Raw genomic sequence first — 71,771 nt, forward strand, 5'->3', positions numbered from 1 at the left:
AAGCATCACATATCAAATGGGTCTAGCTCACCTTTTATATTTAAACATTGTTTATTGTGTGCATAAGTGTATGTTATGGTATGTGCTGCAGCTCCCTGCAGTTCAAAGGACAATCTTTAGGAACATTCTCTGTTTCCATTGTGGGTTATTCACTAAAGACTGCTCAGACATGGGTTTAAGGCAATACAGAAAGTCATCTATTAGTCAGCTGGTAACGATACTGGGTGTTCAGAATCCCAGTGTAGCCTCAAGCATTTCTTTGGGGGAGCTTTTAAGCACAAAAACCATGCCCTGGTTGACATACTTCAGTTAACAAGAACAGTTAGGCAGAAGAGAAACTTTAGAGGTCAAACAGCAAGGGTAGTCCATTTAGAGGCTTTCCCAGAGTGAAGTATAGACTTTGATGGATGAGGCCTTTGTTTTAGTTTTGGCAGGTGGTGCTGTCTACGTGCTGAGTTTTACAGCAGTCGGCTGTACTAAGGTCTAGGGGCCTGCTGTTACATTTCTACCATGTGGGGCCCAGGGATTTAACTTTCTATGTCAATATTGGCAGCAAGTTCCTTTACTGGCGGAGCCCTGTAGAAGGCCTCAAATAATTTATCTGTGCAACATTTATTTGTTTCAAAGTCTTCATTCTTAGGTAGTACAGTGATTTATTTAAAACCAAAGTTAGGGTTGGAAGGTGTCCTTCAGTGGCTAGGCAATTGTGTTGCATGTACCTGACAGCCTTTTCCTCCCTCCCCCATTATAGTGCATCAGATGAAAAGACAACTTTTCAACATATTTATAGTAGAACTGCAGAGGACTTATAGCTGCAGAGTGGTAAGATTTTGGTATTTCCAACAGATTAAGAGCTAACAGAATTCGCAGTCTCATGAATGTAAAGAGTTGTGCTGTCAGCGGTTAAGGCTTTTGTTTCATGTAAATACAGTTCTCCTACTTGACAGTTTCCTATTTGCTAAATACTTTGTTCCTATCAGAGTCCAGATTCACCACGATTGTAGGTAGCTCTCACCGTTTGCGAACCGGAGCTGGGTGAGAACAGATTGCCCAATTAAAACACAATCAAAACCAGGATTCGCGCCAGGAAAGTCAGATACTTCACTTTTAGCTCGTAATCCGGACTGTGAGCAGAGACTGCCCTGAGCAGGTTAAACATCAGAATCAAACTCTAATACTGAGTTTAAGTGACAGGCTGCTAATTACAACCTGGAAATTCTTCGAGGAATTTAACGTCGCCCTAAAACATCAAAGTAATAACGGTTTTAGGCCCTCCCGTAGCCCAGCTTTGAAAACAATAGCTAGTACACGCGCTGAAGGTTTTTTTTGTTTTTTGTTTTTGCAATTTGTTTCCAATCGGCCCCGGCTTGCCGAGTTATGGCGTGCGGTTCCGGATCCGCACGGATTTTAGGCTTCGGGTCCTTCACTGTTACTTTCATGCCAACCTTAAGAAAGAGCCCCAGGGGCCAGGCTTTGGCATCTGACAAGTTAGGAACCATCCCATGACGCAATCGCCCAGACGGCCGGTCCGGACTCCGAGTTAACACGAAGCGACTCCGGAGACAGCCGAAGCCGCCCGGTTTTTGACTAAGTGCGTTTAGCCCGTTAACAGGCTGAGAAAACCGCGGCGCTTCCGGGCGTGGGCCGCCTGCGTCGGCTTTCGCTCGGTGAGGCTGCTTCCCGCGTGCTCTGGGCCGGCGGCTCGGAGCAGCCACTCACGGGACCGATCACCCCGTTTCCCTCCCTCCCGCCTGCCGCAGCTCAGGCCCACCCGCCGCAACCCGACACGTCTTCGCGCGAGACCGGCCATGCGACTTCCCAGAAAGCCTAGGGCGACGTCTCCACAGCGGTTCTGGAGCCGCGCCTGGGCGGAAAGGTGGGCGGGGCCGGCCTCGCTCTTCAGCGGCCCTGGAAGCCACGCCCCAAGCCGGAAGTGACGGAGCCGAGCTAGCGCGTCGCGGCTACCTCTATGTTTTCGCCTCTCCTTCTGGAGTCGGGGAATGGCCGCTGTGTAGTCACAACGGAGGCGGATCCCGGGAGCCGTGCTTCGGCGTGTCAGGTAGGCCTTGCGCTGCGTCCTAGTGGCTCGGGAGAGCCGTGGAGACGGGGCGGCGGGGCACTGGCGGCTCTGGTGCGTGGTGACGGATCGGCGGCCAGGAGAGCCTGCGGGAGACCCTGCGCCGTCGTTCGTGCCTTTCCTCGTCCGTCCTTGGCTGTTTTTTTCCTTTTTTACGGCGCCGTGGGCCGCGGCGGTGGGGGATGGGGAGCCGTGCGGACAGCGGGCAGGGCTGCGAACCTGGCTCGGGGCCGGAGAGCGCGCGGCCTCCCCGTGCGCGTGCGCAGGCTCCCCTCCCCACCCCCACCCCAGCCGCTCGGCCGGGGCTCCTGCGCGCGCCCGGCGTCGGGTTCTGCGCAGGCGCGCTCTTTTCCTTTCTTCCCTGCCTATGGCAACGCGGCCGCGAGTGTTGGCCTCGGTGCCGGCTTGTCGTTGGCCCCGCGGGGAGCCGTCTGTTCTTCCCGGCCGGGCTTTCGGGGCTTGGCTAGAGTAACGGGGACCCGCGGCAGAGTGAGGCGGGCGGCGGGCCCACCGCTTCGTGCGTAGCGGTCGAGCTGCCTTCCTCGCCTCTCGGGTACATACATGTCAGTTCAGGCCCGCTTTAAGTATCAGGTCGAGGCTTGGGCTCTGTTGTTTGTAACCGACCGCCCAGCACCTGGGTGGTGGCGGGGAGTCGTTCCCTCCCCCCCCCCCCCCCCGTGTGAGTCGTTTTGGTTTCCTAGCAGTTCACTCTGTTTTGGACAATCGTTCACTTTTGACTATAGCAGTCGGTGCCTAGTTACTGCTTTGGAGCGTGAGATTTGGGTCCTAACGGGCGCCTCTAAGAAGGGTCCTTTCTCTTTTCCTGTAACACAAGCGCTGACGGACCTTTTTGGTAAGAGTTGGGCACTCCTTAGACATTTACTCAGGACATTGGCAGTGGTGATTGGAGGGGTAAATGGGTGAGGAAAATGGGTAAATAAGTTGAGCTTGTAACTCCGTCGTTCAGTGCTAACCTCGAACTCGCAGCTGATCTGCCTTAGCTTCGGGACTGATGGATTAACAGTTTTGTGTCACTACTCAGGGTCCTTGTTGAATTTTAAGATTTTTTTTTTCTTGGCCTGGGGAGTGCCCAAAATATTGGAGCTTTGTATCTCAAACTGGCCTCTTGAGCCCAACTGGTTCCTAACTACGAGTCCTCCATGTATTTATGTGTTTGGGTTGTATACGTGCAACACCATGCCCAACATACTTTTAAGTTTATCTGATCAAAGTTGGGAATCGTCAGGGCGGTGGTGGTGCACGCCTTTAGTCACAGCAGTTGGGAGGCAGAAGCAGGCAGTTCTACAGAGCGAGTTCCAGGACAGCCAGGACTGTTAAGCAGTGAAACCCTTTCTCGAAAAAACCAAAATTTGGGAATCAGTACTGTCTACATAATTTTTATTTTTCTATTAGAATCGAAAAAGACAGAAATTGAAAGCAAATGCACCTAAAACTGAAGAAAACCATTAGTCACTTTAGACTTACAGATGGCTGCTGCCACAGATACTTGTTTTATGTTTGAAGGGAAATTTGAGTTTGCACTCAAATTAGCCCTTACTGTAATAGTTGGTGTAGTATTAGGCAGTGAAGACCTTCAACATAGAAAAAACTTAGTTTATTTGCATTTTTGTGTGATCCTAACCAAATTCAGGGTATGTTGATGTGTGTTCCTAAGTAGTCCATAGTAAACAGCTGAGATTTCCTGTGTTGAAATAGCAGGCTCCAGCTACTGCCATAGGCAGTTGTAGTTCTGGGAATCAAACTCAGGGCTTCGTGCCTGTTTTCAAACACCCCCATCTTAGAGCTGATGATGTCTTAGCAAACAATAGTTGAGGACTTGACAGTGGATATGGTAAAAGTACTGCTGTGTATTAGGCTTGTTTTTCGTTGAGTTTATTGGACAACTTATATGGGGAGCAAACTAAGCTGCGCTAAATTATCTGATGTAAAAGAAATAGAAGTAAGGTTTTTTTTTTTTCAGTTGTATGTTGATCGATGGAATGGGAATTCCCAGGACCTGTGTTTGAAATCGTTAGTTGAACACTCCACTAGCTGAAATCTGCAGTGTAATTTTGATTTGTTAATAAGAGAGTCAAGGAGACCAGTGTATGTCTGGGTAGTAATTGTAAGTGGTTGTAGCTGGAGGATATGAGTTTGTGCATTATTAGTATCTAGCTGCTTAAACATTCTTAAAAATACTAATGAGTATTACCTCTGAGTCATAGCATTTAATGTTTTTTGTCTCAAGATTGAAAATAAGACTGACCATGAACTTCTTAAATAATAGTAGTAACCTACATTTATGTAACTTTTAGAGCTTCCTAAAACTTGATCCACCATTTCTACATTTTTGTAGATGGAGCCCCATAAGGTATAAAACTGAAGGCCACATGAGTCAGGGAGTGTGGCACCACTTGGTCACTGTGGTTCTTAATTCATGCTTTAAAAAAAAGAAGGTGGTAAGCAGCTGGAACAAACTAAAAGTTTGAGTAACATGTTTTATTTTAATTGTGGGAAGTGTCTGGTACAAAAGCAAAGTAGTAAACCAGGCCTGATGACTTGCTCCTTTGTCTTTAGCACTTGGGAGTTCTAGCCTCATCTATATATCAAGTTTCAGGACAGCTAGGGCTACATAGAGACCCTGTCTCTGAAAAACAAAGAAACAAAAAGGTAAGATAAACTCCAATGATCTGGTTGGTTATGTTTACTAATTTTCAGAATTTTGGGTGTTGTTGTCCATTCTGTGAAGTATTTTAAACTTCCAGATATTAAATATTTCTGGAATGACTTATAGAATACTTGTTAGTGCTGTATTGAAAACAAAGGAGTACTCTGAAATAGATGTTTGAAGTAAATTTATGGACAGCATGCAGAAAACCTGTGACAGAGCTAACCCTGTATTGTAACTAATGCCTGAGTATACACACCGTGTGCCAGTCAGCTTAGCTTTTTCTAGTCATTATTTAGCTATAAACTTGCAAATACTTTATTTTATTCCTATAGAAATTAAAGCTTGAAAGAGATTAACTTATCTAATGAGTTGTCATTTAATGAGTAAGCCTGGATTTAAACCTAATATACATATGTAATATAGTATGTTTTTCAGATTTTAAAATATGTGTATGACAGTAATTTGCTTTAAATTTGGGCCACAGGATGCTAAATATAAAATTAGCTTAAATATGTCTGAAATCAGCCTGTGGTGCACATTTTTATTTTCAGCACTCAGTAGAGGTAGGTGGCTTTCTGTGAGTTGAGGCCAGCCTAGTCTACAGAACTAGTTCCAGTACAGTCAAGGCAACACAAAGAAACCCTGTGTCAAAAAAAAAAAAAAAAAGTTTGAAATCCTAAGACAAATCTATTTTAAGCAGCTTTATCTTAGTGTTTTTTTTTTTTTTAAATTTTGTTCTGAAATAGGTCTAATTGAATAACCCTGATTAACCTAGTACTTTATAGACTGAACTGGCCTTGAACTTGATGAAATGCCCTTGTCCCTGCCTCATGAGTTATGGGACAAGAGACTGGGTTTACAGATTGATACCTTGTCTAGATCAATGATCTGTCTTTCTAATCTATCATCTGTCTGTCTGTCTGTCTGTCTGTCTGTCGTGTCTAGATTAATGATTTATCACCTTACCTACCTATTCCAAGATAGTTCAGGCTGGCTCTCACTTGTATTTCATGCCTCCCAAATGCTGTAATTACAAACTTGTGTCACTAAACTTTATGAACATTTTCTTTAATCACATGTTTTCTAGCCAATCTTATACATAAAAGAGTGTTCTAAGATATTTATGGATTTAATTTAATTAAACTAGATAAATTCCTTTTTCCCCCCCTTTTGAGGCAGGGTTTCTCTGTGTAATCCTTACTGTCCTAGAACTCAGTCTGTAAAAACTGGCCTCAAACTCTGCCTGTCTCTGCTTCCCAAGTGCTGGGATTAAGTGCACCACCAGCAGGCATGAGTTTGTATTTACTGTGGTGAATTAGATAAAAATTCAAGAGGCAATTTATTGTCTGTTTTCAATAGGAGTCTTTTAATAGGCAAACTTGGTTGATGTAAAGGGAAGGTTTGGCATTTAAAATTTGATACTTAAGTTTTAGCCTTGTAAAAGCACTTATTAATGCAATCAACAAAACACAGGCTTTGAGGTCTGGAATTTGGTCAAATTCTGGGTCAAATTTTTTAAAGTCTGACTGTGTACCCTAAAAACCACAAACATCCTTTTTGCTCACAACATGTCTATCTCCCAGATTGTTAAGTATCAAGCTGTTAGAATTTGGAGTCTCCAGCAGACTTTCTTGGTTTCATATTCTGTGTACATTCCAAACAAATATGTGAATGTTGTTGAGTATAATTTGATACCAAATTCTAGATATGTGCCCCCCCCTTGCTACCATCTTGCCTAGGTAACTGTTACGTTTAACTTTGAAATGTCCAGCTTGTTTACTTGTTCTCCTTTCTAGGTTATTGTCCTCTATACAGCAACCACCTTAAAATGTAGATAATTATGACTCTCCTCATAAACCTTTAGGAATTTCCCAGTAGAATTAGAGTCAGGTTTGGTAAAATGGCTGTTTGGTATATTGCTTGCTGAAGAAATTTGAGGGCTTGAGTTTGGATGTCTAGCCCACATGTGAACATCGAGGCTTGTAATCTATTATAAGGGAGTGAAGATAGTTTGGGGCAGAGGTTTGTTAGCCACTTTAGTCTAAAGGGTCATGAGATTTGTAGAGAAATGATTGAAGAAGACATTCTGATTTCAGCCTGCATGCATACACACTTACATACATCTTACAAGGAAAGAAACAGCAAACTTGCATTGTTTACTTTGGCCTACTAGATGCTATTAGATGTGTTCCATTCCTACATGTTTGACTTAATAATGCCCTCAACTCTCCATGCTTCAGCTTAATCACCCTTTCTGTCCTGAATATGTAAAGTTCCTGTCTCTTCCTAGAATGTTGTGTGGCCTTTGTGGGTCTTTGTGGTGTTCTTGTCTTTAGCTTAAATGTTACCTCATTAAGGAAGACCTGGACTGGAGAGATGGCTCAGTGGTTAAGAGCACTCTGACTGTTCTTCCAGAGGTCCTGAGTTCAGTTTCTAGTAACTACATGGTGGCTCACACCATCTATAATGACATCTGATGCCTTCTTCTTGTGTGCGGTTTGTTATACATACAGACAGAGAATTCATACATTAAATACACACATAAATATTTTTAAAAAGGAAAACCCAAGGACTTACCAAAGTTGTCCTAATCATTCCTGTTAACTTCCTGTTTTTGATTTCACTGTTTTTCTGAATCTTCCCAGTTGAAGGGCAATGCCTATTTATGGGATACGTTTATTGATTGACACATTCAATTGTATTATTTCTTCTATTTTCAAAATAGCATTTTTAAATTTGATCGTTATATAGTAAGATTCATGGATTTTTATTTTAGTATATGTGTCTCAAATTTATGTGTTGGCCTCTTAACAGTTATATATTCTTTAGTTTACTTGCTGTTCTGGTATGGGTGTTGGTGCATGCTTTTAATCCCAAAACTTGGGAGGCAAAGGCAGGGAGGTCTCTGATTTCAAGTCCAGCCTGGTCTACACAGCGGGTCCAGGATAGCCAGGGCTACACAGAGAAACTCTGCCTTCAAAAACCAAAAACAATTAACCAACCCTCCCACACTCCCTAAAAAAAAAGGATCTGAGCAATTTTTGTTCTGGAGATTTTGGAACTTTGCCTGTAACTGATAATTTCTGAATATTATTCACAAAGTTGTAACCTTTCAGTGTTGATAAGTAATACATATTAACTTAAATTTGATTGTCCAGTTAGCTTAGGAGTATTGATTCCTTATAGACTTGTGTCATTGCTGCCTGTTTCTTAGAGGATTAATCTGATAACTTGTTTAAGAATGTTTTTGGCATAAGTTACTGAGGTTGCAGTTGAAGAAATTTTTAAAAATCAGTTTTAGATAATATGAAGTTTTAAGAAAATGAGCAGAGCTGGGCTATGATGGTACATGCCATTAATCCCAGCACTCAGGATGCAGAGGCAGGTGGATCTCTCAGTTACAGGACAGCCAATGCTACACTGTCTTGAAAAGTGAAAAAATCAAGCTATGTAGATGCTAGAAAATACAGCATTATGAATATTGACTACAGGCTGCTTACATGTTGTTTTCATAATGCAAAAATGATTTTGAGATTTTTTTTTTCTGATGGAATGACCTCTTTCCTAAAGGTCAGGTGGCTACAACTAGAAATCAGTTGCATGATACTTTGCTGTGTTGTATCTAGAAAGTTTGCTTTGGTTTTACAGTTGAGTGGAGCTTGGAATTCATGGTGTTACTGTTTTATGTTTTGTCCACATGCTTGCTGGCCTTCACCAGGTTTGTGCTTGGTACTTTTGGAGGCAAGAAGAGGGCACCAGACCCCTTGAAACTGGTTTCAGGTGGTTGTGAGCTACCATGTGAGTTCTGAGAATTGAACAGTCCTCTGGAATAGCGGCCAGTGCTCTTCACCAATGAGCTGTTGCTCCATAGCTCAGGCTAACCTCAAAATTACCATCCTCCTGCTTAGCTTTGCAAGTGCTAGGATTATTTCCCATCATGATCAGCTTAGTTAAATTGTTACCATAAAAGTTTACTGTTTCCTAAATCAGGCAAAGTGTGTGCCTGTACTTGAAAGGTCACAGTGGAGGTTTGGGCTACATAATTTATTGCTACTCCTAATATATGTATTATAAGCAGTGCATATGTAGTTTACCATTAACTCACTCTTGCTAGGAATTTCAATTTAGACTTTAATTTCCCATCACATTCTCTACAGGAAGAATCTTGGCAGTATCTTAAAGACATCATTGACTCCTGGATCCTGAATAAAGTCCAAGGTAAATGACATTCATGTTCTATAAGTTTTACTTTTGACTTGAGATAATTGGCTGCGTCAGATGAAGTGATTGAATATTGTAAACTGGCTTTGGAGATACAGCTCAAGGAGTAGGGTACTTGCTTAATAGGGCATGCCCCTAGCACTACCAACCAGTTACCTCGAACAATTTGCGGTGGGGTGGGGGGGTTGGGGGTTGGGATGGGAGGTGTTTTCTATAAGCTCAGAGTTTGAGCTAGTTTTAGGAATTTTTTTTTTCACTTTTTCCATTGTATATTATCTTTTCCTACTTCTGTAAATGCATTTTCTAAGATTCAGGATACAAAATGGCATTTAAACACAAAGGAAAGCACCACCCACGAAAGATACCCAGTGCTGAGTGAAACTCCTTTCTTGAAACAGGGTCTGTCTCCTCCCCCTTTCCCCCTCTCCCTCTACCTTCTACCCTCTCTCTTCTTCACCCTCTCTCCCCCAACCTCTCCCCCCATGTCTTTCTCCTTCCCTCCTTCCCCATCCTAGCTGGCCTAGAACTCATTATGTAGACCAGGCTAGCTTTGAACTTACAGGAAGGATCCGCTTGTCTTTGCCTCCCAAGGATTGGGTTAAAGGCCTGTATCACTATGTTTGGCTCAACTTACTATCTTCTGTAATATATTTTTGTACTGTTTTATAGTAACACTCTAAAGTAAATCCCCTCAAAATTATTTAATGAGAGTTAAGATTTAAATATACAAGAATCTCAGGCTTTTTAGTAAATTTTTTAGTAGATTCAGTTTTATGAACAAGATTACTTACTTTGGGCTGGAGAGATGGCTCAGCAGTTAAAAGTACTTAGGTACAATTTCCAGCACCCACAATTACCTATAACTCTAGCTTTCAAAAACTTGACACCTTCTGGCCTTAATGGGTACCAGGCATGCATGCGACCACATACAGAGGAAAATTATCTATACACATAAAACAAATTTAAATAAATGAACTTTGTTTTCAGTTTTCTTCTAAGTGCTGGGAAAAAAAAAAACCAAACCCATGACTTGTGCATGCTAAATAATTATATACATGCTCAATTCTTTTTATTTTATTCTAAGGATTGAACTAGGACCTATTGCTTGCTGAGCAAGTACTCTACTGCAGACCTGTATGTATTACTAACTTACTTTTTTCCTTCCCAGGCTGGTCTTGAGAGCTCACATTATCCTGGTTAGGCTCTGAACTTGGGATACTTTTGCTTCAGCCTTCTAAGTAGCTAAGAGTGCAGGTCGGCCACCTGGGCTAGCTACATGGATGGTTTAAAAATTTTGTAGTAGTTTGAAAAAATGTGTAGACCATGTAGTTTAGAAATAATTGAAAAAAATAAAAATAAAAAAGTCACTTATCATCATAAAATATAGTTAAGATTTATGAACCTAATGCATGGGTTCATTTGTTTTTGAAAAATAAAAACAAATATAGCCTGGCTTGGTGGTTGTGGTGCATGCCTTTAAAGCCCAGCAATCAGGAGACTGAAGTTGGTGGATCTCTGAGTTTGAGGCTAGCCTGGTGTACTAGTGAGTTCCAGGATGTCCAAGGTTGTCCTGTTTAAACACACACACAAATACAAAGGTGCAACATTAAATTGTGAGTTCATTAACTCCTAGTTTATAGTATAATGATTTCATAACTACTTTGTGGCTTTTGTAAGCTCAAGTGTAATGAGTAGCCTTTTAACAATATAATACTGATATCTTCGTGTGAGCAGTTTTCGTCAATAAATTTTCTGTTGTGCCAATTTTGTTATAATAGGCTTTTGGTCAACAGTAAGCTATTAGTATTTAAGGTGGAACAGTCAGAGTTTGGTTGTATGTGGAAGTTTGACTGCCTGAGGGTAGTAGTGCCCCAGGATGTCTGGTGTTTAGGGTTAAACTTACATGACAAAAATAAGATTAAAAGGATAAGACTATATTTGTGTGTATGGGTGTGTGCATGTGCGTGCATGTGTGTTTTCTTCTGAATCACTGAAAAAATGTGGCATTTGGTATGTACATGCAATGATTTAACACATGTAATTTTTTTTAAAGGAAAAACACATTTTTATAAATCAGTATTATCGCTGATATCTATGAGGTCTAATTATCAGAGACCTACCTGCCTCTCTGAGTGCTGGGATTAAGCATGAGCCACCACCACCAGACCTTTCTTTCTCAAAGAGAAAGAGAAAAAAGAAGCACAAAACACTTCCACAAAAACACAAAATAAACAAAAGGCTATTAAGACCAAAAAAAAAAAAAAAAAAAAAGTAGATAAAGTCTATACTGTAGACTCTGCAGAAATACTCTTGTTCATTTTTTGTTGGTCAGGTATTCTTTGGCATGGTGCGTGCCCTGAAGTGTGATTAAATGCACCCATTGAGACTCCTTTGGGTCTCAATTGATTTTTCCTTTGTTATGCGTTTGCAGATAGCTTCTTGGTTAGGGTGGGTCCCTGTATCTACTCTGCTTAGTGCTGGGCCCCCCCATCTCTCTAGTATGTATTTGTATGTTCTATTTTCAGGTTTCTTTTCTGCAATACTCATAATTTTATCTTTTTGCAGGTGTCCTAGGCAGGCTTTTGTATTGGGTATGGAAAAACATATAACAACTCTTGATACTATACTGCTCTTTCTGACTTCTGGTTGGTGCCTTTAGATTGAGGCACATAGGTGTTTTGTTCATAGAACTATTTTGTTTTATCTTGAATATAATATCAGTTATGCAACTGAAAACTTATAAAGCAGACCGATTATCCCTAAATAAGTAAGTATTCATTTGTAAAGAGTAATGATAGGTGTAAAGAGTTTGTAAAGAGTAATGATAGGTGTAAAGAGTAACATAGGTGGCATCAGGAAATACCAAAATCTTCATCTGTATTGATTTAACCTATTTCTTTCGTTTGATTAGGAGAGAAGAAATGGGCCGCTCCAATTCTAGATCACATTCTTCAAGATCAAAGTCTAGATCACAATCTAGTTCTAGATCAAGATCAAGATCACATTCTAGAAAGAAGAGATACAGGTGAATTAATGTGTTTCTGGTGCTTTTACTAATGAAATGGTAACTAATATTTAGTGTCTGCCATATACAGATGTAGTGCTAACTCATTTAATGTATTTCATTCTCAGTAAAACTCCATGGTTTGGATTTGTTATCCTTATTTAGAGTTGAGATTGAGCATTGTCTAAGTTGTAATCTAGTTATCAATTGTGACTCAAGATCTGAGGTTCTTACTGTACTGTGCTAATACGTGATAAAGTTCTTAGTATTTTTCCATATTAAGATGTACTGGATACTTTAAGAATTCTTTGGCACTGAGTCATACATTGTTTTCTGGTTTTTTTCCTTTTTGAATCTGAGTCTTTAATGATTTCCCCTTTTTTGTTACTGTTTAAAAGTGATTCTTTTTCTTCAAATAATATCCATAGCACAGAAAGGAGGAGCCTACTGAGAATTAATACTAGTTTTTAATTTTTCTGTGATGTATATAATCATCTTTACTATATACCAGTGGCATTTTACTATATATAATTCCATTTTCACTGTTAGAAGTTCATGGTGCCATTTAAATTTCTCTTACACAATGACTTTTAGTGTCAGCCTAGATATGTTATATAATCTTCTGTTGGATATATTGATACCCTCTCCCCTATTTACTGTGCCTGCTTTCCCAAGGCCTGTTATAATTGTACTCTCTTGTTTACCTTAAACATAAGCTTTAAACGTATTAGAAACAGTAAACTTTCATACAAATAAGATTTTAAAATATATAATAATTTATCTTGTATGCATATTTTATTCAGCCCGATATATCTAAAATGGCAGAATGAAGTACTTTATTTTTCTTAAATTGATACTTATTTCATTTTTAGTTCTAGGTCTCGTTCCAGGACATATTCAAGGTCTCGTAGTAGAGATCGTATTTATTCTAGAGATTATCGTCGAGATTACAGGAATAATAGAGGAATGAGACGGCCTTATGGGTACAGAGGACGGGGTAGAGGGTATTATCAAGGAGGAGGAGGTAGATACCATCGAGGTGGCTATAGACCTGTCTGGAATAGAAGGCATTCTAGGAGTCCTAGACGAGGTCGGTCACGTTCCAGGAGTCCAAAAAGAAGATCCGTTTCTTCTCAAAGATCCCGAAGCAGATCCCGCCGATCATACAGATCTTCTAGGTCTCCAAGATCATCATCATCTCGTTCTTCATCCCCATATAGCAAATCTCCTGTCTCTAAAAGACGAGGGTCTCAGGAAAAACAAACCAAAAAAGCTGAAGGGGAACCCCAAGAAGAGAGTCCTTTGAAAAGCAAATCACAGGAGGAACCAAAGGATACATTTGAACATGATCCATCTGAATCTATTGATGAGTTTAATAAATCTGCCACATCTGGTGATATTTGGCCTGGCCTTTCAGCTTATGATAATAGTCCAAGATCACCTCATAGTCCTTCACCTATTGCTACACCACCCAGTCAGAGTTCATCTTGCTCAGATGCCCCCATGCTTAGTACAGTCCACTCTGCCAAAAACACCCCTTCTCAGCATTCACATTCCATTCAGCATAGTCCTGAAAGGTCTGGCTCTGGTTCTGTTGGAAATGGGTCTAGTCGATACAGTCCTTCCCAGAATAGTCCGATTCATCATATCCCTTCACGAAGAAGCCCTGCAAAGACAGTCGCACCACAGAATGCTCCAAGAGAGGAATCTAGGGGGCGGTCCTCTTTTTATCCTGATGGAGGAGATCAGGAAACAGCAAAGACAGGAAAGTTTTTAAAAAGGTAAGAACCCAAAGTAGGGCATTTAGATTATCATAGTAATGATTTTAAAAAATGTTATAAATAATGATTTTAAAATAGCATTGTGGTATGTGATTAACTCTTTGTACATGTCCTATTGATAATTCTAATTTTTTAAATGTTTAAGTGATATTTCTATTCTTTGTTTTACTGTTAGCTATTTTTGGTCAGTTCACAGTAGTTATATAAACAAGGAAAAACTAAGTAGCCTAAGATAACTAATGATATTTATTAAAAGCAACAATCTTTTGTTAGGGATTTTTTTTTTCCCTTTTGCTTTAGAATGTTCTTATGTGGTAATACATACACTCCAGCTGTCAATACTTAGTGAATTCTGTCTGGCTTGGAAAACACATCTTGATAATTCTCAGTGAGTTTAATGACAATATAAATACATTGTTTAAATTCTAATTTCAAGCATTACAGAAAGAGATGCTAACAAATTCATAGAAATTAGGCTGTTAATACAATATGATTGACCTAAAAAGTGAGAAAGTAGAACAAATATATTTTTACAGTGCAACCTAGAATTTTTCACTGAGCTGATGAATAGCTTATTACCAGAAGTCATTGTTTTTTAGAGCAAATTTATATGAACTATTTTGTGATGGAGTTATAGAGTATTGAAATGTAATACTATTTTATTAACATCTCTGAGCTCTTGTTTATATTGATAGAATAAAGTAAATGTGACATACACATACCTATAATCCCAGTGTTATAGAGGCGGATGTAGGAATCATAGAAAGCGGGAGCTAGCCTGGAATCCTGCAAAATACAGAAAGTGAAATCTGAAAATTTGAGCACATATAAATTGATTTTTAGTAGGTATTTGTATAGCCTATTAGTGGTTCCTAACCTCAAAAAGTTAATTTTAGGATGTCTTATAATTTAGATTTATTATAATAATATTGTGGTGAGTGACTGCATAGAGTAGTTGTTTGAGTATGGCTTTACTTTAAACTTTGGGAAGTATAAAGTTAAGTTCTGTCTGAATGCTTTTAAGAACAAGGTTAATTTTCAGTAGGGTTATTTTCTTTTGTTGGACAACACATTTAAATACACAAATTGTCTACAGTGATTACAATCCAGAGTTACTGTCCTTTTCTTGTTCACAGGTTCACAGATGAAGAGTCTAGAGTGTTCCTGCTTGATAGGGGTAACCCCAGGGATAAAGAGGCTCCCAAGGAGAAAGGATCAGAGAAAGGCAGGGCAGAGGGAGATTGGGAAGACCAGGAAGTTCTAGATTACTTCAGTGATAAAGAGTCTGGAAAACAAAAATTTAATGATTCAGAAGGGGATGACACAGAGGAGACAGAGGATTATAGACAGTTCAGGAAGTCGGTCCTGGCAGATCAAGGGAAAAGCTTTGCTACTTCATCTCACCGGAATACTGAGGAGGAGGGACCTAAATATAAGTCCAAAGTTTCACTAAAAGGCAATAGAGAAAGTGATGGATTTAGAGAAGAAAAAAATTATAAACTGAAAGAGACTGGATACATAGTGGAAAGGCCTAGCACTGCGAAAGATAAGCACAAGGAAGAGGACAAAGGCTCTGAAAGAATAACAGTAAAGAAAGATACACAGTCACCTGAGCAGGTAAAGTCTGAAAAGCTCAAAGACCTCTTTGATTACAGTCCCCCTCTACACAAGAATATAGATGCACGAGAAAAGTCTATCTTCAGAGAGGAGAGCCCGCTTAGGATCAAAATGATAGCCAGTGATTCTCATCGACCTGAAGTCAAACTCAAAATGGCACCTGTTCCTCTTGATGATTCTAACAGGTAATTCCACATTGATGCCCAGTAAGTAATCTGGAGGTAGTTAATGGTGAAATTATTTTCTGAACATGGAATTTACACTTTGAAACCAATGCTGTATTTTGTGTGTGTGTTGTGTGTGTTTGTTTTGATATATTCTAGGCCAGCCTCATTGACTAAAGACAGGCTACTTGCTAGTACGCTTGTCCATTCTGTCAAGAAGGAGCAAGAATTCCGATCCATCTTTGACCACATTAAGTTGCCTCAGGCCAGCAAAAGCACTTCAGAGTCATTTATACAACACATTGTATCCTTGGTTCATCATGTTAAAGGTATGCTTTATATATTTAGTATCATGAAGTAAACTAATCTTGCATGCAAAATAAAAGAGTAGTTAAATTGAGTAATAGCTGTGCTAATTGAGCTAGTAGGTAGAGGCATCAGTACTTGGATATTCAATACTTGGAAAATATTTTGTAGAGATGATACATACCAGTGTTACTAGCATTGAGACTAATGATTAAGATGAGCAAATGCCTGGAGTTAAAACATAAAAACCTGTACCGTATCAAAGTATAACACAGATTTGTTTAGTGCTATAAATTTAAATATATCATATTACATGTAAAGTGAAGACTCTTTAATAAGACTGTTTAAAGATTGTCATTGTATGCCTATGACCTGGTAACACATAATGCATACATTTATAACAACTCTAGGTAGTATAGTTAATATTTTACTGAGAATTTGTAGTCAGTTTAAATCGGAAGGCATTAGAAAAATAGTTGTTGAATTTGTGCTACTTTGTTTATAATATTTCAGTTCTCTGGGTTTATTATGTAAAATGGGAATTTTAAAGCAGTGCAACTGTATTAGTGGGTATATGAGTAATGACTAATTAGAATAATATCTTTAGGTTGTAAAAAGTAAAGGCTCGTTTTAGCAAAAGACATAACTTCATTTTTTTCACCAGTATGTAGTTGTAGTTCAAAAGCTGCTTACAAATTTCAAAGGTTTTAGAGTACAGTTTTGTTTGGGGTCAATTAGATAAGTTTTGCTTTGGTTATTTTTATATTTAGCAGGTTCTTTGCCCGGAAACTCAATGGCTGTTGCTCTGTCTTTTTTTTTTTGGTTTTGTTTTGTTTTTGGTTTTTGGTAAAGTTGGTCTCATGAACAACTCTTAATACCTGAAGTTTGTCGCTCACAGTTCCTTACACTGAATAATAGTTAATAAATTTCTTTTTGGCTATAGTCAGCATGGTAACGATTCTTGCTGTTTGGCTGTAGATAAGCTTGCGAACCATATTACCACTTTTATGACTATAGTATTGTGGCATATAAAATTAGGAAGCATTAACTTTTTTTTCTTTTTTCAACCTTTTTTTTTTTGACCTGTCTCCACAGTTTATTGATGAATTTTGAGATCAGATTTTGATACATTTTTTTCCTTTTTCATTTTGTTTTTTTAGAGGATCTGTAGTTATGTTTCATAATTGGTGTTGTGCAACCGATCTGAACAGCTCTTACTTTATATAGAGCTGAAAATGCCCAGTGATGTTTTCTTTTTCATTGTAACTAGGTCCTGGAATATGTTTTGAAATGGCAAAATCCATGTTTCAAAGTAAAATAGCTGTTGAAAGATACAGGCAAAGTTGAATCTTCTGTCTTCCTGGCAAAAATGGCATAAAAACTGAGTTGCTAGCTCAAATTCCTGGGTTTCATGGAATTATGATTGAGGCACTACCCTTGTAGTGGCCGTTTCAAGTTTTAATGATTGGTTATGAGACATGTGCTGGATATTGGGCGGTAAGTTGACACAGATGTATGTTGATCTGTTAAGCAGATAGCTTGCTTCATAATGTAACATTTCATAGTTCATGAAATACACGTCTCTATTTTACATTTTCAGCGTTATCTTAAACTGGTTTAGAAACTAATCAATATTGTTATTACTAATTTAAAAAATGTTTAAAAGAGAGATAGAATATCGTATGTGCTGTCAGGTTTGCCAAGATGCCAGATTTTTTTGAGGAATTAGTGAATGTAAATCAATTTCAAAGTGTTTTTTCCCCCAACTGAATGGCACTGTTCGCTTTTTTTGTAATGCCATTTCTGTTGATACGTCATCACAGTTAAAATAATTTTACTAGTTTACTCAAAGTATCTGTGCTCTTTATTTTTGCTTTCTGCAAATGTTCAGTTGAAGTGACAACTTTGTTTAATTGGCAGGGTTTTAAGGACATACCGTCTTACTATTCCTTTTTTTGTTTGAGAAGGTAGTTTATTAGCATGGAGTTAGACTCTTGGTTAATGTATTAATTGTTTAGGGGTTATATTTAGTATTGACAGGGAACTGTGAGGACATTTGAAGTCATGTGTTGAGGTACAAGGAAGTAACAGAGAACAGGAGTTTTTAACACTTGATTCTCTTCTGCTAGGTTTCTTGACTATTTTTATTTTCTTTCACCCGCTCCATGCCCTTCTTTCACAAATGAAAATCCCCTCTTAAAATTAAGATTCCTAATTCGGCAGTGTTTCTCCTAAATCAACAGAGCAATACTTCAAATCACCTGCAGTGACCCTAAACGAGCGGTTCACTTCATACCAGAAAGCCACTGAAGAACATAGTACCCGGCAAAAGAGTCCCGAGATACACAGGTATGTATTGTACTGTGTTTGCATATAAAATATTACTATTGAAAGATACACATACACATATATCAAGGTTATATGGCAAGCGTGCTGTCATAACGAGAAAAGTAAACTTTGGCTTCTGTCTCTTAAGACTGAAACAATGTATTTTCAAGTTTAACCCACCCCCACCCCCACCCCCGATTTTAGTTTAGTTTTTTAAGCTTGTTAGAATTTAAAATGACAACCTAATCACTATGAAGTTTAAATAGCTGTAGCTTTTGGAGGCCTGGGTTGGGAAGTGACTGCCTAAAGGTACCTTTGAGTTTGCTGAGTTCATTTGGAGTAAAAATGCTTAGGGAGAAGCTGAGTTGGTCATGAAAAAGCTTGAATGTCGTCAGCCAGTTGTGTTGCAGTCTGGGTTTTGGCACTTTGTTGCATTGGGAACCAATTATGTAATGTCCAGATACCAGTATTTTCATCTACTTTACAGAATAGAGGTAAACCTTGTCTCTAACTTGGTGCTTAGTTATGTAGGTATTTTGATGACTTATTAAAGAAGCATTGAGAAGTTTTAACTCATAATAGCTTAAAATGGAAAGGTACAGAATCACACACAAATTGAACCAACTATATGAAATTATAAGAACTCTCAGAAGCCATTAGAGTGTTAATAACAATACTAATGTTGAATATGTTAATGTGTTATAATTGCTTGGTTTACTATTTAAAACAATCAGAATTTTTTTTCCTTTTTTTGTATTTAAAATATAATGGTGCTTAAAAGGTCTGCTATCATTTATATATAAAAATCTACCGAAAACATTCTAGTTGGTTTGTTTTGTGTTTGAGGCAGAATTTTGCTGTGAAGCTTTGACTGGCTACATACTCATGTGGTATATGTGGGAATCTTTGTTATCTCAACCTTTGGGATATTGGCATTGGAGGCATTTGCCACCATCTCCAGTTTTTCATTTATTTTTAATGTATATAATTTTTATTTCTTATTTTAGGAATTAAGTCAATAGACTTTAAAGTGCCAAATTGGTTTATCTAGGAGAGATTTAACTCTCTAGTACCCCCAACAATGAGTAAAATTTTGAAGTCAGAAAGTGAATTATGTAACTTAAAATACACTTTATTTTATATTAAGGAGGATTGACATCTCTCCAAGTGCTCTGAGGAAGCATACCCGTTTAGCAGGAGAAGAGAGAGTTTTTAAAGAAGAAAACCAGAAGGTATGTTTTTAAAAAATATACTTGCTTTTCTTGTGAAGCTGAACTTATTGATACTATACTGAACATTGCTTTCTAAGACAAAATGATTACATCTTTTAAAACTTATAAATGCATTATATTTATGGTGTTTTAATTTAAACCAATAATACTTTCTGAAAAATGCTTATCAGTGATAAATGTCAGCCCTAACAATAGGGACTTGGTGAGTAGGTAAAAGATTATCAACATTATTATATAAATTATATTGTGGTTTTTACGAGGTTTTGGAGTGATATCAATAAGTTGGAATTTGAGTGTTAAAGTTAATTGTATTTCTGCTTCTTCAGAAAATGCTATGTCTTTTGAGGACAACAAGTTTTGACAACCCAGGCTGTTCTTGAAGTAATGGCAATACTCCTGCCTCAGCTTCCTGAATATATAGCTTACTGACGTGTGCCATCACGCCTGGCTATTGCACGTTGTTTATGTGATTTAAGAAATAGCAACCCCTTCTTCTCCCCCACCCCCTGCTCTTTCCTTGCTGTTGTTTGGTCCTAGTTCAGTTTGTTTTTGTTTTAGCTTATTTCTTAACTATTGTCCCTTATGTGTTTTCCAACAAGAGACAGGTGGACCCAGATGGGAGGGGAGGTGGGGCAGAACTGGGAGGAACAGAGGGAGGGGAGACATAATCAGAATATACTGTATGAAAGAAAATATTTTCTGCTTAAAAAAAGAGAAATAGGCACTTTAGGCTGGATACAACTTTATTCTCTGTACCCATTAGGCAGAGACAGATGGCTTTCTCAATTCCAGGCATGTCTGAGCTGCATATACGTTCCATGCTAGCTCTGGCTACATCATGAGAAAGAACAGAAATAGGCGTTCTACAAACTAAGTGTACTTTTGTTTCTGTTGGACTACTTAGGAATTTGGCTTTGAAACTTGAAAAGAACCTGTGTAGATCCTACTGGTAAGGTGAGGAAGCCAGGGAGCTTAGTGAGACTGCAGAGCAGTCATTAATGGGTTCTGATGAGTCAGAGTTGACAATTATTACGTATGCTAGTTTATATGCCTGTAAAGTGTTTATAGTAGTCATATATGCAGATGCAGCAGAGATAGGAAAATTCTAAGATTTTTAGAAAGTATCTTCTTAAACCTTGACTTTCATAATTAAAAATAAGCTTGTTTTGTGGAGTTGTGGAATAATTGTGCTATCTTTGATCGTTTGTACCTTTATTGGTGGAAACTTAATGACATTGCCAGTGTGCACATTGTTCAATACGGTGTACCACTAACTGAATTGGTTTTGAAATCTAGATGTGTAGGGATAAGGTAATGTCTGTGCACAGGAGGTAACAGTTTTGGAAAAATTTGAACTGAATTGCTTTGACCCTAATACTTTAGGTCCAGTAAGTGTTAATTATGTTAATTTCCGCAACAATTGACAATATTTTTTTTCCTCTTAGCACTAAGACTGTTTGAAAGAGAAGTGATAGGCAATTAGGAGGACATAATTGGGCTTTGTCATGTTTCTGTCTTAGTGAATGATATGTTAATATGAAATTATATACTTAGGAAGCTTTACAAAGTAGTTTCCCTCAGGTTATCTTTTTTCTTGTGGAGTTAGTAATACCCATGTAATAAGAAAGCATTGATTATGACTAGATTTTGTTATTCTAGGAACAAATTGGTGAGTAGTACTTATCACATTGAGAGATGCATACATATATGTTTTTCAGTTTTGTTATGCTTATGATTATTACAGTTAGACTTCCCAGAATAAATATTTCTCATTGTTGAATAATATCAAGGATGTCCACATTGCTTAGCATCTTACTGATGTATAATTTCTCTTCATTCCTAGATGCCTCTTTTCAACTCCTAAATTATATAGTATTTGAAAAAGCATTGGAACAAGGAGGAGGTGAACTGTGACCCAGTTAAACTAATGTCTGATGCAATACCTGAATTGAGAAAGGGCAGTATATGGCCCAAGATACTGAGTACAGGATTGCGAATGTTTTTTGACTTTGTTTGACTTTTGTTCAGCCTCAGTTTTATTAATTGAATTCCACTTGCATGTCATGAAAATTACAGAATCCCTAATTTTGAAGTATCTTTTTCTTGGGTTTATCAACTTATCTGGGAAGAGCGTGATGATAATGAGGCTTAGTTAATGAGACCCATAACTTCAGGCTGTCAAGATTATAGACAACTACAGATGATAACTTTTAACAGTTTAACTATTTCATAGAAACTATTTGGAAGAATGAGAGTTAATCATGATTCACTGAGTAGAAGGATGTATCAGTTTGTTGCCAAAAGATTATTATAGATTGTTTAGAATAAACAAATGTAAAGATTTTAGTAACTTTTCTCTAGTGTTTGTACACAAATGCTCAGTCAAAGTGGTATTTTTAAAAGATTCCAAGGATGATGGGTTGTATATGATGCATCGGTTTTTGCTAATAAAATGCAAGTTTAGAATTTTATGTAACATAACTCTGAATGTATATATGCATTTCTGTTTCTTCCCTGAAATCTGTATTTTATGTGTTTTATACAGGGGGATAAAAAATTAAGGTGTGATTCAGCTGATCTTCGGCATGACATTGATCGTCGCCGTAAAGAAAGAAGTAAAGAACGGGGGGATTCCAAGGGCTCCAGGGAATCTAGTGGATCAAGAAAGCAAGAAAAAACTCCAAAAGATTACAAGGAGTACAAATCTTACAAAGATGACAGGTAATTGTTAAAGTTGTCTTCACTTAGGTTTTAGCTTCTAATTAGCCTTTAATAATTGTCAGCTTAATTGCTTTCAATTTTGACTATGTAATCGAATGTTTAAATTTAAACAATTAAAATTATTTGTTTTACAGCAAAAATGTATTTGTCTTTTACACGGCTTATGGTGGATGAGGACAAAAACTTTGGAATAGCAAGCTAACACTGAAAAAAAAAATGACAAATTAATGTGTCCTATTATCCAGGCTACATCAGGAGGTTGGACTTCAATGCAGTGCATTTCTAGAAACAGTTTGTGTAAGAACTTTGGTTCGTTATGCTTGATTCCGCACTTTTTCAACTCATAACACCCAGAGTACAAGACTGTTAAAGTGATATCTAATGGTTTAACATGGAGAGATGGGGGGGAGGAAAAACTAGAAAATAGGATTGTCCATTAATTAGTCTTTGAAAATTAGATTTCCATGGATATAATTAGCAGTGGTAAGAGTTACTGCAGGTATGACTTTTTTTGGGTGTTGTATTAGAATCATATAAATTTGATCATCATAGAGTCTAATGTAGGAATATAGTGTATTATAGATAATTTTTTTCTTGATGTTCATTAGGTAAATGGTGGTTTTGACTTGTGTTTTTAAATTTATGACTATTATTTGTATTGTTACATGCCTTTTATTTCTATCATGATGTTATGGCCCAAACCGTACAAACTGTTCTTACTCAGGGTGAATATAAATTAAGACTTGGACTCAAGAACAATTTCGGGCTGGGCTGTATCTTAGTTGTAGAGTGCCTTACCTAGCATATGTCTGGCCTTGGGGTCAATCCCCAGCACTGCAGCCAACAACAGAAACTCAAATCTTTCCTTTATTAAAATAACAAAAGATTATAAGTTAATGTAACGAAGAACTGAACATCACTGAAGTTTACAAACTACCAGTTTCTAGCTGGTAGGCTATAGTGTGTATGTTAATTTTGTAAGACAATCATTGAAGAGGATTGGAAACAGATTATCAGAGTTTATACCTGATTTTATTTATGTATTTTAAAGGGGATAGGTTTTTTTTAAACTTAAAAACATTCCTCATAAGATTCTAAGGAATTCTTTTATCTTTAAAAAAAAAAAAGCACAATTTTTTTCTTTATTTTTCAGCAAACATAAAGGTAGAGAGCAGGACCATTCTCGATCATCATCCTCTTCAGCATCACCTTCCTCACCAAGTTCTCGAGAAGAAAAAGAGAGTAAGAAAGAAAGAGAAGAGGAGTTTAAAGCTCACCATGAGATGAAAGACTACTCAGGATTTTCAGGAGTTAGCAGACCTCGAGGAACCTTTGTAAGTAACAGTTGTCCTTGATGATTCAGAAGGCTTTACCTTGGAGAATTGTAAAAACAGGAAATCAGATAGATATACCTTATAGATTATTAGTCACCTTTCCCAAAGTCAGAATCCATCTTGAGAAATGGATGGTATTTGAAATATTATGTTCATTCTGAAATGCTTTTTTGAGATCTTGAAACATCTATATAAATATTCCCCCCCCCCCACCCCCAGATCAGTAACAGTTTCAAAACTTCACTTATTTAATGGCTAGTTTTAGAAAACCCATTTTAAAACATGAAAAAAATCTTTTCCTCTCTTTATTATTACTGTTTTCATTTTTGACTTCAGGTCCTTGCTTGTTTGTGTACCAGTCACACTTTCCTAAGTCTACAGTATAGCATGCATTTTCTCTTGTAAAGTTTGCTGTAACTGTTTAAAGGTACATTTTCTCATGTCCATACTTTAGCTTTATCTAGCTGGATATTGCTACAATTACTAGGTCATTTAGGGAAAGGAAGAACTTTTCTTGTGGGATAACAGATGTGATATTAAACACCTGGGGTTCTGGTGATACAATTCAAAGGAACTAGATAATTTTGAGTTGGGGAAAGAGGGGATCTAACTATATCATAGTTTAAAAATACTAGTTTCAGGTCATGAAGGTACATATTTTAATACTTCAGTATATTATTTATATTAATTTACTCAACTTCCAGTTAGGCCTGTGGTATAAAATGGATACTCTTTCTGTCCTCAGAGGTTATGAAGACAGACAAGTGGCCAGAAACACATGAACACACACATTTTGCTTTTTTTTTGTTACTGCAGTAAAATCTAGAGCTTGCATGTAACTAAATACCTTTGATTCCATTACTAAACAACTTTGTTAATGTTAATCAGTTTCGAATTAGAGGCAGAGGAAGAGCCAGAGGAGTTTTTGCTGGGACAAATACTGGTCCAAACAACTCAAATACTACTTTTCAAAAGAGACCGAAGGAAGAGGAATGGGATCCAGAATATACCCCAAAGAGCAAGAAGTACTTCTTGGTGGGTGTTAGAAATCTGTTTTATTTGGTTTGCGTTGATTTTCAAAACATCCTAGGTGAATAGTAAACATTTCAGTACAGATGTTCACCATTCTGAGGTTTCACTGTAACTTGGGCGAACATTTTTTTTCTCAGTATCATTACTTAAATTGTTTGAAGTTTTGAGTTCAGATGTGGGTCCCTTTAGTTTTGATTTTATGCTTGATTTAACATCACATACAGTGGGCTGATCAAGGTAAATTAATAATATGCCTGATTTGATTGACACATAAGAGAAAAAACATAATAGTTAACTCTTCTATACCTAAGACAGTTCTAAGTGTAGAAACCTCTGAATTAAATTGTACTTTCTATCATAATTTTGTTTAAAGACAAGAAAAGGAATGTTTTTTCATGATTCGTATAATGAAGGATCTCAAGATTTTTTAAAATTCATTGGAATAATAGGAAAAAACAGGTTTTGAAAAAATATAATTGCTAGATATGCTGGCTTTGATCCTTGGTTATGATGGACCTGCTTTTCTTGTTCAAATAGTTTTCCAAGGGTAAAATAGGAGGTTGTGGTTCTTGAAGGATCTATATATAAGATTGTAATATTTTAGTTTGGCATGGGGAAAGAAAGAATTGTATGTTCTGTATTATAGAGACAGATAGATGTTAAGTTTCTAAAACTTACCAAAAGTATTAGTCTTTGTCATAACTTTTCAGAGGGAAGTCATGTTTTGGGGCTAGTTTGGAGAATTGAAAGTAAGTTTTAAATAGTAATGTCCTTAGACGGTGATCAAATCTGAGTGTCCACAGCAGATTTTTTTTTTTAATTAAGAGGCCAGATCTGAAGTGAATCTGTTGGGAAAATGATCAGTATACTTTAAAAATGGATTTCTACTTTCCTGTTTACATTAATGACCCAAAATTTGGCAAAGTTATGTAAGCTTTTAGAATGCATGACGTGTAACAGTCATTCAGTTTTTGTTCTCTGCTGAGAAACTACTAGCTTGAGTTAACAGTCTGGAAATAAATAAGGTGTATGATTCAGATATTGATGAATTGCTTTAGAAGACTCACACATGTTGGATTTGTTTATAAATGGGCTGGATAGATGGCCCAGTGGCTAAGAGCACTTGTTGCTTCTATAGGGTACCAGAGTTCAATTCCCAGTAAACATATCTTAGGCTCTGATACCCTCTTCTACCCTCTTCTGTAGTTACTTGTGGGGACATGGCGCACATACAGAAAAAACATACATACCCATAAATTTATTTAATTATTTCTTGAGACAGGGTCTCTCTAATGCAGTCCTGCCTGTCTTGGAATTCACTGTGTAGACCAGCCTGGCTTCACACTCAGAGATCCACCTGCCTTTGACTCCTTAGTGCTAGAATTAAAACATGTGCCACCATACCAAGCTAAATATTCATTTGAATATTGTGGTCTTTTTAAGAAAAACTAGAATTTGTAAATTTTAATATTTTTAAAAGGCAACTAGGATAATCCCGGTTTGGAGCTTAAGGACAAGTGACAGAAACTTTGCATTCTTGTGACTTTACAAAGGAGGGAATGAAGTTTTACAAAGAAGGAACTGATTCTTGAATCTTGAGCATAAAAATGGTTAGCTGGAGTGAATATATTCGAGGTTAAAGTGGTTAGGTTGTTGGTATAAATACGTTTGGGAAAATTGATAAAAACCCAGGAATCCTGATTGTGGTAAGCTGGGTGATGGTAGCACATGCCTTTAATCTTAGTGCTTGGGAGACAGAGGCAGGCAGATCTCTGAATTCGAGGTTAGCTTGTTTTATAGAGGAGTTCAGGACAGCCAGAACTACACAGAAAACCACTTGAATAACAACTAAACAAACAAAAATGATTGTGGTAGTCCATAATACTTTAGTATTAAAATCAATTGAAGAGGTAGATACCAGGTGCCTGAACCAAGGGGCTACATTTGAAAGAGGGTTTTAAAGTATTGCCTTCAAGGTTTTTCTTGGCATGGTGCTTTGACTGGCACTATATTTGATTTGGCCTCCTCCTGCATTTGCTTCCCAAATACTGGCCAGGTTTACAGTTGTGGACTACCACCTCTGAGTTAATGGGAACTTGGAAATAATTTGGCCTGGAGTAGTCTAGCTGAAAACCAAGAGGAAAGACACAGTATTAAAGAAAATTAAACTCTTCCCCATCTAGGTTTAATTCGAAGTGATAGGAGCAAGCAAGAGTAAACCCAATAGATAGTTGTTAATGAAAATTTAGAGACACCAACAGCCTAGAATCATCATATGACAGTCACCATTAAAGATGTGACATTACACGGAACACATGTTAAGAGGCCCACATTTCAAAGATAGATGAAGAGTAATAAAAATGACAAAGTTCAGGTGTGAGTCTCACTTCCTGGAATGCTGAGAATAAGCCTCTGTTTCCCAATTAGTGGGAATAAAGGAGTATGAGTGGCATATTGTTACGTTACATATTTTTATGTATACAGTGTTCTACCTACTTGTATGACTGCAGGCTAGAAGAGGGCACCAGATCTCATTATGGATTGTTGCGAACTGCCATGTGGGCGCTGGGATCTTTGGAAGAGTAATCAGTGCTATTAACCCCTGAGCCATCTCTCCTGTCCCACTATTAACATACCTTAAGCAGTTTAAAAAACTTGTGTAATTTTAAGACATGGTCTCAAATCTGCGTAGTATATGCTGGAGGATGACTTTGAACTCCTGATTTTATTGTGTCTGCTTATTCCTAAATTCTATCATTAACAGGCATGGGACACTGCACTCAACCATGGATTTTTACGTATTCATTTGGGACATAGACATTTTAGATTGCCTTACAATGCACAGTAATTTTATCAGTGTGTTATTTTAAGAATTTCGTTACTTCCCCGGTATGATGGTGAATGATTTTTAATTCCAGCATTCTGTGAGGTAGAAGCAAAGTTGATCTCTCTTGAGTTAGAGGCCAGCCTGTTTGATAGCAAGTTCTGGGACAGCTAGGACTACACACAGAAACCCTGTATTGAAAAAGAAGCAACAACAACAAAAATTAATTAATTAAAAGTGGTGATAATTTGTTGCTATTGTGGGCTTTCATTTTAATTTTTTTGTTCATGTTTTTGTTTTGGAGGCAGGGTTCCTCTGTGTAACCCTGGCAGTCCAGGAACATGCTTTGTAGGCCAAACTGGCCTCAGATCTACCTGCCTCTGCCTATGGAGTTCTAGGATGACAGGTATGCACCACCACTGCCCTGCTATGGGTTGTAATTTAAAATTTTTGATCTGTGTAATATGTGTATATACATGTACAATATCACAGACTGATGGTTAAGTTATTTTGGTACTTAAGAACAATTGAAGAGCATTTTGAATTCTCCAGAATTTTGTTTTTGTTGTTGTTTTTCCAGACAGGGTTTGTTTGTATTGTCCTGGTTGTCTTGGAAATCTCTGTGTAGACCAGGTGGCCACTGAGAGCCACCTGCCTCTGTCTCCTGAGTGCTGGGTTTAAAGGCATACACTATCACCTGGCTCACCAGAATAGTTTAACATTTTGTATTTTTATGTACTGACTTTAGACCATACCGAGAACAGAGATATGAGCAAAAATAACAATTAAAAAAATTACATTTAAAATTTAACATTTGTTTGGCTTCTTTAACAATAACAAACCAGTGTAGAAAGTTTAGTCCAGTAGGATTTTAATGCTCAGTAATATTTAAGTTAGACACGGTAGTGCATACCTGAAATGCCAGCATTCGGGGGATAGACACAAGTTTGAAGTCAATGTGGTGACCTACTTGCAGACATGAAAACAAATTTAAAGTTCAAAAAAAAAAAAAAAAAAAAAAAAATGTCTGTCTGAGTTGAGGCCATCTATATTCCAGAATCATTTACTGAGAAGTTTACTGTGTTGGGCTAGTAAAAATGGGGTTAGTATTTTGAGTCTGTACAGTATACTCCAGGCTGAATTTCTAATTTGTGGTCCTCGTACTGCCTTGTCGAATTATAGAATACAGCAGTGTTTGTTATATTCTTAAGTTTCTTATCTCCAACTTTGGCTTTTTATAAGGATGTGGTAATCAATAATAAGTTCTAGGAAAAAATACTAATGTCAGGTAGATCCTGAGAGATAAACATTAGGAGTTAGAACAAGTGCGAAAATACAGAAATGGACAAGTTTTCAGAAGAAAAGTAAATGATTAATCACTGGTAGAGTGAAGAGCTTCGGGATGCAGGAGGAGTAAAGTTTTGGAGTAACTTGAAATTTAATTTTTTTTTTTTTTGTTTTTTTGTTTTGTTTTGTTTTGTTTTTGAGACAGGGTTTCTCTGTTCTTTTAGAGCATGTCCTGGAACTAGCATTGTAGACCAGGCTGGCCTCGAACTCAGAGATCCACCTGCTTCTTCCTCCTGAGTGCTGTGATTAAAGGCGTGCATTACCAGTGCCTGGCTCAGACTTTAAATTTTTAAAACCCAATACTTTTTAAATTTATTAACTAATGGGGGGAGGTCTAGACAGGATATTGTTCTGCTGAACATGCTAACTTTAAAATGTAGATTCCTGTCTCCTGAATGGGATTAGAGGTCTGCATGGGATAACTTGATATGATTGTGTTAGTGGAGAGATGAAGACACAGGAGATCTTCAGTCCGTTATAGATTTCCTTTGATAACAAAAGCCATTTACTTTTAACTGTCATGTATGAAAAATATAATTAGTAAAATTAGGAGATTGGAATTTTGAATGTAAGAATTTGAAAATGAAGGCTGTTGAGAGCGGCTGAGGAGGTGGCTCAATGGTCAAAACCAGAATTTCCAAGATCCCATATAAATGCTGGGTTTGTGGGGTGAACACCTGTCTAGATCCTGCCTCTATAGTGGGAATGAAGGATTCCCCTAGCCGTAGCTACCACACTGAGCAAGACCCCTCCTCGGTGAAAAAGGTGGAGAGCATTCAAGAATGTTCCCAGCTTTAGTCATGGCCCTCCACAAGCATGCACACACACTTGGCCAAGCAACCACAAAGAACACAAGCCACACTCATGAAAATGGTAAGAGAAGAAAGCAAGTGCTTAGTGCCCACATAGTTGCTGTTAGGCCTGTCTGTGAAGGAAACATCTTAGTCACCTGAGCTTCTGCTTTCTTTTTACTTAAAATTTCAGATGAATTGTATCTAAAAATAATGGCTAATTTGGCTGGCACCCAGCTTTGCTACTACTGGTCTTTTTCATTTCTACTCTGAGTTGCCTGACGTGGGCATCCACTTATTTTATTTATTCGTTTATTTTATTTTTTTTTTGGAGACGGGTTTTTTTTGTGGCTTTGGAGGCTGTTCTAGAACTAGCTCTGTAGACCATGCTGGCCTCGAACTCGGAGATCTGCCTGCCTCTGCCTCCCGAGTGCTGGGATTAAAGGTGTGCGCCAGTGCCCGGCTTGTGGTTACTCATTTATTGCCCCCAGAATTTGTGGGAATTATATCCTGTGGACAGTGATTAGTAAGAGTTTTTATTTTTCTTTGTTTCTTGATGTTTTACTGTATAGGAATAGGAATTACCTGGTTCTAAAGATTGAATAATTAGTAAGCACTGTAGAGTTCTTGTTTGTCAGACGCTGGGTTAAGTTTTAGTTTTTTGGGTTTTTTTTTTTTTTTTTTTTTTTTTTTTCTGATTCTCTAGAAGTGTTCCCCAGGGCTGTCTCCTTGTATTAGAATGAGGTAAATTCTCAGAGAAGTTGTAAATGGCAGGTCTTTTTTCCAGAACTTGTTTGCTGCTTCTTACAAATTCAGGGACTACTAAATACAACACCAAACAAAAAGACTCTACAATAGAGTATTAATGCCACAAGTGAGCATGAAAAAATGTAATTGTAGACATTGTTTTGAGTGGCTCTTTTTTGGTTTCTTTTTTGAAGACTTATTTATTATGCATAGTGTTCTGCATGCAGGCCAGAGGAGGGCACCAGATTGCATTAGGAATGGTTGTGAGCCACCATGTGGTTACTGGGAATTGAGTTCAGGACCTCTGGAAGAGCAGCCAGACCCCTTAACTGCTGAGCCATCTCCAACTGGAGTGGCTCATTTTTAATGTATCTGTAATTTTGGTAATCTCAGAAGTCATTACCTATGAAGTCATAAACAATTCCATCTAGCAATCTTCATTTGTTTGGTAAAGGTATCAAATGATAGCTATTATTAGCAGTTGAGAACTTTTCTTTAGACTGGTTTAATAATTGCCTATACAATTCCAACTTGTAAGTTACGAAGTTAATCTTGACAGAATGGTATGCATAATGGGATATTCTGTTCTGCAAACAGTCTTTGTGATACTTTAAGAGATTCTAATGAAGTTGCTCAGTATAAACTCTTAAAAGAATGCAACATGACATTTGTATTATGCTTATTTTCTCATGTAGGGGAGTTTCTAACTTTTCATCTCACATTTGGCAGGTTTAATAAGTGAGTTAATGAGAGGGAGACCTTTGGCTTTTTGTACTGTCCTTCCCCCCAACTTTTAGATTGATAATTGGGGAGTAACTATTTAAATACAGTTATTGAAAATTTAAGGTTTGATTGTAGTAGCTTCAATACTTTCTGTAAAATAGCCGAGATAAATTGCCATGGGGCTGTGCTAGTATGATTTATCATCGACACTCCTAGGCTGCTGATTGATGTTTATTTACATCTAGATTTAAATCTCAGTGTAAGGTTTTAAAATCTTCTTTCATGCTAGGCATAATTTATGTAACAAAATAAATGTTATTTATTTTATTACAGTAATTTTCTGGCCTTTTCCGTGTCCTTACAATATTTTTGATTCTCATTACTTATAGTATGATTAGAGAATTAATTTAATGTCTTTACAAGAAAGCCATTTCATTGATGTGGTTTCTTCTTAAACCTTTCTATAGCATGATGACAGAGATGATGGTGTGGATTATTGGGCCAAAAGAGGAAGAGGTCGTGGTACTTTTCAACGTGGCAGAGGGCGCTTTAATTTCAAAAAATCAGGTAGCAGTCCAAAATGGACTCATGACAAATACCAAGGAGATGGGATTGTTGACGATGAAGAAGAGACCATGGAAAACAATGAAGAAAAGAAGGACAGACGCAAAGAAGAAAAGGTAGACATTTTCTGATTTTATATATTTTATTTATTATGGGCGTGGCAGGCAAATCTGTAAATCAACTTTTGGAAATAATTATAGTATTCACTACCCACAGCTTTATTGACCTCTAATTTTTTCCCCCCTTTTAGGAGTAGTCTCCAGATTGCAACAAAGACCAGAACTTGACAGATTTTTTTTTAAACCTGATTTTTTGTTTTCAAATAAGAATGTAAACATTTTACTTAAAATTTACTGTTTGCAAGTAGTCTGTAGAAAGTTTGTTTTAAGTCTTCAAATACCTTGGAAAAAATAGTAGACTGTATGTTGAAAAATGTATTGAAATAAAGTAGAAATTGTTCCGTACCATATTTGTAACTATCAGCTTTTAAAAACCTTTGACTGTTTTTGTTACATGCATTATATCTGCTTTGTCTATGAGAAATGGTCAAGTCCAGCTCTGTGACAGCCCTGATTCTCTTGACTCCCTGTTTGTTAATGTTTGGTTCAGAAGTAAAATGTCAACGATGCCCAAATCTACACAAACCTTCCAACAAGTTGTTTATAGTGACCACACAAATTATTTAACTAACATATTTTTTAATTTGAATACTACATTGTAGTGCAGCTAATTTCTGAAATTACCACAAAAGTTGCTATTCTGGTAAACTAAAACTAGCCTCACACTTCAGTAAATATATAAGGACAATAGCTTTGTTAATAGCTACAAACTACAAATTATTAAAACTTAGAAAGCCTTGACAAAGTGGTGTTGTTGCTGAAGGCAAACAGTGGTGTGCAAAGTCATTTTAGGATCCTTTCCGTATGAATTAATTCATAATTGGATAGTCTCTTCCATTCTCATTTGATAGTTTGAGTCATGGTCTTAGATACCTGCTACCTATAAGAGAGAAATTGGTTTGTACTATTAGTGTAAATAAAACTCCTAAGTCCACAGACCTGATTGTATTTTTTTTTTTTTTTAAAAGAACAAAAACAGCAAAAACTTGGGAGTCCTATTCATTTGGAGGGTTCTCCTGAAGTATAACTTTATACAATTAGTCATTAAGTACCTGATTGGATAACATACATATTTATTGAAGACTCTGAACTGCTGTAAATTAATCCATAATTTAACCATGTAATTACAGATCCAACATACTGTTTAGGAGTTTAATACTACCACTAAAAGATTTTGGCAGGAAGCTTGTAGCATTGATCAAACTGCCCACTTTTCCTCCCATTAATTTAAGTCAAAAATGGCCTTTTTCTTTTCAAGTAGTCTACTTTACCTAAAGAGGTTGATAATATTCTTTGCTATTTATTACCCCTTGGAGGAATAAAGTTCATGGTAAGACTGACTTATTCTAAACATGTAAAACTAGCCACTTTGCATCAGATTAGTTGTATATTTTTTCATTTAAAGGGGATAATGCTTATTCTATTAATGTAAACGTTTAAAGCTTGCAAGTGTATGGCTCTTTTCTGTTTTGATGATTTACAATGTGTCTTAGATGTTGAATAGCTAGTGACATTTGCTAAGGAACAAAATTAAACTAAAACCAAAAAAAATGAACATGTGATATGCTTATCTTTTTTAAAAATGGTTTTGACATTGGCCAATTATCTTTATTTTGAAAGTCTTTTTGTTAAATGTCTAAAGTCTCCCCCCCCCCAAGCAATAGCATTTTAAAAAAAACATTATAAAAAATATTCAGAACAGTTGAAAAAAATCAATAAAAATACAATGTGATCTAGATAAATTCTTCTGCAGGATGACTCAGTCATTGCGTCTGATGCAGCTTTGGAGAAATCAACCATCACAAACAGAACATTCTTGTCCTAGGGCTGTAAGGTCAAGGCTTCTTGCTCTTGGGTTGTGCATTGTGCTGATATCTGGGTCCTAGTTGAGATCCTGCTCTCATCGAAATAGCAGTGGATCCACAAGTTGGTGATTCTTTGTTTTAAAGTCTCAATATCAGTAAACTGAACAGATTGTCCACCACCTCTGATCTTATAAACATCAAACTTCATTACTTTAGTCTGAATCTCCTCCTCATCAGAGGCTAATTCCTGGTGGGCCAGCATCCATTTCTCATATCTGACTGGTGCCTTAGAGGTAGGCTTGTGATTTATCCATCTGGTCCCTGTGGAGCAGCACCTTCTGTATTGTACAGGCATTGATGTGTCACACACAGGTCTCAATTGCAGAATTCCCAGGAGGATCTCTGGCTTGTCAGGTTTAGGTTCAGTCACAATGCCCTTCAGGTGTTGGAGTTTTTCATATTTGACCCAGAGTTTATTTTGAATCTCCAGCTGGGTGGCTGCCCTCATCTCCAATTCCTTCTGCCATTTCATCATAGTTTCTGTTACCATGCCTTGCAACCTGGCTTCTCGTCTGCCCTTGCCAGAAAACTGCCACTGCCACTGAAGCTTGTGACTCTGGCTTCAGGCTTCTGCTGCACATCGTGCCTGTGTTCTTCGTAGGTCCTGGTGGTGGTGGTGGTTCTCCAGTCCTTCTGTTTCCGATTTCTGTCCTGAGATCATTTTTTCTTTTCTTTTCATATAGCTTTTCCTGAGATACGTTTCTTAAGATTCTTACCCAGTGTTGCATGATTTCTCCCATTAATTGTCCATCTGAAATAATTTAGTAAATCAGAAAATATCTGCAAAGTAACTTTATTACATCAGTCTGACATAATTCGTACCATCCCAATTCAGATTAATACTTAAACTCTAACAGTTTCATACCATTTTGTTTTATATGAATGCATAGAACTTTTAACAGTTTTATGGTTATACACTGAATCTTGGCATGCCTTTACTACTTCTATGACAGAGAAAAGTAGGTTTCACTGAAAAGTAATAGGGAATAATAGGTTATATTTTAAGTGCGAATGCAATGAATTAACCTTTGGTTACTTTTAAAGTTAAGAAGATCCCGCTACAGCATAGTAAAGTGGAACACCACTGTGACTCTCTCTTTCTAAGAGCCAAACATAATGCAGCCTGTGTGTAGTTTTTGAGATCACTATTTAATTTCACATTTCATGACATTGTAAAAGCTGAATGTTTCCTCTTGGTAAAACTGTTTGTTATAAGTGCCAGGAAAATAACTGAAAAGTTGTATTAACATACTTACTTTGCCAAGATCAAAGAAATAAAAACGAGCCAAAGTATTTTCCAGGAAACAGAAAAAAAAAAGCAGTTTTAGAAGGTCATGATTCAGTTATTAGTTGTGTATGATTTTTAACATCTTAGGAATTTTAATGAAAAGCAAAGTATTATACTTTGAGGAATTGTTATTGTTCCCTTTTGTCACCATTAAAAATCAGTGTTGGGAATTAAATTATAATTTGAGGGAAAACTATTACCCCATGAGAATGAATGTAGATGGCTACATGATTCTTACTCAGTATGGTGTATATTTCAACAGGGACCCTTGTAAGTTGTCATATGCCAATAAAATGTCCTAAGTGGTAATAGCTGTTGTCTGTTTACCTGATTTTGAGGCTCTTCCTGGGTAGACATTCTACTCAGCAGATTTCTGCTACCTGTTTCTAGAATTTGAAATATCAACTTAAGTGTAGTCGACTTGGTATATGGTTTGATAAATGATTTTTAAAAGTTTATAAAACTGTCTTAATTTGCTTTCTCTTCCTTAGAAGATCAGAATGCATAGGGTTTTTAGTTAGCCATTCTGAATAATGCAGGAATTTCAGGTTAATAGTCATCAAAAAAGTCCTTGAAAAGCACAGAACTTTGTCCGTTGGTTGGTTTTTCATTTTCTCTGTGTAACAGCCCTGGTTTTCCTGCTTCTGCCTCCTGAATGCTGGGATTAAAGGCATACACCACCACCACCACTCAGCCAAACTGCACAGCCCCCCACCTTTTTTTTTTAATATTTATTTATTCTGTATACATGTATATCTGCAGATCAGAAGAGGGCACCAGATCTCATTACAGATGATTGTGAGTCACCATGTGGTTGCTGGGAATTGAACTCAGGACCTCTGGTAGAACAGTCAGTGCTCTATACCCTTGAGCCATCTCTCCAGCCCCCTAATGCACAGAATTTTAATCCTACCACTCTGGCCTATCATTTGAGGTCAGTTAGAGCTGTGTCTTGTCTTTAAAACAAATAAGCAAAAAAAAAAAGTTAGCATTCCATGAGATACTTGTTTTGAGACAGAGTCACATGTGGCTGAGGCTGACTTTAAACAGTATATAGCTAAAGATGACTTTGAAATTCTAAGCCCCCTGCTTTCACTTGAATGTGAAATTGCTGGAATTGCAGTGCTGGGCTACATTTTATTGTCATGCTTGGAACCGAACCCTGATGCTTTGTACATGCAGGGCATGTACACCCCCAGTCAGCTTCTCTAAAAAAAAATACAGAAATAACTGAGTGGTTTTAAGTTAGTTGTTACCTTTTAAGATCTGGTACAATTGAAACATTCTTCTAAAAATTATTGGAAATACAAGAGAAATACAAAATATTCTTTTACCTTTAAAACACTTTTATGGAAGTTGGAATTTACATTTTTACAAAAGATGTGTGTGTGTGTGTGTGTGTGTGTGTGTGTGTGTGTGTGTGTGTGTGTACATACATACACACGTATACAGTGTACACTGGTGCACACAAAGGCCAGAAGAGTATATTGGGTCAGACAGCTCTGCACCACCTGTTGTGGATGCTGGGAACTGAACTTGGTCCTCTGGAAGAGCCGAACGCAATTAACCCATAGGCCAGTTCCCAGTTCTGAAACATAGCCAGCCTGCAGCCCTTCATTTATGTGTAGCTTTGCATGATATAAGTGTGGACGGAGTCAGCACAAACCCGCTAGATCTCTGCTTGTCAAGCTTGGAGGGCACAGTGTTGTCCTACCCTGCTGGATTTCAGCTTGTCAAGCTTGGCAGCAATTGTCTCCTTGCTGTCCTGGGAATAATACAACTTCTAAAAAGTTTTAGTTTTAAAGTTTGAAGCGGGTCTTGCTGTAGCTCAAGCTGTCTTGGAATTTTTAGATCTGTGAGTGCTGGGATTAGAGATGTGTACCACTATGTCTGGTTTAAATTATCATATTCTAAACAAATAGTAAACTTGAAAAGCAAAATCTTTCTTAGGGAAGTCAATGTATTTGTAAAAAAGGATATGTCATATTGTTAGTAACTTAAAACAGAGTAATTTGTATGGATTTTCAGTGCAAAAGTATATTCCATTTGTCAGGTGGCCTGGCTTCACTCTTATCTCCCAGGCTGAAATGGAGGCTGCCTTTGCCTTTCTGGTTCTGAGATTCCTGGCCTGGCTAGCTCTCTTGATTCTAGCCCCCTTTTCTGGGTTTGATTTAAAATCTCTAAGAAGTAATTTTTCTTTTTATTGTTGAAGTGAAATTGCTAAGTAGGGAAGGCAAATGGAGACAAGACACTTCATGTCAATGTAATAATAGATCCTGATGCATGCTTTACAAAATTGGGATTAGAAAGATTGTAATAAATCAAACACCATGACCAAGGCATCTTAAACAAGGGAATGGTTTATTTGAGGCTTTTGGTTTCAGAGGGGAGTCTACCACTACCATGGCAGAGAAGTCTGGCAGCACTAGAAAGATGAGCGTTTACATCCTAAGCTACAAACAGAAAGCAGGGTGTGAATTGGCAGCACTAGAAAGATGAGCGTTTACATCCTAAGCTACAAACAGAAAGCAGGGTGTGAATTGGTGATGGCCAGAGGTTGAGGTTTGTAAATCTCAAAGCTGGTAGTTGGTGACACACTAACTCCATGAAAGCCACACCTACTTAGCTTCTCCAGACAGCCAACAATTGGAATCAAGTATTTAAATGCCTGAGACATGGGACAAATGTCTCATTCAGGCCACCTCAGAGTACACACTTATCTTATTTCCGTAACAAGCTGTGTTTGGGTGGTATATAATACTCTAATTGATATGAGTTGAATTGATTTCAAAACAGTTCAGTTCCTACATTGGCTGACCTGATTCTTGATCTCTCTGGTCCTTTGAATAACTCCAGGAACAAGTTCTGTTCTAATTTCTCTTGCTACTTTTGTCCAAATAGGAAGAGCATGGTTCCAATGTAATATAGCATTACTGTATTTGTCATATAAATCAGGTGCATTCTTATGGTGATTGTTATTGTTCACTGAATGCTTCATAAAGGGAGTTAACTGCATTCTCAGTGAACCGAAGCATGAAGTTGATGACAGAATTGTGGCAGGTGCTAGTGCAGATTTCCTCTAGGTGGCTGCAATAAATAAATAAATAAACAACCAAACAAACCCTTGAGGATCTTCAAGAGAAATCTCCAAACAGGATGAAGAGTGTGTTTTCTGTGCCTGGGTTTTGAAGATGCTCTATTCCCATTCTACCCCTCTTGTGTTTGCTGCTCTGCTGTCTTTTGCTGTAACTTGGATGTTGACTTTTCACTGCTGGAATGGAACTTTAGGGAACCAGTGGTCTTGAGGTTATTGGAGCAGGGACTGGGGAGGGCTCATGTTAGGAGAACCTACTGCTCTTGGCAGAGAGCGGGGGTTAGGGGGTTGGTCCTTACTGTCCACATGGTGGCACAAAATGATTTGTAGTTCAATTTCTAAGGGTCTGATGCTATCACTTCAATTATGTGGGCTCCTGCAAGCTTGTACACACAAACACAGGAGCCTGGGCAGTTTACCAGTGGCTATTCCACTGAAGAAAATCTCTCCTTCCCTCATTAACTCTTAATTGCCTGCCTGTAAATCCTCAAGGAGGGACAGGGCATCTTGAACTTGCCGACTGACAGTCTTGTGTTGGTCAATGGGCAGTGTCACTTCTCTAGAGGGACCTGAGAGAATGTATAAATGAGAGTCTCATGCAATGACTAACTCACTTTATAGCCCCAGGCAAATATACTAAGGCTTAGAATAACCTGAGTAAAATTCTGAGTTCACACTCACTTGTATACACTGAAGAGGACGATTCAGGAGCGGCAAAAATGTTTTCCCATGGACAACAAACATGTAATTGAAGAACAGCAGCAAGCAATAATGAGGGATCCAGTACACCTGGGAGGTACACGAAACTATTCCAAGAACAGTTCTGTGTTTTGAAGAAACTGAGGTCACGAGACCTTGGTTTTCTTGGAGTGTGTGCTCACCACACTCAGTATTCTGACAAGCCTGCATCCCTGGACTGTGTTCCAACAGGTAGGTAATCATAACTGCTGAGAGTTGAGTAAAACCTTCATGATAAGGAGGAAGACTACGAGTTTGAGGCCAGCTTGGACTAATAAGACAACAAAAAAAAATCCAAAACAAAAACCTTGTAAACAGCATAACCCAGACTGGCCATGAAATCACTGTGTCCCAAAAGGGTAGCCTTCACCTCCATTCTGCGTCTGCCTTCTGGATGCTGGGATTACAAGCTTGTGCCAGTGTCTAGCTACTAAAAAGTGATAAACGTGCTTGTAAAAATAAAAATAGCTGATAGGATTTATAGTAGGAATGAGGACTGGAGAGAGCTTAGCAAGAAGGAGCAGGACCTGAATTCAGTTCTTAGCACTTACATGGTGGCCCATAAACAATACCAAGGGGTCCAACATATGTATGTGTGTGTGTGTGTGTGTGTGTGTGTGTGTGTGTGTATGTATGCATGCATGCATGCATGCATGTAAAACTGGTAAAAAGTGAAATCTAGAATAAATTCAAAAGGAACTTTTATTTTCAGTTTCTTTTATGTGCATTGGTGTTGTGCCTGCCTGTATGTCTGTGTGAAGGTTGTGGGTCCCTGGACATGGAGCTATAGGAAGTTATTAGGGGACTTGCCAGACTGCAGGGCCCTCATTCTTAAGAGCCTACTAACTAGCCCAAGTGGCTCAAGTACAGGTAACTTACCAGCTCTCCCTGGCGCAGCTTCTTCCAACTCAGGTCATCCATGGCTGCTTGCCAGGGATAATGGTCTCCCAGCTTGCTTCCTTTGGATGGCAGGATAGAAGTGTTTTGAAGGGAGAAATGAGAAAAACGGCAGGGGTGGGAGTTAATACAGGTAGAGATGAAGGAAGGATAAAACATCTGAAAAAGTCATAAGGTAATTGTTTTATATTTAAATTTATGAATAATACAGTAAATGTATGTGCAAAGTACCTATATAGTCTAAATGAAATTATGCCACTGACATAATAATGGTCTTAAGAAGAGAGAAAAAAAAAAAAAAAAAAAAAGAAAAAACCAGTACCAGGTATGAGAAACCTTCAAGCTGTTGGTGAGGTGAATTTAAGAGACTTCAGGAACAATGTAGGTTATTGCTGGTGCCTTTAGTTGCCGCTCATAAATTGAGGGTAAGTCCTTGTTAATATCTGAAGATAACACACATTTAGGACTCAATGACTTGTGTTGATCTGATCGATAAATAATGCCAGCACTTAGAGGCAAGAGTTTCAGTTCAACCTTTGCTAATGTGAGGTCATGTCTCAGCCAAAACATCAACAAATACCCCTGCCAAAGAAAAAGGCACAACACATTCTTTCAGAGTATTTATGCAGCCTGGGTTGTTTCTTTTCAGAAATTCTGCATTACTTTATGCTGAACCTTTTCTAGTTTGGATATTTTGTTCTAGATCACTTAAATGCCGGTGCTTTATTGCTACCAACTAAAATCGTTAGGTATTTAAGATTTTCAAAAGTTTATGCTATGTCCTTATGCATGGCATGCGAATTATTTGAGGTTTTGTAAATATTAATTTATGAATTCGGTTGTACTAGGTATACAGAGGTAGTATGTTTCACTCTGCTTTCCATTGTGTTTTGCTGGGGACGGGGATAATTAGAACTTTTGCTTCTCATTAGCTTTCCAAACTAAAATGTAGAGGTGTTAAAATCTTGTCTTAGGATCAGTGAAATGGCCCATTGGGGGAAACCTAAGGTCAACTCAAGTTCTGTCTCTGGATCCTACACAGTAGAAGATGAAGACCAATTTTCCACAAATTGTCGTTTGACTTTCACGAGGGTCCTGTGGCATGCACACACACACTGAGTACACAAACTAGAATGCATATCGTGGCTCATCGTTAGTTATTTCATTATTTAGCTTACGACTAGATATTTCCGCAGAATGACCGAGCAACGGCAAGTATATCGGCGGAATCTTTGTCGAATGCTGAGAAATCGTGCCACCATTGGGGTAGGGTGTAGAAGGCGACACCAATTGGGCAAAGGTTTGAGTCATCCACAAGATAGGCGGCGAACGCCAGAATGCATTATGCGCATGCGCCCCACTGGGACAGCTATTGGTTCTTGGCCTTCCAATCATAAGCGGCGTTCTCCACTCTTGCCCAATGGGGACAGGCGCCGAGTTCGGGCCCGCGGAGCTTGATAGTTGCTGCGGGAGGCGGAAGCGGCGAGCCGGTCCGGAAGACCCGTTCGGTCCATCGGCGCCTGCTTGGGCGGGGGTGCTCGCGCCCCTCGGTGGACTGCGCTTCCGCAGGCTTCCCGGTTCCCCGGCGCCGGGCCATGCAGCGGGAAGGTGAGTGGCGCGGGCTCCGGCCCCGTGGCTTCCGGTCAGCGGCCAGTGGCCGCTGGGAGGGGTGGGTGTGAGGAGAGCCGCGGGAGGTTCTGAAAGCTTCCAGGGGCTGCAGAGCTCCCGGGACCGTGGGAGCTTGGCTGTCGCACATTGACTTGCCAGGGTACCTTCCCAAACACTCGGTAAGGTTATAATGTAACAGTAAAATTTCATTGTTAGTGTTCTCCGACATCACACTACCCCCCCCCCCCCCGCGCTTGCATTTTCTGTCTTCAAAATAAAAGCTCTCCAGGAGCAATCACTTGATGGTGTCATATGTCATGAAAGGTTCTTTAGGCGATTTGCGTGGCAGTTACTTGTGAGTAATAATAACTTCTCTTCTAAGGTACCATCGAGCAATGCTTCCTTGAACTTGCTTCACCAATGTCTCTCATACTGAATACATTAAGAAACATGCTGGCATATTTTGGTGTTCCTGTAGACCAGGTAAATATTTTTAATGAATTTTGCTAATTTTAATTTTGGGTCTCGTCGTTTTGAGACAAGATATCGTGTATGTAATGACAAATTTTAAAAATAGGCAAAGTGGTACCTTGCTAGTAAGCAAACAGGCCACACACAACAGTTAGTGCAAGAGGTTTATTTGGTGAGGAGGAAGGGGAAGAGAGAGTGAAAGGCCATGTCGTAGTGGAGATGTGAGAGAGACAGGCAGACAGAGACAGAAGAAACCAGAGAAAGAAGAGGCGAGAGAGACTGGCGGGCACTTGTAAGGGTGCACATGGTGGAAAGGCTCCTGGCAGCAGGTGATGGTCTAACCGCACTGCTTCACCTGCAGAGGCAGGCTGTTGCCTTGGTGAAAACTAACTGTAGTCCAGGCTAAATGTCCGGATTTTGGTGACTTTGTTCTTGAGTCTCATTATTGTTGTTTGAGCCATGGACTCTGTAGCTCAGGCTCTCGAGGGCTGGGGTTACAAATGTACACTATCAGGTTGGGTTTGATGTGTCATTTTGAACGTGTTTTCTGACCTGGTTAGTTTTATTGTCAACTTGACATTAGAGCCCTCAAGGACTGTCTAGATCAGATTGGCCTGTGGCCCTGTCTCTAAGAGATCCTCTACTGGCGATAGATATACAGCAGGGTTCAGCTTCCTATGAAGACACCATTCTTTGACTAATGAGTTCTGAGCTGTATCAGAAAGCCAGTTGAGCAGTCGAGCTTGAGCCAGTTGGGCCTGAGAAGTTGTGCTGGCTTGTTTTTGTTTTGTTTTGTTTTTTTTTTAAATGTCAATTTGACAGAAGCTATGGTCATGTGAGAGAAAGAAACCCTGATCAAGAAATTGCATCCGTAAGATCAGGCTGTAGGCAAGTATATAGAGCATTTTCTTAATTAGTGATTGAGGAGTAGGGTGCCCCTCTGATGGAGATGTACCAGCATCCCGGTAATTCGGCACATTTTTTATATACAGCTGAACAAGGATGAGTTTTTTTACACAGTTTAGCAAGGAGCCATGTTAGGTAATCTTGGGGTAGCATCTCTTTAGGGGAACAGTCTCAGACTGCAGTTATCTGGGAGGAGGAAGAAGCTGTGGTTGATATTTTCTGCAGATACTGTAACCAAACAAATTCAGGCTAGGGGACCATCTTGCTATTCTCATGGGTCTGAGGCATTCCAGGCCTTGGCATAACCATGCTTATGTCAGCATTACACATTCACTCAGGACTTCATCTGCTCTCCATGGATTTGGGAGTTCAAGAATAGCCTAGGGTATATGACAGGCCCCTGACCACAAAAAAAAAAAAAAAAAAAAACCACAAAAAAACAAAGCTCAACATCACCTGACATGGTAATTCAGACATGGCTAATTTTACATGGTCCCACACCTATAGGAACAGTTACAGGTGGTCAGTGGCTGCTTCTAGAAGAAGACTCAATTGAGGAATGAACTCCCACATAGGCTGTACAATAGGCTATACACAATTCCAAGTGGTCAGACCTGAGCACATGTACATATACAGGCAAAGCTAAAGGAACTCTTGTAGTTATGTATATACATGTGTACATATACATATACACACTCACATTTGTATATACATGAATCAATACTAATTAAAGGGGAGATCATGAATTTGGGGCAGGGAAAGGACAGGAGTTGGGAGGGGAATAGGGAAGAATGGGAGAGATGTAAATGCAGTCAGGGCTTATGTATGAAGTCCCCTCCCCTCAAAATATTAAAAACCCAAACAGAAAAACAGCAAACATGCCCCCAGAAAGAATTTCCTTAGGTGGTCATGGGGTTGATTGGAGTAGTCTTAAGGATGTGAGGAAGAGTGGCATCAGTGACCTTCATTTGAAAACTTTGGGAAAGCGATTGAGAGAGGCTATCACTCGTGAAGGTGCAGCAGTATTGAATTTCTTTTACTTTTCAGTATTAGAATTAATATATTTGCTTTTTATTGCTGTGATAAAACAAAGCCAACTTAGGGGATGAAAGTGTTTATTTGGCTTACAAGCTTCCATCCACCAAGGGCAGTCAAGTCAGGGACTGGAGCAGAGGCAGTGGAGGGATGCTGCTCACTGGCTTGCTCTCCAAGGCTTGCTTATCAACTGCCTTCTCACCTGCTTAGGGGTGGTACTGCCTACGGTGGGCTGAACCTTCCCACATTGATCATCCATCAAGACAATGTCCCAAAGTTTTGCCTACAGTCCAGTCTTGTGGAAGCATTTTCTTAATTGAGGTTCCTCTTCCCAGATGACCTCAGTGTGTGTCAAGTTGACAGAGCACTGACTGGCACAATTAATTAACTGCAGTCTATTTTCAAGTTCTGGTTAAAAACTTGGAATACAAATAGAGGTGACAGGCCAGTGCCCTGGAGAGCCTGGCGGGAGAGGGAATCTAAATCAAGAACTCTAGGAAGGAAGAGAGGGCTCTGTAGAACAAAAGTGAGAGGTGGTAGAGAGAGAATTTGGATGATGAGAAATGAAATATGTCACATAGAAGTCTATGGCTTTTTTTGCTTGTTTTCATGAATAGAATTCCAAGATGTTAGGTAAGTGTTCTACCAATCAGCCTATGCCCCCTCCCTGAGGTGTTTCGCTTTTTGATTAGAGGCAAGGTCACTTGCATGTACTGAAATCGGTGTAGCGGATAACAGAGATTGGAGGAAGGTTTATTTGGCTTAGGATCAACATACATGTCATGAATCAGTTGCAAACAGTTTACTTGTGATGTCAATATAAACTTGTGGTTAAAAAAATATTTTGTGAGTTTTTCCCCTGTGAGAGTAATTGGGGGTTATTCATTGCAACAAGAGTATATAGCATTTTTTGAATGGAAGGGGCAATATCACCGAAGTAATTAACCAGAAAACCCATGCTTGGCAGGAAAATGAATACAGTCAAAATGAGAGCTTTGAACCAGGAGTAGAGATGGTAAGAGCCTTAATATAACGACAATGGCCAGTAAAGGAATGAACGAGTTTGGAGAACCAGAATTTCTGGGGATAGAAGTCACAGAGCCAGTCATGAAGACACTCTAACCAAAAGTTGGATAATTATGTATTTTCACTGTGACCTCTGGTTCTTAGCAGGCCTGTACATATGCATGGTCTAATATGTACTTTTAGTTTGTGTTTATGCATGAATGCCTACATGCATGTATGTGCACCACATGTATGTGATTGGTACCCGAGGAGGCCAGGAAAGAGTGTTAGGTTACTTAGAAGTGGCATTAAGGGCAACTGTGAGCTGCCATGTGGATACTGGGAACCTAACTCAGGCTCTCTGCAAGAGCATCAAGTGCTTTTAAGTACTGAGCACCTTTCCACCACCTACTTATTTTATTATTTTTATTTTTCCACCTATTTATTTTTAAAGGTCTCTAAATACTATTATAATTATTTGTGTGTATATGTATATGTGTGTGCATGTACTGTGGTACATGTGTGCAGGTCAGAGGACAATTGTCAGGAATGGTTTCTCTCCTTCTACCATACTCACGTTAGCAGGTTTGGTTGGTGGCAGGTGTCTTTACTCACTGAGCCATCTCCCCCTGCCTTTTTTCCTTTTTTTTTTTTTTTTTTTTTCTACCACTGAGTGTAGAATACTTTCAATAGATGTATTTAGGTCTCCCAGAATTCTGATATCAATGGGTCTAGGATTTGTTTCTTCTAGGTTGTGCTATTTGATATGGTAGCCACTGGCCACGTGTTCCTGCCTTGCCTTTCCCTTTTACATTTTGACACAGGGTTTTGGCATATGCTAAAATAACAAGCCATGATGGCTCTGAATTTTCGTCTTGCCCCAGCAACCCCCGTATTGGGATTACAGACATATTATATTCTATGATACCCAGCCACATGCATATTTGAATTAAGTTCTGTATAGGTATAAAATAACAAATTTTGAAAACCTCATGAAAAAGGTAAAATTATTGCCATCAGTAATTTAAAAATATTTATTATATGTTAATTTATATACTTGTATTATATTTCTTCTGGAGAGCATCTGAGGTGATTCTTGTATATCCATGGTGACAGTTACTACCCTGAAGGATGCAAATAAATTAAAAGCCATCTGGGCCTGCCCTCAAAGAGTTCACATTTTTTTTTTCCTTTCTTTCTTTCTTTATTTTATTTTATTTTTTATTTTTATTTTATTTATTTATTTATTTTTTGAGGCAGGTTTTCTCTGTATTGCTTTAGAGCCTGACCTGGAATTCGCTCTGTAGATCATACTGTCCTTGAACTCACAGAGATCCACCTGCCTTTGCCTCCTGTGTGCTGGTACTAAAAGCATGCATCACTAGCGCCCGACAAGATTTCACAGTTTTTAATGGAGGACAAGAATACTGCAAGTGAAACAAAGGCTCCTGTAACCGATGTGTTCCATTGTGTGATACTCAGACTAACTGAGAATTAAGTAGAGTTTAGAAGTATATCAGAACAGAGGTAGTCCAACTTGTAGGGGACCATGACTTGTGTGATCAAGGACAGGTGAAAACTGAACCAGTCTTGAGGTTAAAGTTGGGTCCAGGCCTCCTAAACATATGGATAGTGGCTTGTTTTGGGGATGGAGGAATTTGCTTGACCCAAAAGAATGTATATTTTATTGGTAATTAAATTGCTAATTAATAAATTAAATGGGAGATTAAATTGGAGACAAAGTAGGACCTAGTAGCAGGGGACTTTACAGGATGATTGAGCAATAGATGTGGATTCCTTGGAGTATTCTGTGGAGACGCCTGGCAGAGCTGAGGAAAGATTATGAGGCTAGTTGACAGGCTTCATGTTAGATTCAGGTGTTTAGGTTTGATCAGATTAACATAAGGGAGATTGCAACCAGCCCTGGGAGCACAAGTCTGTAATCCCAGCTCTTCCTGAAAGTGAGGCCAGATCTCAAGTTGAAGGCTACTGGGGTAAAGATTGAATTCAAGGCAAATCAAGGCAAGTTTGGGCAATTTAGTGAGAGTACTGTCTGAAATGACAGCTACAAAAATCCTCCTACCTAACTCTTTCACCTGGGCCACATCCTTTGTGCCAGTGATTCTGGCATCCAGGCTTTCTCTCCTGAGTTCTAAAGCTGTGAACCTATGGGATTTCTGACTGTACTACCTATAAAAATGTTCTCATGAGGGTGCTAACATGAGCGTGCTATAAGGACAGAGCATTCATGTTACAGCAGCACATTCAGTTTAAATGCTTTGTAAAGAGTCAGTTTCCAGCATATGTAACCCATGTATAAATAATTGCTAAATTGTCTGGGATCTGGTGTATTATTCTTTTAATTTCTCCCTTAAGGGTAATAACAAGTATTTTCTATATTGCCTGGCTGTCCATGATTTTTTTTGTTGTTGTTGTTTGTTTTTGAGATTGCCAGACATTTTTCTTATCCTTTTCTTCTTTTCTTTTCCAACTCCCTGAGTTGCTCAGGTTAGCCGTATACTTTAGGACTCAAACAGTGCTACTTTCTAAACCTGCTGAATAACTTGAGGTTATATATAAACCCACACATGGTAGCCAGTTTTTACTTCGAAAGATGGAATTCTTTTGCAGGTGAAGAGAGATAACTTTTTTTTTTTTTTTTTTTTTTTTTTTTTTTTTTTGCATAAAGTTTTAGCCAGGGTTCTCTAGAGAAACAACTTACAGAATGAAATCTCTGTTGAAAGGAGCTCTATTAGCTAATCCAACAGTGGTTGGCTCTGAATGGAAAGTCTAAGAAGCTAGATGTTGATCAATCCACAGGGCTAGATGTCTCTGCTGGTCCTCTGTAGACTGTGGAATCCTGAAGAAGTAGGCTCTAATGCCAGTGAAGGAATGGACTTGCTAGCTAGGCATGGGCAAGCAGGCAGAGAGGAAGCTTCCTTCTTCCAAGTCCTTATATAGGCTTCCAGCAGAAGGTATGGCCCAGATTAAAGACATGTGTTTTCCCACATTAAGATCTGGAATAGCAATTTATATTCCTACTTCAAATTAAGAAGAAGGAGAAGGAAGGAAGGAAAGGAAGAAAGGAAAGGAAAGAAAATTCCTCACAGGTGTGCCCTCCACTGTTGGATTTAGTTAGTTCCTGATGTAGTCAACTTGACAACCGAGAATAACCATCACATTCTCCAAGGTATTCAATTAGATATCTGAGCTAGGGTCTCTATTGTAGCCCAGGCTGGCCTCCAACTTGAGCTCATCCTATCTCTGTCTCCCAAGTGTTGGGCTGGAGGTAGACACATCCCTGCACATACACCACAGATATACATCTAGTCTGAGTGAGAATGTGTTTGCATATATGCAGGTGGATGCCACAGGTCATTCCTTAGAATTTGACTACTTTTTTTTTTTTTTTTTTTTTTTTTTTTTTAAATTTGATGTACATTTTGCCTGGATGTGTCTCTATACCACTTACGTGCCAGAGTGGGGCACCAGATCCCCTAGAACTGAGGTACAGACGATTGTGTACCACCATGTAGGTTCTGGGAATCAAACCTAGGTCCTTGGGAAAAGCGCCCAGTGCTTTTAACTTCTGAGCCATCTCACTCCCCCCACCCCCGCTTTATTTTGAGACTAGTTGATAAACCAGTGATAAGGTCTGAGATTCTCCAGTTCACCTAGGCTTACTAGCCAGGAGACCTCAGGGATGCACCCATCTCTGCCTCTCTAACTCTGGGGTTGCAGGAGTGAGTCACCATGTGTAGCCTTTTCACGTGGCTGCCTGATAATCAAATTTGGAACTAAACGATTTTCCTAGCTCCACACTTTAGTGTTTTTAAACAAGATAAATGTTAATAAAGTTTAACTTTTCAAGGAAGACATTTTTTAAGAGTATGCTAATTTTTATGTAACTATTAGTACATCTATTACATCTCTGTTTTTCTTAGATATATATAAACATATTTAACTGGAATATATTTTAAACAAAGCTTTATTTATAGGATTTGCTGACTTGGCAAAATAAAGACTATGGGTCAGCTCGGAGTATTGTTCGTATTATTGGGAGAATGCTTCCTTTAGAACCCTGTCGAAGACCTAATTTTGAGGTAAGTTAGTCACCACGCATTGTTTAAGCCCTGTGTATAAAGTAGTCCTAGCTACTCTCAGGTATATAGGATAGAAGAAATGTGCGTGCAAGCCTTTACTGCTAGAAATAAATCATCTCACACATGTTTTGAATACCTGGGAGCTTGTTTTTACCTTACTTTACTTATATTTTTGCTGTGTGATTGATGAGATTAGCCATGGGGAGAAAATGTTACTATATGCTGAGGTAGTAGAGTAACATCTCCAGTGTTTTCCCCGTTAACTTATTTAATATGATGAAGCACGAGGCATGTGTTTTCCCTGATTCCTGATGAAGCTCTGAGTTTTTCATTTTTGTTTTAGTTGATCCCACGCTTGAACTCTGAGGAATTTGATGATTATGAACCTTCAGTTCCATCTTTTGCTGATGTTTTGTGTGTGGCAAATGATGAAGAAGCTGGTTATCTCAGATTTCGGTAATTTTATATGCTTGTCTTGGGACATGGATGTAGCATAAAACTTGAATTCTTGCACTTACTGAAGTTTGTTCCTACTTACTGAACAGTTTTATCCTGTTTTTGTGACATGCTATGTCCTGATATTTTCCTAATATCAGGAATGGCACCTCAGTTTTTAGTGTATATACATGTATTTTAAAAAAAGGCTCTTTGCATTTAAATTTTTGAAAGTTACTTTTCCCTTTCATACACAAGTGCATTTTATTTTTATCAAATTACCCCTCACCCTTCCACTCCAACTCTTCCTATATCCTCTCTACTTTCTTCCCAATCTCATGTTGTCATGTATGTGTGTGTGGGTGTAAAATCTAAGTCCAGTCTAATTAATGGTATCTGCATGTACATGGATGGAGTGCAGTCTTTTAGGACCTGAAGTACATTGCTCCAAGATCTTTGGGTTTTTTAAAATTTCCATTGAGAAGTCAGCTGGTATTTTAATGGGTTGGCCTTTATATGAATTGTAACTTCTTTCTTTTTTTCTGTATGTTCAATGTTTTAACTATAATATGGCATGGGGAATTTCTTTTGGTTCAGTGGTTGTTCTGTGTGCCTCCCGACTCTGAATGGGCATCTCCTTATTTAGTTATAGGACATTTAGTTATAGGACATTTTCTGATATGATTTTATTGAATGATCCATGCCTTGGCCTGGAATTCTTCAGTTTCTCCTAAAGTTGCTGTGTATTCCTATCTTTGGTACTTTTTTTTTTCCTCTTAAAGATTTATTATGTACACAACATTTTGTCTGTATGTCTGCCTGCCCAGATCTCATTGTAGATGGCTGTGAGCCCTTATGTGGTTGCTGGGAATTGAACTCAGGACCTCTGGAAGAGCAGTTTGGAATTGAACTCTGGACCTCTGCAAGAGCAGCTAGTGTTCTTAACCTCTGAGCCATCTCTCCAGCCCATATTCCTTTCTTTAATTTACTGTTTTATTTGATTTCGTGGTCCATTTCCTGTATCCTTTCTTCAGATTCTGAAGCTGTTTTCTACCACACCCGTATTGTTGGTAAGGGTTTTAAATGGATGGTTGAAATTTTCATCTCCACCTTAATTTGCATTTGTATTTTCTTTAACATTTCAATCTCTGTTGAATTAAATTTTCATGTTTAAATTGTTTCATTTGTTTGTGTTTTCTTAAACTTATTCAGGAATTTATTCTTGTCTTCTTTATGTTCGCCTAGGTGTTTGTTTCCTGTTTAAACTCTCTGCACTCCTTATAGTTACTTTTTAAAAAATTCTGTATTTTGAGATTTTTCTGAATTCTTTTTGATGATGAATATTACTATAGGATTGTGATACTAGGGGGGCCATAGTGTCTTGGTTTTTTTCATGTTTATATTTTTACAGCGGGACCTGGGGTACCTCGAGTTAGGTTGTGGAATTGATGGGACTTTTGTAGTCGACTTACGTTGAGTGGATGTTTGTTTGTTTCCTGTTACTGTGTGGACTGGGATTGCTGATCCAGGCTGGCTGTGTAAGTGCCGGGTGAGGCCTCCAAGACAGGTGGGATAGTGGGATGAGACTGAGCTGTCAGCAGAGCCCCTGGATGCCTTGTTCATATTTCAACCTCACAACCGGCCTAGGGGCCAGTGGGCTATCACGTGGGTATCAGGGTCACATTAATATTGTTTTCTGTATTATAAATAAAGTGTTTAAAAATAAATATTAGACTTAGCATTTAGCCTTCTATCATGATTTCCGTATGGGCTCTGTATGCATGGGTTCTCATATGTGTTCTACACAATGAAATCAAATATGATAGATGGAAAATATTTAGAGAGAAAATTCCAGTAGTTTCTTAAAAGCAAAAACTTGAATTTGTTGTATTTCTAATGCTATGCTGTGTTTACAAAAATGAAGTGATACAAAGTTCTTGTATTGAGTATCTTAAGTATTTTAGAGATAACTTAAAATAAGCAAAGGATATGCATAGGTGCCTTTTTATATAAGGAGTTTGAGCATCTGGCTTTTGGTATCTGCAGTGTTCATGAAACAAATTACTTCATAAATATTGAAGTGGGAAGTATTTCAAATTTTGGATGTATTCATCCTCCTAAGACTTACATGTTAGAGTATTCAGATAGAAGTTTTTAGCATCCTGAATGCCAATTATTCAAAGATTCTGGCTAATTTTATTATGTGTCAAACTGGTTTATTAGTTTAAAAAAATTGGAAGATACGAACTGACCCTAATATAGTCCTGAATGCAAGGCCCTTCTGAACCTTATGCAGAATTTCTGACTAAGTTTACTCTACTTAAAGTTAGTCAGTAAAACAATTATAGGGTAACTATTTTTGTTTTACAATTTGAGGAAGGATTTATTTCCTTATTTCTTTGCTGCTTATTGGCCATGTGTTCTATATATGAATATAAAAGAATAATGTGAGGCACTTTTTCTCTGTGAGTCTTGGGATCTTCTCAGGGCAAAGATAGATACTCTGATTTTATTTAGCTTCTTGTTTATATTTGTATGCTAGAGATTAAATCCAGAGCCTTGCACGTGCTAGGCAAGCACTCTGTACTGAGGTACATCTCTAGCTCCTGTTTTCTCTTCCTTAAAAAATTTATTTGTTGTATTTTTGTGGTGGGGAAGGGAGTGTGTGTCTGTGAATGTAGGTGCTGTGGTTAAACAACCTGATTGGGATTCTGGGAGCCAGGTTAGTCTGAACTTCATGAGAACCTGTCTCAAAAGAAAAAAAGCAAAGCAAAAATTAACTAACTTTGCAAGAAGAGTGTATACTCCTTAACCCTTGAGCCATCTTCTTTCCAGCGCTCTCTCTCTCTCTCTCTCTCTCTCTCTCTCTCTCTCTCTCTCTCTCTCTCTCTCTCTCATTCTCTCTCTCTCTCATTTTTCGAGACAGGTTTTCTCTGTGTAACCCTGACTGTCCTGGAACCTGCTCTGGAGACCAGGCTGGCCTTGAACTCACAGAGCTCTTCCTGCCTCTGTCTCTTGAGCACTGGGATTAAAGGTGTGCATCACCATTTCCACCTGAGGTTTTCTTTTTCAGTTGAACATTTTCCTCTCTTTGTTTCTTCTTTCCTTCCACCCACAGACAAAATCAATGGAAAAAGGAGGAAGAAGGGAAAATTGATCTTTTTCATTCTTCAAAACTAATTTGGAATCCATTGTTACCTGCTTGCAGACAGAACAAGCCAGTGAAAGATGATCTGCCAGCAAGTGAAGCTGCAGTTAAAAAGATAGCTGCCCTTGAAGATGAACTCACTTTCCTTCGGTCTCAGATTGCTGCAATTGTGGCGATGCAGGAGTTGAGAGACAATAAAGACACTGGTGGGTAGCACTGCAGTTTTGTTTCTACAAGAGTCATACTGAGCTGATACTTGAGTCAGCGCCGTTCTAAACGAAACAACAGAATATACACCATAGAAGGCAATTGCCTTATGCAATTATGTCTGATGGTGACTCAGAGTAAACCAAGGGCTGCCAAAAAGAGCTAGTTGTACTACTGAAGATCTTTGTTTTTTGTTTAAGAAGTCATGGCTTTTTTTTCTTTTGGTTTTTCGAGACAGGTTTCTCTGTGTAACAGTTCTGCCTGTCCTGGAACTCCCTCTGTAGACCATGCTGGCTTCAAACTCACAGAGATCCTCCTGCCTCTGCCTCCCCTGTGCTGGGACTAAAGGCATGCGCCACCACCACCGCTGGGCAAGTCATGACTTCTAAGTAAGCTTTTCTAATTCTTCAGCCAAGAATTGGAAGCCAGGCATGGTGGCTCATGCCTATAGTTCCAGAATTCAAGAGGTTGGAAAGATTGCCTTGAGCTTTCTAAACTGGTCTCAGCCATAGAGTGAGACCATGTCTCAAAAACCAAAAATGTGGCCTAGGGATAGTTGGCAGGGAGCTTGCCTCTTGTTCACAAGGCTTTGGGTTAAATCCACAGCATCTCATAAAACAGGGCCTGGTTGTGTACACTTGTAATTCTAGCACTTGGGAGGTAAAGGCACAGATGTCAGAAGAGGACATTGGCTCTCCTAGAACTGGGGTTAGAGGTGGTTGTGAGCCACCATTGGGTGCTGCGACTGAACCTTGAGCCATTTCTCTAGTCCTTAGTCTTTAGGCAATTTTTTAAAAAAAGTATTTTCTTGGGGCTGGAGAGATGGCTCAGCAGTTAAGAACACTGACTATTCTTCCAGAGTACCCAGGTTGAATTTCCAGTACCCACATGACAGCTCACAACTGTCTGTAACTCCAAGATCAGACAAACATGCAGGCAAAACATCAGTACATGAAACTTAAAAATAAAGAAATGATTTTCTTTTATGTGTGTGGTTGTCTTCTACCAGGTTGTGCACCACACGCATGGTTGGTGCCTCCAGAGACTCGAATAAAACATCAGATCCACAGGGATGGTGTTAGAAACAGTTGTGAGCTGCCACGTGGGTCCTGGGGATTGAACCCAGGTCCTCGGTAAGAGCAGCCAGTGCTCTTAAGTGCTGAACCGTCTCTTCAGCTTGCCTTAAGTTTTGATGATACACTCTCACAAAGTTCAGGTGGATAATACTTTCCAGATGACTTTTTTAAAAAAGCTTTGGAGATGTATCTTGCTTTAACCATCAAATTTAGGGTCTGGAGAGAAGGCAGAAGGCTCAGTGGTTAAGAGCACATACTGGTGTTGCAGAGGGCTTGATTTTGGTCCTTAGTGCCTGTATTGGGTGACTCATAACCATTACAACCCCAGATGGAGGGGTTGTGACACCCTCTTCTATCTTCCAAGGTCCCCTGCTCTCACATGCACTTACCCCTTATACATAACTAACAATAAAAAGAAAATCTTTCTAAAACCTATGAGACTTAAGCTGTACAGGCACTGAATTCTTTTCATAACAGATTTGGTTGTAAGGGGCTATATGTACGTATGATTACTAAAATTTTACATATATATTTATATGTGCAAAATATACAAATAACATGCAGTTACTAATGACAGCATATATTTGCAGTAAACATATAGTTAAATCATATAGTACTTTATATACATATATAAATAATTATTCATATGTATACTCTTTGTTTTTTAGCAAGGATGTTTCCTCACAGCTCATTAGGAGTAGAATTATGAGAAAGTTAAATACTCATCTTAGGATATCTCCTGTAGAGTCACACCTGTCTCTCAAATGTCATTTTACAGTGTATACATCAATTTGAGTACTGCTAACTAGAAGTTGTTAATGTTTTGCTTTTAAAACCAGAGAATGAAGTTGAGATTTTTTTTTTTTCCTATGGATTTCTAGAAATCACTTTATTTCCTCTTAAACTGCATCCTTTAGGGTGTGCCCTGAGACATCCTGACTGGATTAGAACTGAACTGACACTTCAGATGGCCATTCATAGGGTTACTCTGCAGATGGGATTAGCTTGCTTTCTTGGCTGCCTTGTTAGTTACAGAGGCTGTTAGTGGCTTCACTCACATTGGTTTTATATCTATATATGCAGGAGAGAATTGTGCATGGTCTTGGTTTCTCAACTGACTACTTTGCTTTAGGCTACTGTGACCTGAGTGATGAACCCAGCATGGAGCGAGTATGGTCAACAGCAAGGGCTGGGCTGAATGAGAAGCCAGGTCACTCTCCAAGTCCAGTGCTTTCTCCTCCTTCACCACCACCTCTGCCTCAGTTTTCTTCCCAGCCACGATTTCCTCCCAGGCAGCCTGGATCTAGCAGAGATAACCCACCTGCAATGGAAAAGCAACACTCAGGTGTTAACAAGGCGAATGGTAGCCATCATTCAGAAAGCCAGAGAGTTGGTGATGTTCCAAACATGTTGGACATTCTAAAGGACATGAATAAAGTCAAACTTCGCCCCATTGAAAGGTATGTCACCAGAATTTGGGGAAAGAACTGAAATTCTATCCATTGTTTTCAGAGAAATTGAGAGTTGGTATGTGCATCTTATTCCTTACCTCCTGGGGCCACCCTTCAGGAGACAATCACCTTCAGTTCTTTTTTATTGACTATTTTTCCATTGTCTTATACTTTTTTTTTTTTTTTTTTTTTTTTTGTGGGGGGCATGTTAATTATACTTACTCCATGTTGTAAAGAATTAGGAATACAGTAGTTCCTTCTACCCAACATTTTGCTTACTCTGAGGTTGGATACCCTTTAATGGAAAGTTCTAGTGTAGCATGATTAAATAGTTCTCTCTCTCTCTCTTTAAATGCTGTTCAGTGGTGCTGGATATCATGGAACATACCTGTAGTCCCTGTAGTTGGATGGCAGAAGCAGGCAGGATCACGGGTTCAAGGCCAGCTAGTCTGGTCTGCCTAGTGAATTCTACAGTGGGAAATTAGAAGATTAAAAAATTAAGATTGTAGCAGTGAAAATGAGAGACCTCAGATCATAACAGCTTGTGAGAGGCCCCAACCCATGTGGTTTCTTGGTTTTCTGATTTTGAATTCTTTAGTAGTCGTTAGATTCCTTAATTCATGGCAGAAATCTCTTAAAGACTAATTAGTTTATAATATGTTATGCTCCTATTCCTGCTGTGTTTGTGAACAAAGAGCTAAAATTGCATCAAAGTTTTAATGTATTTGATTTCTCTTTTTTAAAATAGGTCACCAGGTGGTAGACCCATTCAGAAGAGAAGACAGAGTTCACAGTGGGATCCAGTATCTTTAATATCCAATGCACTTAAGCAGAAGTTTGCATTTCAAGATGATTCCTTTGACATGGAAAATAGATCTTGGGAGTGTTCTCCATTTTCTAGTCCAGAAACTTCAAGGGTGAGTTGTGATAAAGCATCAACTTTTTCAAGTATGTTCTTTATGATGGGCTTTGCATACAGATTCTCTTGAAGTATTTATATAGGACAAGTTATATATTGTTTGTTTTCTGTTATTCATTTATTTGGGGTGCGATCTTACATGGTAGCCCAGGCTGGCCTGGGACTTAGGAAAATCCTCCTCCGTTAGCATCTCAAGTGCTGGAGTAGAGCTTTGATGTGCTATGCTGCGTTTATCTGTTAGTTAGGGTTTTTGTTTTTTTAATGTTAACCTTTTTTTTTTCTTGCCAATTTTGCATTATTGTTTTTGCTTTTAGCTTTCCATGAGATAAAACACGATTTGAAAGATACAGATGCACTCGCTTACAATGGTTTGCCCAAGTAGGTGCTAAGTTGATGTTGCTATCTGTGGTAGGAATGAGATAGTTGAAATTTTAAGGACTAGGGAAGAGCTGTGTAATAGAGTCAGCCTAACCATACTGCTTGTGCGCACCCTGTTATACTTGCTGTCATATATGAAAGGTTAGGGTTATTTGGTTGAACAGGATGTTGTTTTAAAAGAGCAAACAGGATCATAGTTGTGTGCCCTCCCCTGACCCTTCTCCTCCCGAGATAGGGTCACCTTATTGCTCTGACTGGTCCAGTACTCCTGTATTGAGTTCTGCCTCTGTATCCTGAATGTTGAGATTAAAGGATTGTGTCTCCTGGCCAGAATCAAAGTTATCTTTAAAGCAGTGTTTATGGATGCATAAAAAGGTGTACTTTAAGGGGTGATTTTCATATTTGTTTAGTTGAGGTCAGAAACAAGAATAAACCTTTTGCAGTTAAGAGGGCCTTGAGTGCTCTGCAGCAGAGAAACACTGAGACACCGGAAAATGGAAATGCTTACAGCTGCTCCAATAGCATGACAGTGTGGGAGGCGTGTCTTTCAGGAAGGCACATTGTCAGTTAGGTGCAGCCCATAAGGTTGCCACTGTGTGTGTTCTGAATATGAAGCTTAATCAGTTGTTAACTCAGAAAATGATATTTTATGTATGTAAGAGATTCAGGTCTAGGGATCTAGTTATGTGGTACTGTGCCTGGCTAACATGCATGAGGCAGTAGGTTCAATGCCCAGTACCCTAAAACAAACTAACAAAATACCTGCCCTTCTTCAAACAAAACAAAGAAGGTGAAAAATAGTTCTCTTTGGAATTACAAGCTGCATCTTCAGTATGCGACTGTGTCTGAAGTACATGTTTAATTCTAACATTTGTGTAGCTCTTTGCTATTTGCAAGGGAAAGGCGACTCTGTAGCCATGTGTTCTGCTTTTGTGAGTCAACCAAATCTTAGATGGAGATACTTGGAAAATGAGTAAGCAATAACAAAAATCCCTTCTGCACCTATGGTGAGCACTTAAGACATCTTTGTTTCCACTTTTCCTTAAACTACTCACAGAACATTTACCGTGTACACAGGAAGATTATTGCCCAGTGGTAGTGGATCAGTGAAAGTATCACTGGGTTGTAATGTGCTGTTTGATTCTTGTTCATTGTGCTTCTTAGTGCTTTCTTTAAAATAAAATAAAATGAAATTGTGTGTGTGTGTGTGTGTGTGTGTGTGTGTGTGTGTGTGTGTGTGTGTGTGTTTCAACTTGAGGAAGGAAATTGGTTTTCTCTTCCCACCTTGAGGGTCCTGGTGATCCAACTCATCCTCATGTCTGAAGACAGGTGTCTGTCCCCACCAAGCCATTGCCTATCTTTTCTTAGTACTTTCTAACCTCAGAAGAAACAGCACCTGTATTTACTTCATAGCACTTAGTTTCAGGCTGGATATGGAGACTCACACTTGTTGACTGAAACCTCCCGGAGGTCTGAGTTCGCAGCATGGTGCCAACTGCAGGGTGCTGGGGCTCCTATAAAGCAAGTCATAGGGGACATGTTTATAGCAGGAATTGTGGGATGCGGGCCATTGTCTGCTGCTTCTGATTCCTGGCTCAAGGGGTGAGTGGTTTTGCCCTTCTCCGTACTCCTGCTGTGGTAGATCTGTCTCATGGCTGTCAGTCTTGGACTGGAACTATGAGCCCACATGAACTTTTTGCTCACTTCTGAGTCCTCAGCTCAGAGCACAGGGTCTGACATAGTTCCCTGTGAGTATGCTGTGGAATGAACTCAGTCTCTAAGGGTCATCTAATACTTGTACTTGCCGGGCTTTTTGCTTTGTCTTTCTCTCTTTTTTCTTTTCTTTTTCTTTTTTTTTAATTTCTGTTTTAAACATTTGCTTTTTTTCAGTTTTGATGTCACATTTGTCCAACCAAAAGTCAGCGATCTAAGAGAAGAGCTGATAATATAAAAGCAGTTATTCAAGGTCAGAAGTGAAAACTGCGCCTGCATTTGGAAGGACAGATCCAGGAACACCTCGTGGATTTCTTCATTGCCTTTCAGAGAATCACAGCCTCTGTTAGGGACCTATCTGTACCCAGCCTGAGGAAGATGTTTGAAAATGCTTGTTAACTGAAGAGTTGGGTGTATAGATTCCCTACTTTATGTGGATGCTACTGAAAATGGAATATATACTTCAGAGATTTCCTAAACAACCCTGGCTTCCTACTTAAGCTCCTTTGTAATAAGTTGGTATGTGGGTTATTTTGGCCTTCAGCAACTTGGAAATTTTTTAGAGAGCAAAAGACAATTCTTTCCATTAAGAAAGTCATAGTTTTAGTCAGATAGGATTGAACTTTCTAAAACTTACTGAGGTAATAAATTATTTTGATTGCCAAATGCTACAAGTAGAAGTAGACTCTTGAAAAGTTTTATCCACACTGACCTTTTACATACATGTGCCTGGCATGTTTCCTATGTTTTCTATTACATTTGCACTGTTTTTGTACATAATAATGCCTGGCATATTTCCTTTATTTTCTATTACATTTGCACCCTATTGTTTTTTGTAAATAGATTGTACAATAAATGGATCTTTTGATCTTGGTTGACTTTTGTAACAATTCAAGTTATATTTTAATATTTTATGAAGTCTAATTTCTTTGTGATAGATGGTTGTGTAGTTAGAGCTTCTTGGAACATAAAATGAAACACATAATTTGCAGAAGACATTCTCTCCTCATCTGTATGATAATGTGATACACAAATTTGCATGTTTTCCATTTGCCTTAGTCTGGGCTACAGCCAGGGAGCAGGGAGGTAGAGTCCATGTCAGTGGACTCAGTACTCACCCAACTGTGAAATCAGTTGTCTGATTTCAGAAGAGCCTAACGTGCCCATCACTTCTAGTTATTCATTAAAATTTTATTGTAAAGAACTTAGAAATAAAAAACATCATACAATAGGGCCTCCATTTTGAATGGCACTTATGGCTAGCCTTAGTGCTTTCCCTATATTGACTCATTCAATTCCTCACATCAACAATATGGGTGTAGACTTTTGTTAGCCTCACTTAGTAGATGAGAAACTGGGCATAGGAAGTCACTAGCCCAGTTAATCTCCTAGGACCTCACAGCTTATTAAATAGTGAGTGAGGATCGAATCCGGGCAGATGGGTTTTCCCACCCACATTTTGACCTTGAGAAATACTTTAAACAGTTATAAGATTTTAACCTATTTAAAGTTTATTACTGAAAGCATTTCACAGATAAAGGCTGTAAAAGCAGTGTAGCAACAAATTTCAAGAGTCAAAAACAAAACAAAACAAAACAAAAAAAAAAAAAAACAAAAAAAACAAAAAAAAACCCTTAAAGCTGTAATTTTCTGTATTTACCACTAGAGGGAAGCACAACACCGGGCACACCCAGGTTGAGAGCAGCTGTTAACCACATCAAAATGACAGCTGCTTAGAAGTCACAGACAAAACAAGGGTAGATGAAGTATTAGTTGCACAAGCAGCTTATATAAAAGGAAAGTCATACATTAGAAATAGTCATATCCTTGACACACATACTAAGCTAATTCAACTTTCCCCCAGAAAATAGACACCTATCTTTAATTAAATTATACTTATTTGTTTTGTGTGTATATGTGTTTATTGGAGGAATTGTTTGTATGGGCTCTGGAAGATCAGTCTCAAGTCGTCAGGCTCAATGGCAGGTACTTTTACCCACTGAGCCATCCTGCTGGCCCACAAGTAGATGTTTGTTAAAAGTCAAAGATTAAGCAAGCCATGATATTGTTTAATTGTTAACATTCAAGGTTGCTGTAGGACTCTTCCGAGTTCCTAAGCTTGATGTGACTATTTTGTGCTGTGGAAAGCACAGGAATTACTGTGAGTAGCATGACTACAAGTTATGCTTTTATTTCAGCTTTGTTTTGGTAAGGTGATAGAAGTTTTACTGAGTAACTAGAGTTTATATATACATTATAATACATGTGTAAACGAATCCATGAGAGCCTGATTAAGGGGTATCAAGGATTTATTCAGATATGAAAAGGGAAAAATGCACTCAAGAATACAGGATATGGTGAATCCAGTTGCAGAGTCCTTGGAAAGCTGGGGACTGATCACATGCTGCTTTCTTGTCACTTGATCTGGTCTTCACCACCCAAGAGAGTGCCATCCCCTCCTTCCTTTTTAAGGGGTCACATTTGTGGGTGAGAAGCATCACCTCCATGGTGCCAGAAAGCCCAAGGTCGTGTGCAGAGCGAATACCCACTACATACATGTGTGTACTGTAACTGTGTAAAAGATATCATCCCTGCATGTTCCCTGATGTTAGTCCAGCATCTGGGTCGAGAGCTAACCCTGACCAGGGCCATTAGCAATTTTAGAGCCACCCACTAGGGCATGGAGTTATGTGTGGTGATGGAGTTAGGGGTGCTGGAGGTTATCCTCTGGGTGGGTTGCAGCCTGCAGCATCTATCTGCAGCATTTGCATGGTTGTCCTCCCCAAGGACCGTGCAGTTTACCTCTGCCTTAAATAGCTGCTAGCTAGGGGGCTGTGCTAAGCCTGCCATTGTCAGCCTTCTCCGGAAGCCATACCATGCTTTCTGCTTCCATAATCCGGTGTGTGGTTAGATGATGACTAATCTTAGCCAAATTCAGTGCACACTTAGTTTGTATTAATGTATCAGCCACAATACCGAGCACTTTAATACACTTTCATTTGTCAAGTCCTTTCCATAACTTGCTCATACACTCTTCAGAGGAATGGAGAGGTTGGTACTAGACCTGAGATTATATCACTGTAAACCTCGGAGCCATGACTCATGCCCTAGGCAGTCTGGCTGTGAAGTCTGAGCCCCTCACAAGCTTCTCCCACCCAATGCCATCTGCCATTCCCGATGACTCCAGTCATGCTCAAGAGAGGCATGCAACTTCTGGTCCACAAAAGGACACACGGGTACAACCCTATGTCTTTTCCTTTGCCCTTTCTACCACATAGAATTCCTATTCTTGCTGCAAGACGTTTTCCCTAAAGCCTTTCAGTGGACACGGCCATTGCTTACTCTTTCACCCAGAACCATGAACTCTCTGCTGTTGGGTCTGTTGCAATATTGCTTCCTGGACTGGCTCTCTCTAATCCCACCTGCTTTTTTGAGCAATTTGAGCATAGGAACTGGATCTTATCTTACTTCCTTCTACACTCAACAGTTACTAGGTATACAGTTTACTTCATTTATCAAAGCTTTTCAAGAGAGATAGTTATCCCTATTCTATAGATGAAGACAACGGAATGCATAGGACTCAGGTAGTTTATTGAAGGTCTGTTTCTACCAAGTGTAAGAGCTGGGATTGAACCCAGAATGCCTGATTAATAATCTGTGCTTGTCACTGTTAGACCTCTTGATAATACATGGTATCCCGTTTGTCAAAATAGTCTTGATGTAAATTTAAAACTCAGGGTTGGGCCTAAATTGGGTGTGGTCATGCATTTGAGAGGCAGAGGCAGTAGTTTTAAGTTAAGTAGTTTAAGGTCAACTCAGCCTACAAGAGATTGTCTCAAAAACAAGTAATCCCCAGACTAGTTTGGTCAAGTGACCCAGGCCCAGATTCTAGCTACCTGAGGCAGGAAGATTGCCAAGTTCAAGATATTCATGGGCCACAGAGTGAGGTCAAGGTCAGGCTGGGAACTTACACACTGTCACAAAAAGTGAAAAGAAAACTCATCGCTTGCCCAGCATTGCATAAGGCTCTAGGTCCAACTCAGTTTTGGGGGAAAACGGTAACAGTCTTTTGTACAATCAGCCCACCCCGCTGCCTGACCCACCTTCTGCTGCTGCTCTTGGTGGTAGTTGTGTGTTCCTTCAGCGTGGATGTGCTCTCTCTTTTGTGAAGCAGCCTCCAGTGTGGCCACGGCCAACGAGAAACTCGGGAAGACTGGAGACAGAGAGCAATGATTTCACAGATCTGAAGGTGGCAGGGCAGATGGTTCTATGGTGCAGTTTAAGGTTAAGAGGCAGGCACCACTCAGTGAGGTAATGAAGGTCTGTTGTGAAGCCCAGGGTTTGTCTGTGGGACAGATCACATTCCAATTGGATGGCAACCAATCAGTGAAGCAGACACATCTGTGTTTAGAAGAGGAGGATGAAGAAATGGATGTGATCTACCAGCAGACAGGTGTCTGGAAAAATCTTTCAAGCCACGATTTTGTGATAGACCAGAAACACACTCTCCATTAGGAAGACACAGTTTGGTTCTAGTGTGTCCAGACTCCCACAGTACAGTTTCTCTGTCCCTTCACTAACCTTACTCTGTTGCACATAAATCTGGCATACTTAAAAGACCAGCAAAGACTGAACAGCCAATGTTCTGTTTTGGATGACATCAGCTGGAAGCAGTATGGGGCAAAGTACTGGTTCTGTGAAAATAGCCCCTTTCTCCTGGCAGGGTTACTCAGCCCCTCATAGTCCAGGCAGTTTTTTGTTCTCATTGTATTAACAACAACAACAACAAACCAAACCAAAATCCTTGCTTACTTTATTTGAGAATTTGAATGTTTTTAATCACTGTAAAACTAAGGAGTGTTTTCTACCATTTTTACACATAGCTGGTGTTACATGTAGAGCAATCTGCCTTCAAGTAGGAGTACAAAATGAATCCTAGCTTTCTCTGCAAGTGAAGCATTTGCTTGCTTAAACAGCTACATCTGTGATTCTTAGCAGACTTTACTCAAGGAAATAAATAAAATGCAAGTTGATTGCTCAAACATGTGCTGCTAGGTTTTATAGCTAGGATTTAAACCAGGATTGCCTAAGGCCCTAAGAAGATTAGACCTCCTTGGCTGTGTGTGTCCCTGTGCTAGGAGCCATTTCATTCCTGGGCCATGGGATGGCCCTTTGGTCCTGACAGGGACCACAGGCTGGCCCTGGGGGGCGGGGTGGGGGACTGGCTAACACCGCTGACCACACTGAATCTAGGGGCCAGAAACCTGCCCAGCCCAGTGTTTTTTCTTCTGCTCATGGATCATGGAAGTATCTACTCAAGAACTGCCTTGGATTCTGGAATACAGCTTCAGGAGAGTAATTATTTGTTCTCTGAGGATGAATTTGATTTTTGAAAGTAGTCAGGCAAGAAACAAGCCCGAGGAATGAGTGGATGATGGAACTGGATAGAAAGTTTGGTTACCATGAAGTGTGATTTTTCAAGTTTATTTATTTATTTATTTATTTTAAGCAAGTGTTGTACTCTGACTCGGAGGCTCAGCTTCTCCCTCCCTTTCTATACACAGAGAATAACTATCTCAACCTGGCTTTGAATTCATAATTCTCCCTGCCTGCCAAGCACTAGGATTGATTATAAGTGTGTGTGTGTGTGTGTGTGTATACCTGGCAACACTGAGTTTTTAAAAGTACATTGTTAATAAAATGACATTATCCAAGTTAAAAAGTAGCAGAATACAAAACAGACAAACAAACAAAAACCAGAAAAACCAGTAGCTCTTCTATATACAAATGACAAGTGAACTGAGAAAGGAATTAGGGAAATAATGCCTTTCACAGTAGTCTCAATATAAAATATCTTGGAGCTAACACTAACTAAGCAAGTGAAAGAATTACATAATAACTTTAAGACATTGAAGATACCAGAAGATGGAAAGATCTCCCATTTTCATGGATTGGTAGGATTATCATAGTAAATATGGACATCCTACCAAAACACTCTATAGATCAAATGCAATCTCCATCAAAATTCTAACACAATTCTTCACAGAACTTGAAAAGACAATTTTTAGCTTCATCTGGGAATAAAAGCACAACAAAACAACAGGCTAGCTAAAACAACCCTGAATGATAAAAGAATTGCTGCCAGTATCACCAGTGCAAATCTCAAATCATATGTGCTACAGGGCTATTATAAAAACATCTTGCATGGTATTTGTAAATAGTTATATTGTTTAAGTATTTGTTCCTGCTTTACTCAGGAAAGTTTTAATCAGTCTTTTTAGCTAAGTTCCCGAGTATTACAGATTATCTTCACTCACATTTCCTGTACCTATGAGATTAGTCAGATATAGATGCTTAATCTTCAATCCTTCATAGACATACAAAACATGGCATTTAAATGTTTTAATATTAGTACTCCATTGACATGAGACACTGTTGCTCCTGACAGCACCGTGCACTTTCCCGAAAATATGTTGGACACTGTTGTTGCTCCTGCTGGAGTTCAATCTCGCCTCAGCTAATGGCCTGTTGGGCATAGAATTGCCCCCACCTTGACCACTGATTTGGACATGCAGTCCTATGTGCTTGCAGGAGACAAATATAGAAGACTGCTTGACCTTGCCAAGTCAGGGTAAGACAGCCATTCTATTTCCCTGCTGTTGTTGTGGTCTGTCAAGTTCTCTTGGCCTTAGCCAAATCTGGGTGTACCAACGTCGCTATGAGACCTAGGGTGACTGTTCAGGTGGCTTGCTGTTTCTGTCCTTGCTGCACCGTTTTGGAAGTTGTCCATCCGCATTTCCTGTCTACTCTAGTATTGTTATTTTCCTTCTCAGGTCTTGATGAGGTTGAAGATTAAACTATCACAACTATTATTCTCTCTTCCTAGTTAGATATATTAGGTACTAGACTTACGTTTTCCAGCTTAGGACAACTCTATTGTAAACTCCATTATGCCCTCACCCTAGGACTAGATATGTAGGTCATTTTGTTCTCGATTTTCCTTTTCTTAGAGCACACTTGTTATTCACTGTTTTGTATATAGTTTTGTATTAAGCCTAAATCTTTTCTTTAGACTAAAAGGGGAATTATAGTGAGGTAGTCCTTCTGTAGCACTGACCACGCCCATTGGGGGGTGGAGCTATGGGCGGAGGTGACCTGAGGAAGGAGGTCGGAGGGGGCCAGGAAGGCGCTCTCTTTCTGGCGTGACTCGGACAGGAGAGGATCGGGTTGAATTTCCTGGTGTTCATCTGTCTAGGTTGTAAGTTATTTCTCCCTGAATAAACATCTTTTCGGCCTATTTGTTTATCCTGATCCTTATTTACCGCAATAGGTATTGACACAAAAGTGACATCTATCAGTGGAATCGAAGACCCAGAAATAAGTCAATACTCCTATGGACACCTGACTTTTGGTAGATAAGCCAGAAATACACACTGGATAAAAAGCATCCCCAACAAATGATGCCGGTCAAACTGGAAGGCTGCATGTAGAAGAATCCAAATAGATCTGTACTTGTCACACTGCATAAAACAACCTCAAATGAATCAAAGACCTCAACATACAGTCAATCTAACAGAGGGGAAAGTGAGGGATAGTCTTGAACGCATTAGCAGAGGGAAAGACACCAATAACACAGGTACTACCTTCTACAATTTAAAAAGGGAAAAGCTACACAAAAAAAGGACACCTTCATTTGAACATAGTGACAGACTACATACAGAGTGGGAAATACTAGATGGTCTTTAAAAATGGGTTGCTGGTACTTGACACTGACTTCTCTCTCTCTTACTCTTTTCCTTCTTCTCTCCTTCCCGCCCCCTCCTGGGGTTAGTGGAACACTGAATAGGCAATAATAGCCTCTTTAAGAACTCTATGAGGCCTGGGGAACTTTTCCGTAATAGGCTGTTGGATTTAGGTGGCATTAATATGAGGTTGGTTAATTACAGATTGGTGGACTCTGCTTCCCTATGTCACTTCCCACGTATTTGTTGCCCAAATTTGGAATCTGTGTGGGTTTTGCTTTTTCCTTTCTCTGGATGGGCATTCTTCATTGTATTGTATACAGACTTCTTTCAGTGTGGATAGGGCCAGGTGTGTGCCTGTGTGTGTACGCATATGCACACATGTGGCTGTCGCAAGGCAGTTGTAGTTTGCTTCACTCTCTGGATAGCTCATGGCCAAGATCCTGTTACAGAGACTTCACCAGTGTCCTGCCCCTAGCAAGCGAGAAGTAGAGGGAGGAGCAGGTGTCCAAACAACAGACTAATTGGCTGGCTCTAGACCTCTTTTTCCATGTTCTGAAAGGATTTTGGCGGCAGCAGCAGCTACCAAAGTTATGTGAGTGTTGGATGGGTATAAAACTATTAGCTAGTCCTTTGGCACTTAGAAAATTTTCTTTTTCTAAAGGCGATGACAATTTTCAATGTTATAAAAGGAACAAAGGCATTATTTGCAAATTAGCACATCAATAGTGAGTCTTCTAAGTGTAATTGAAATAGCAGAAAACAGGCCATGGCAATCTGGCTGGTTCCCTTGTCCTTGTGGGTGGGGAAGTGGGTGTGCCGGTATGCTTTCCTTGTGGTGTGGCTGGGCACATTGTATGCTCAGGACCCCAGACTCTGTACTTCTGTTGTTTTTGGAAAGTGAACATGGGTGTTGGAAGTTAGACTTTCTAGAAGACCTGTGCTTGCTATAGACAGCCTAGGAACATCCTGTGCAGTCAGAGCAGGTCCATTTTGCTGTCTAAATGCTGATTTCAAGAGCTCTGAGTGGCTACATATTGGGGATCATTTCTGATGCAGAAGACAGAATTGCACATTTACGGAAGTCTCTCTCTCTCTCAGACCTTCCTCTACCCGCCTTTTTTTTTTTTTTAAGGAATGGCAGCCTAGCATCTCTGGTATCTGTGCTTTTTTTGCCTCTCCGTGATGCGGGTGAACTATCACTATTGTCATGGTGCTCTCACCCAATGAATCACATAAAGATTTCTGGGAGAACCAATGATACATTTTACAGCGGTCAGGAATCTCACGTCTTTATGCCTCCCAACATCACCCCGCATCTGAGGTTTTCTTCTTGTTTCGCTTGTCTTTTTCATGACTGTATTTATCCAATTCCACTGGGATAGATATTTGTGTGTGTGTGTGTGTGTGTGTGTGTGTGTGTGTGTGTGTGTGTGATGTTTACATGAGTGTTCACATGTATGGATGTGCGTCCTGCTCCATCACTCACCGCATTATCTCCTTGGCACAGAGTCGCTCGCTGAGCTTGAAGCTCACTGATTTAGCTGGACTGTCTGGTCAGTGAGCTCCCAGGATCTGCCTCTCTGCAGCCACAATGCTGAGGTTATAGTCACACAGCCATACTGTGCCTTTTCACACTTGTGCTAAGGATTCCAATTTGGATGCCCATGCGCGAGCCGTGAATGTTCTTACCTGACGAGCTATCTCTCCATCCCAAGACATGTGCTCAGTTTTAAAGAGTGAATCAGATGTTAGAAGTTCCAGCCTTGCCCATCAGTTGTTGAATTGTTTGCTAGACATCAGAATGGACATTGATCTTGGGCAAGATAAAATTACATGTGGAAAAGAGTTAGTAATGGTTTTCCTAGAAGTTTAAAAACTATTATGAAACAAGGATTTCTTGCCTAGCGTGGCTGTCCATAACTCAGCCCATGTCCACATTGAGATGAACATGAAAGGGTATTTCATAACAACAAAAAGAAGAGAGATGTGCTAGTGTGTAGCTCTGAGCTTTTATAGGTTTCCTCAGACGTTTTCATTTGTCCTTTAGTGGTACTGTCAGTAACGCTAATTACAATCATAATGATGACGTGGGCCATCTGGACACTCACCTAGTCGATTTCAAATGATTCAGCTAAACAGGAAAGGTTGGCATTCATCTACTTCAGCTCTATACCATAACTCAGACAGTGATGACACCAAAGGCCACACAGAATGTCATGTGCTCAAAAGCATCCTGGACGTCTTCTATTGCTACAGCTCCTGTTTCCAAGGGGCTACCATCTTCCATCACAGTCTGTCTGAAACTGAAGGGATTCCCAGGATTTAGAATTTTCCATTTCAAAGTGGGAATGGGTGTTGACAAACTACAGTGAGTTGGTTGTCATGTACACCCCCTTCCCCATCACTTCAAGGGACATCTGGTGACAGAGGTTGGCTGTCTTCTTCCAGGGTTTCTGTTGATGTGTTTTTTCCTGTAAGGCTAGCTTCCCTAGCTCCTCTCCTGTGTCTGTTTCCTGTTTTCAATAACAAGGTTCCCAGCATTGAGAGTCAGAGAATCTCTATGAGTTCAAGTCAGCCCAACCAATAGAGTGAATTCCAGGCTACCTGGGACTACACAGTGAGATCCTGTCTCAAACAAAAACAAAACGAAATCAAATCAAATAAAAGCAAAGGAAGAAAAGAAGCTTTAAAAGCTTCAGTCTGAGGGGCCTTCTGTTCTAGGGGAAGGAGAATTGAACCAGGAAGCAGGAGCCCTGGTTTACACTGCAGGACCTGAGCCATGCAATTTCCTAATGTCCCGCCTTCCTCTTACCCTACCCATCAAATGGGGTGGTGGTTACTACCCCATCTCTTTGAGGTGACAGTTCCTACTTTGGACATTTCTTGTTCCCCGCTGGCTTATGTTCTGGAAGTTTAGTAGTGTGTGTGGGGGGACTTCAAGTGTGGCAGAGTGGAGGTGTAAGGACTTTAAGAGTGGGCCTAGTGAGGAGCTGCCCTCAGAAGGGATTAATACAGTTTCCAGGGTCGCGGTTACTATGAGAGCACCTGACCCTGAGTTACTCTGCCTTCCTGTCTCTTCTGCCATCCCCTCTCTGCTTCTCTACCATGTGTGCTGTACCCAGAATGGGGCTGGCTCACCAGAAGCCAGCAGATGGTGCTGCCTAAACTGGAGCTTTCAGACCCACAAACTGGGAGCTAAATAAACCTCCTTTCTTTATAACGGCTCTAGCGTCTGGTATTTTGTTATAGCATCAGAAAACAGATAATACACAAACATGAACAGATGTAAAGGAATAGGAGTTATCAGTTACTAGTTTGAAATGAACCTTTTATATAATTAGAGTTAGACAGTTTTTTTCTTTTTTAAAAAAATACTTTCTAGCCTCATCTCTGTCTCTGGATTTGTCTGCCTACCTCTCAGGCCTGTCATGTTTTCCAGATGTTCTGGGAGGTCATATTGCCCCAGCACCTAGCTGTTTGCTACTTCCTGGCATGGTAATGAATAGTCGTTAGCTGTGTGTCATATCCTTTTACTGTTACCCAGCAACATCCCGTTGTTACTAACTGGGTCTGCTTTTCTTGATAGATAACTATTATATATTAGAGACTGAGATCTTGCTATCTAACCTCATCTCTTCAACACTTATATATCATAGGGCAGGCTGAGCTGGAACTTGCAGTGCCCTTCCTGCCTCTCCCTCCCAGGTCCTGGGATTGCAGACATGCACCATGACGAGGCCTTTGCTGTCCTGAGAAATGGTCTCCCTCTGGAGTCCAGGCTGTCCTGATATTCACATTGTAGTCATGAGCTCAGGATAACCCTCCTGTGTTGGCTTCCCTAGTGCTCGGATTACAGATGTGATATACCATGTCTGGCTTGAATTCTTTGTTTTATGCAAATACATTTCTTAAATAGAGACTGGCCTCCCAGAGAATCTGGCTTTCTTCTGTTCGGGTATTTCCTGTGTGATGTATTCTGCCTCTGCTATGCTGGCCCCTGCCCTGGACTGCCAGGTTCAGACCCCGCTGCTACTCTCTCCCTATTGATTGGTGAGAGCTTGAGGCCAGTCAGAGCTTCTGTAAGAAACATCATTGTTTCCCCGTTTCGGTGTTCACATCACTATGGAAACAAACATACTCTGAATGCCCTCTCTTCCCTTAAGTTGTTCAGTGTGTCTCAGGATCAGTTTCTTAGCCAACATTATTTCCTTTACATGCCAGCTGTTTCAGCTTTAAGGAATATAGCTCATGGAACCAGTCAGACTGTGTGATTTCCAAGAATCAAATCATTTGCCATTGTTTATTCATTTATTCAAGCAACAAGTTTTTATCAAGCACTGTTATTTTAGGTATTGTATTTGTAACAGTGAATAACTCATGGGTGTATTCTCAAATTGCTCAGTGGTTAGCCCCCCTCTACGGCTGGATGCTGGGTACCAAGTAAATGCTATGTTATGTGAGGGAGTGCAGTGGTTATCCCAAGGTGGGTGGCCCAACCGAACAGATACCACTACTTGAACTGTACAGCTCAAACACGGAAGTTCAGTGTCTTTCTCGTTAATTTCTCACTTATCCTTATTTAGAAATTGCTTCTCCTTTGACTTGTTCCTTGGGTGTCCATGTCCTTATTCATGGATGTGAGATGATGAGCTTGGGAGTCACTGATTCAGGCCAGTCTTTGATGACCACAAGTCTGGCATCCTACATTCTTAGGTCAGACACAATCGGGCTGGCAAAGATTCCATCACACTCAAAATCTGCATCAGAAAAAGCCATTAAATGATTATGAAAAGGTCAACTGGATTAGCATTTTAGGAGGCTGCTGGGTAGGTAGGATGGATCGTAATAGCTCAGGTGGGAGGTGATGATGACAAGCAAAGCGAGATGCCGTAAGTTTGCTGAGAGAAATGACTCCATACATGGTAGGACCAGCATGGAGAATGTCATGTGAGTTTGGAGGACAAGGCTTTATTTACACCCTCATGGCTTTGTTCTAGGGCTGCTCAGTTATTGATATTCTCTATGAGGTGGGTAGATTGTGGGGAGAGATCAAAAAATGCTGGTCATACTTTGGTTTGGCATTTGTGAGTTTTTCATCTCTTTGCACCCTCTTTCTTAAATCTCTCTCTCCCCTCTCTCTCTCCCCTCTTTCTCTCTCCCTCTCTCTCTCTCCCTCTCTCTTTCTCTCTCTCTGTTTTAGAAAAGGTCTTACTTATGTGGCCCAAGCTGGCCAGGAACTCATGTAATTCAGTCTGCTTCTGCCTCCTGATTGCTGCTATTAAAAGCATACACCACCATGTCCAGCTACGTTTCAAAATCTTTTATCTAAAGTTCAGTTTAGTTAATCACTTATGAGCCCCCTCTTTTGTGGACTTAGGGTCTGTTTCTGTAACTCAGGTTGGTCTAGAACTCAAAAATTTCCCTTGCCTCAGCCTCTCTTAACTGGTAGAACTGTGATCTATCCTAAGCTTGAAGCGATGAATAGAACATATTCAGAGAAGTCTAGTCCTAGAAGTATCAACCTCAAAATTGTAAAAGTCATGTCGGATGCTACGAAAGGCAGTACACACCTTTAATCCCAGCACTCAGGAGGCAGAGGCAGGCAGATCTCTGAGTTAGAGGCCAGCCTGGTCTACAGAGCCGGTTCTAGGGCAGTCAGGACCACAGAGAAACCCTGTCTTGAAAACAAGCACCAGAAAAATTGGACTATGAGACTTGAGGTTCACATGGGTTCACTGGGAACACACACTGAAGTTAATGCACACACTGACCTTTTCTCATGATTTCTCTGAGCAAGTTGTGAAGTCTGATGATGGTTTGGTGGGGGTGGGGGCTTGTTTTATGTTTTCTATGCATATATGATGTTTAAAAACTCGAAAACCCATCAGAACCTAGCATTGTTTTAAGTGATTTGTTTTTCAGATAATCCTTGGGGGACATGGATTACCACACGGATACAGCAGAGGCAGAGAGAATAAGAAGCTGGTGGAGGAATGCACAGTTTGTAAGTGGCTGAGCCAGGGTCCAAGTTTAGGCCACCTGTCTATAACTGTTCTTCTAGGCTGGGTCTGCACTGATTCCAGCCA

At 39.4% G+C, this 71,771-nt stretch overlaps 2 protein-coding genes across 6 annotated transcripts; both read left to right on the forward strand.

Moving 5' to 3' along the window:
• The first annotated feature begins 2,030 nt into the window (after window positions 1–2,030).
• Bclaf1 (BCL2 associated transcription factor 1) lies at window positions 2,031–32,557 on the forward strand. Of its 5 annotated transcripts, none has more exons than XM_051175362.1 (13): window positions 2,041–2,059; window positions 8,906–8,966; window positions 11,881–11,994; window positions 12,846–13,754; window positions 14,891–15,556; window positions 15,695–15,864; window positions 18,085–18,190; window positions 19,317–19,401; window positions 21,947–22,122; window positions 23,276–23,456; window positions 24,345–24,491; window positions 31,388–31,600; window positions 31,735–32,557. In XM_051175362.1, exons 3-13 carry the CDS (start codon window positions 11,891–11,893, stop codon window positions 31,738–31,740), a joined length of 2,763 nt encoding a protein of 920 aa, XP_051031319.1. In that variant the 5' UTR covers window positions 2,041–2,059; window positions 8,906–8,966; window positions 11,881–11,890; the 3' UTR covers window positions 31,741–32,557. The 5 variants fall into 5 exon arrangements, 4 of the variants coding, with proteins under 4 accessions (XP_051031323.1, XP_051031322.1, XP_051031319.1 ...); XM_051175364.1 differs by having other exon boundaries at window positions 12,852–13,754; XM_051175366.1 differs by lacking the exon at window positions 24,345–24,491 and having other exon boundaries at window positions 2,036–2,059; window positions 12,852–13,754.
• An 8,882-nt stretch (window positions 32,558–41,439) lies between these two features.
• Window positions 41,440–58,847, forward strand: Mtfr2 (mitochondrial fission regulator 2). Its single transcript, XM_051175367.1, has 7 exons — window positions 41,440–41,576; window positions 48,509–48,613; window positions 48,957–49,069; window positions 52,257–52,402; window positions 54,612–54,939; window positions 55,679–55,847; window positions 58,118–58,847. Exons 1-7 carry the CDS (start codon window positions 41,514–41,516, stop codon window positions 58,121–58,123), a joined length of 930 nt encoding a protein of 309 aa, XP_051031324.1. The 5' UTR covers window positions 41,440–41,513; the 3' UTR covers window positions 58,124–58,847.
• Window positions 58,848–71,771: the final 12,924 nt, after the last annotated feature.

This window comes from Phodopus roborovskii, unplaced genomic scaffold (genome assembly GCF_943737965.1).
Source record: "Phodopus roborovskii unplaced genomic scaffold, PHOROB, whole genome shotgun sequence".
NCBI classification, from domain to species: Eukaryota; Metazoa; Chordata; class Mammalia; order Rodentia; family Cricetidae; genus Phodopus; species Phodopus roborovskii.

Excerpts from the sequence above, each read along its gene's own strand:
- Bclaf1 (XM_051175362.1), top strand. The coding sequence starts at position 11,891 with ATGGGCCGCTCCAATTCTAGATCACATTCTTCAAGATCAAAGTCTAGA. Across the intron at positions 15,557-15,694 it reads CCTCTTGATGATTCTAACAG|GCCAGCCTCATTGACTAAAG; the intron begins GTAATTCCACAT and ends GATATATTCTAG. Across the intron at positions 23,457-24,344 it reads GCAGACCTCGAGGAACCTTT|TTTCGAATTAGAGGCAGAGG; the intron begins GTAAGTAACAGT and ends AATGTTAATCAG.
- Mtfr2 (XM_051175367.1), top strand. The coding sequence starts at position 41,514 with ATGTCTCTCATACTGAATACATTAAGAAACATGCTGGCATATTTTGGT. Across the intron at positions 48,614-48,956 it reads GTCGAAGACCTAATTTTGAG|TTGATCCCACGCTTGAACTC; the intron begins GTAAGTTAGTCA and ends TTTTTGTTTTAG. Across the intron at positions 52,403-54,611 it reads GAGAGACAATAAAGACACTG|GCTACTGTGACCTGAGTGAT; the intron begins GTGGGTAGCACT and ends ACTTTGCTTTAG.